Source organism: Mizuhopecten yessoensis, unplaced genomic scaffold (assembly GCF_002113885.1).
Source record: "Mizuhopecten yessoensis strain PY_sf001 unplaced genomic scaffold, ASM211388v2 scaffold4359, whole genome shotgun sequence".
In the NCBI taxonomy this organism is placed as follows: Eukaryota; Metazoa; Mollusca; class Bivalvia; order Pectinida; family Pectinidae; genus Mizuhopecten; species Mizuhopecten yessoensis.
The window spans coordinates 1,133,765-1,205,853 of record NW_018405506.1 but is presented as its reverse complement, the minus strand read 5'-3'; the positions used below and the strand labels follow the sequence as shown (position 1 = coordinate 1,205,853).

The 72,089-nt window shown below is 36.1% G+C and overlaps 2 protein-coding genes across 5 annotated transcripts in view; one reads left to right on the top strand and one right to left on the bottom strand.

Moving 5' to 3' along the window:
* The window catches only part of LOC110448840 (mucin-5AC-like), a 16,702-nt gene extending 24 nt beyond the window's left edge, over positions 1–16,678 (bottom strand). Inside the window, exons 1-7 of one of the 3 annotated variants that reach the window (XM_021495303.1) lie at positions 16,462–16,678; positions 10,483–10,652; positions 7,946–8,052; positions 3,469–4,578; positions 2,543–2,648; positions 916–979; positions 1–671 (exon numbers count right to left, since the gene is read on the bottom strand). The exon at positions 1–671 is cut by the window's left edge and continues 24 nt beyond it. In XM_021495303.1, coding sequence (XP_021350978.1) covers positions 501–671; positions 916–979; positions 2,543–2,648; positions 3,469–4,578; positions 7,946–8,003 — 1,509 coding nt within the window. In that variant the 5' untranslated portion in view covers positions 8,004–8,052; positions 10,483–10,652; positions 16,462–16,678 and the 3' untranslated portion in view covers positions 1–500. Of the gene's footprint in view, positions 672–915; positions 980–2,542; positions 2,649–3,468; positions 4,579–7,945; positions 8,053–10,358; positions 10,461–10,482; positions 10,653–16,461 lie in introns of those variants that run through there. The other 2 variants (XM_021495304.1, XM_021495306.1) reach the window with 2 other exon arrangements.
* A 6,142-nt stretch (positions 16,679–22,820) lies between these two features.
* Positions 22,821–63,493, top strand: LOC110448839. 2 transcript variants are annotated; one of them, XM_021495301.1, is made up of 27 exons: positions 22,821–23,040; positions 28,732–28,741; positions 35,542–35,590; positions 38,476–38,742; positions 39,358–39,567; positions 39,929–40,229; positions 42,019–42,209; positions 43,458–43,940; positions 44,297–44,556; positions 45,617–45,848; positions 48,042–48,330; positions 49,219–49,412; positions 50,049–50,314; positions 51,203–51,290; positions 51,497–51,652; positions 52,796–53,126; positions 54,112–54,349; positions 55,099–55,270; positions 55,816–56,038; positions 56,743–56,859; positions 57,925–58,112; positions 58,659–58,839; positions 59,405–59,446; positions 60,642–60,714; positions 61,126–61,193; positions 61,434–61,700; positions 62,614–63,493. In XM_021495301.1, exons 1-27 carry the CDS (start codon positions 22,971–22,973, stop codon positions 62,682–62,684), a joined length of 5,037 nt encoding a protein of 1,678 aa, XP_021350976.1. In that variant the 5' UTR covers positions 22,821–22,970; the 3' UTR covers positions 62,685–63,493. The 2 variants fall into 2 exon arrangements, with proteins under 2 accessions (XP_021350976.1, XP_021350977.1); XM_021495302.1 differs by having other exon boundaries at positions 22,822–23,040; positions 55,099–55,264.
* The last annotated feature ends 8,596 nt before the right edge of the window (positions 63,494–72,089 follow it).

The following is a 72,089-nucleotide window of genomic DNA, read 5'->3' as shown; positions in this document are numbered from 1 at the left end:
TATGGTACAGTAAGTACCTCACGGAGAGACTGTTCATGCAGTTGGAACCTTTTCTCCATATCATGACGAGAATGTACCGACTGTATAGTAAGTACCTTATCTCTACACGAGAAAATAATAGTACCGTATACCTAAGCAGTCTATATAACTGTCTATTTAATAATCATATTACATGGTTTTCATCCACAGTCATCACAAATTGCTATCTACCTGATGAACCATTCCTCAAGCACTGATGAATCCAGGATCTGTAGAACACAACAGGGAATGCATGTAGGTAGTGTCAGGGACAAGCTTGCATCACAAAGCACATAGGTAACATAGCAAACGTAATGGGGACCTTTGTCTACTTTCGTTATTAAAGTTATTGAACACGAGGCTGTGGGCAAACGGCGAAATATACACAGCATTCCTATTTGACCACAGGACGTTGTATTTTCTTAGTCAGTGGCTCCGCCTATTTCTGCAACTTTCACTTCGTGTGCATTAACATAGACGAACTACGAAGGGGTATCCATATTATTGTTGCATACTGCAGTTGATTTAGGCAGGGTAGAAAACGTCCCTAACGTCGACATTTCTTCACTGCCATCTAATGTTGCCGTGCTGATTCTCCCACCAAATATGTCTGCATGCCCGCTTTGACCAAAAGCCAGCTTGGGACGTTGGATCTGTAATTGCAAACAGTATATCACACATTACGAACAAAGCAAGCATTGCATTGGTGGTACAGGCAAAAGACTAGCTAGTTGACAACCGAACGAAATCAAAGTTATTGTTTTTATGCGCCATCAGAGGAAATCTCATCAAGGATTCTATTTAAATAAGCATAACTAACTGGAGAACAATTCATGTATAATTTAACGTTTCTGCTTGCACTTAACTATTCACTGCTTTAATAAAAAAAAAAATTACCACAGGCGTGGTGAGGTCAGCATCAATCCCGGCAAATCTGTTCTTTTTCCGCTTGGCCATTCGCCTACAAACATTACAACCCATTAAATATTCTAAGATATCAGATGATATTCCGTTCGTACTAAGTTATAGAACAGAATCAAAACATAAATGTATTTAAAGGAAAAAAACAATTAAACAGGAATCGATATTGATATTACGTAATCAATTACGAAAGGAGTGAATCCTCAATAACGAAAATGCACAGGAGTATATCTCAAACAAACATAAATCTCAAAGATGACTTCGGGCAGAAATATATGTTCAAAATGAAGATAATCCAGAGAAAGAGTGTATTGCAAACAAAGATAAATGAATCAATTTATTATGTTGAAGAATGAGTCAATATACTGTCTTATATAAATTTGAGCAATTAAAGGTAAACAGTGGGAAGTCACTAAAATGTTGAGAATCATAACAAGAATACCATGTTGACATATATTTCGATATACATCACATATATAATTGATTGGGGTAGATCTTAAGTATGGCTTTACTTTAAAACGCAGCTAATTGTAGGGAAGGTCTCAACATCTGTTTCCAAATGTAATGAATAACAGGTATCGTGTATCATGAAAAATCCTATCAATTTTCTCGCCTAATGTATACAAATAGACAATAACTAATGACAGATTTTATGCTTTGACTACAGAATTAATACATGATTGTGACTGACTTCAGTATATTTTACAGCCTATTACAACATACTATGACGACACATTGTGACAGGATAACATGATTACATATTACAGCTAAAGAATGTGACTATATACTATAACTACAGATTGTGACTATATACTATAACTACTGAATGTGACTATATACTATAACTGCAGATTGTGACTATATACTATCACTACAGATTGTGACTATATACTATAACTACAGAATGTGACTAAATACTATCACTACAGAATGTGACTAAATACTATAACTACAGAATGTGGCTAGATACTATAACTACAGATTGTTACTATATACTATAACTACAAATTGTGACTATATACTAAAACTACAGAATGTGACTATATAATATAACTACAGATTGTGACCACATACTATAACTACAGATTAGGACTATATACTATAATTACAGATTGTGACTATATTCTATAACTACAGAATGTGGCTAGATACTATAACTACAGATTGGGACTATATACTATAACTAAAGATTGTGACTATATACTCTAACTACAGATTGTGACTATATATTATAACTACAGATTGTGACTATATACTATAACTACAGAATGTGACTATTTACTATAACCACAGATTGTGACTATATACTATAACTACAGATTGTGACTATATACTATCACTACAGATTGTGACTACATACTATCACTACAGAATGTGACTATATACTATAACTACAGATTGTGACTATATACCATAACTACAGAATGTGACTAAATACTATAACTACAGAATGTGACTATATACTATAACTACAGAATGTGACTATATACTAATACTACATACGATGACTAAACGTAGTGGCTACAGACTATACTATATAGTGTGACTGCAGACTTTGACTAAATATTTTGACCACTCACTATACTTTCACTTTAATACCTACCGTCGACGTAGATACACAAGTCCAATGACCGCCAATATTATCAACACGATAACTATGGCCAGCACAATAGTCGCTGTCTGCAACCCACTATTGGTGGCTTCTAATTCTGAAAATTTACGATCCTATTTATTAGTATTTATAGAGTTAAATAACATAACGATATCAATCGTTTAAATCCATGCTATCTTTAATTATATTTTTCAATTCACGTTATGTTTTCTGAAAATAATAACCTTGTTTGCTCGATTTTAGATAAGATATAGTTGTTAATATTATATTAACAGTAATAATTTGTATACACGTTATATACAATGAATATGTTATCAAAATGATTATTATGTTTGTGGTAAATTGATTTTGTATACAAAAAAGTCATGATAAAGATAATCATACAGATATAATCAGCACGGATGACAGCGCGATAAACGTGTTCTATTATAGAACAATTTCATGCTATATTCACCTCGAATTGCTATGTCATTTTAAGGCGGTTACGACGCCTTCGACCTTAATGTTAACAAAAGGACGAATCCACTTACATGCTTAGTATCAACATATAAATAGACACAGGTAAACAAGCGGTATATGATAGGTGTAGTTGGTGAACAGGCAGACCTCGTTGGGGCTTATTTAATAAATTCTTATAAATGGGTCAGGACAGCTGACATAAACCAAGTGTTGACGTTGTAGATAATGTTTCATACCTGTGTCTCCGTACACACCTGTATTTGTACATATAAACCTTGCACAGGTAAAACTGTATTATGGTTTACAGCATACTAACACCAAAACGGAAGTTAAATGCACGATAATCCCAGGTGACGGTCCATAAAACCTGTTTTAAACTTAAACAGATTTCACCGTGTATACTATACAGCATTAGCAATATCATAATAATATGATATGTATAATAAATATTCACAAACCTTGAACTTTACTTCGGAGATTGTCCAACTCTGCCAGGATATTAGGGTCAGGTGTTACAGACATCGTCGATGACATTAAACCAGCATCAGAAGTGCTAGTTGGAGCAATAACCACCGACGAAGACGATGCGGAGTAAGAGGAGTAAGAACTAGAAGTTACATGTTCCGTTTGACTGATTTCCGATGACGTCTTGAGAAATGCTGAAGTGGTCGTAGTAGCATGCTGTGTGGAGGTATATACAGGTGTATTAGCGTGCGTAGTTGCAGTGATAAATAATCCCTCAGATGACGAGGTGAACTCCGGGCTTGAACTTGGCGATAACGAACTAGGAGTATATGTGCTAGTTAAAGTTCCGTCTGTCGTTGTACTGGTCAATGTAGCAGTTATTTCGTTTACTACAGAGCTTATATTGCTCATCACCGTTGAAGGTTGCAGCGAACTTTCCGTCATCTCTGAAGCTAATGACGTAGAGGTTACCATGAACGGCGCAGACGTTATGTCCCCAAATGACCTAGAACTACTTAGAACCAAGTCTGTCACAGTCGGGGTTTCCGTGTATAGAGATGACTCAATGGCCAGGTAAGTTGTAGAGGGACTTATAGCAGACGACAAATCCGAACCCAAATCGGTTGAAATAATTGAACTGTTTAGCTGATCCATAGGGGTTGACGTTTGTGCAGAAGCAGTACCTATTGATGAGGATATACCAGCTGTGCTAGTTAGGTCGTTAGATGACGTGGAAAACAAATAGGAAGTAACATCAGTTCTATTGATAAACGTATCAGTCGTTGGAGTCCCTACTGTAGGGGTGGTGGCTGTATAATTAAAGCTGAATGACGTAACTAAAATCACACTTGTTTCGACTATAGCGGATGGAGTCGTCAGTACTGAACCTGAGCTGCTATCTAAAGTTGATGAAGTGACAGTAGATGTTTCGTCATCCGATATGTTTGGAGTTGGTGACAATTCTACTGATTGAAAGTCCGAGCTAGAAACATCAGATGCGACTACAGATGTCGCGTATCCACTGGACAGGTATGCTGAAGTCCTCGTTGCTTGTATGGTCGTACTCAATGCAATTCCACCATTACTAAGGACACAAAGTGCGACTGAAAAACCAAATTGACTACAATCAAATTAGGAACATAAACCCTGCTACATGTATATACATTCTTACATTGACTAGCTTACCTGTATTACTAATGTTTGAATTGAAACTGGCACGTCACATGCATGTCTATCCATAATCTCACAATTCAACACATTACTTCTTTGTAAATAAATACGACGCGATCGCTGTATTCGTGTGTAAGAATCAACAGAGGTTTGCACAGAAAGATTGCGAATATATAGGTAGGTTTAATAGTGAGATCACACTTACCAATTGTTAAACTAGCATTTAATAGAAAGCAAAAGGTATTGTATGAATCGAACTCGAAAGAGGACATTCCAAACAAATCATACAATAAAACTCTCGTTTCATATACAGGGTCTGTTACTTTATTGGATGATACCATTGCGCATGTTCGATATGCATGACATGCATGATATCATTCATTGTTATATTTTTTATGTCACAGAGAACAATACGTCATCAAAGTCATGACTTTTCTCTTTGGTGTTTCTGTCTAAATATTTAAAAATGTGGAAGTGTTACATGCTGTGTTGAAATATATAAATAATATGAAGTTCCTATCACAAGAAATAGTCTGACATTATATAAAAAATCGTTTTATAGAAACTCGATCAGTAGCTTATGTATGTGGTATTAACGTAGTCGTTTACATGATTGGATAAACCAAAAAGCAGGTTATTGGTGAAACACATAAATGGACAAATATCTAATTTTGTAGTTGACTGACGTTATAGAAGTTTTCTTTAACATACTATAAGACACCGTTGATTAAAATTGAATTGAACAAATTGGTACAAGCTCAATTTAATGGAAATTTGATTTATCATAGTATTGAAAATAATCAAGTATACATTATTGAAAACGTTATACTTACAAAGTTGAGAATGTCAAGATGTAGGAGCGTAATTATAATAAATACATTAGAACACTACATGACAACTCTCTTGTTGTGTAAATCTCTAGATGTTCTTCCTGTACACCAATACAGTGTTAACCGTTCTCACGGTCAGATTAGCTGGTTTGAAAGCTGCGGAAATAGAAATCGTATGGTTCCATCTACACTGACGTATTGGACCAATCACTCTGTACATCTGTTTTCTGTGCCGCAAGTTCTCCCAATGGGTGGAGCACACGAGACACCCCGTGGAGCATCGCGTAATAGGTAAGGAAACGACTAAATAGGCGCGATATTATCTCTGATTGTGGTACTCCCTACGTTAACAGTTTTAATGCGAATGTAGCCGAGCGTTGGTAACCCAAGATGATCAAGAAGCGCAAGCTTCACATGTAAGTTGACTTTGGTCATGCAAGTTTTTATTACTGCTATTATGATGTTAGATCTAATGAAGGCAATACCATTATTTTTACCCCTCTATAAGTATGCTATCTGGCAATTAAAAGGGAATACGGCCAGTGTTTGATTCGCCTTTCCATTGCTTTTAACTACAAAATCATATCACTTATTTCGCTATGCGTTGACCTTACCTTCTCTGTCAAAGGCAGACAAAAGATGCACTTTCGCGTTGTAGTTTACTAAGTGAAAGTATGGAATGCAATTCATGTAATTTTGAGATTGCGATTCAACAGTATGCTTTATTTTTGCTGTGTCAATTAACGCGATTTTAATAACTTAAACTTGTCACCCATATGACAACTTGGCAGTTGTACAAAAGTAGTAATTTAGATACATATCAATCAGCAACGACAGCTGATGACTAGATAAAGAAACACAATATCCCAGGTCACTGATGTCGATATCGTGAGTAAATATCAAAACAATGCTTTCTAATTTCGGGAGTAAACAATGAGGTCAGATAATATCACATGGTACATATGTGTGAACATAAATACACATTTAATTTTAAGGGTTATTTATAATTTGTATTGGTGCATTTGTGTGGTGTATTTAATACATAAAACATAAAAAAAAGTTATGCATTTAAATATTGTTTGGATTATATATGTATGATAATACAGTTTATAAAAAAGGTAATTTGAGATATATTTGCTTACACTACATCTAGATAAAAGGACTGGGTCTTTTCTGCCCATATGAGTCATTCCTATTATCAGCCTTGTGGTGACTGGCTACTGATGAGAATATGTAGACAATTCAATATCATTGCATTGTATGTTTGTATTTGTGATAGTCACTTCTCAACTTTCTGCTATTCGTATTACATAATTATCAGATTTAAGGACGAAGAAACGAGTGTAGAATGTTTTCTGTCGATGATCATAGCCAATCCACAAGTCGTTTACAGTTTGAAAGTTTTACACACTATTTTCNCCCCCCCACCCACACACACACACCCACATATTGTGAAGTCAACCAAATCATCAACCTCCTTCATTTAACCATCTGAAATAAGATACGTAATTTGATATACGAACTTGTACTTGAGTTATTAAAATGTGATATATTGCCGTTATCTTCCATTTCGTCGGCAATAATATGCATCCAGATCGCTGTCTTCATAAAAAACAGTTAACCAACTTCAAACCATGATGGTTGTTGCATTGTAAAACCACAAATTTCATAGTAAAACGTTCTGGTCACATACTTAAACGGTATTTGAATGTAAAACCAAGGGCCGTGTGACCATGCTGCATAAATTGATTTTATATGAACTTTTTTTTTTAGTAATATTTAGCGTTGTTATAAATGTCATGTTATACATATTATAGTGCTTTTCATGTATAACGTTTAGATTATATCTAGCTCGTTTATAATACCACAGTATGTTATGTAATGGCATATCATGTAAAGATCATTTATCAATCAAAGTCACTAAGACTTCTTTTCTTGTTGACAAACTACTAGAATACATTACTGGGGAACCTAACTACGATCTTAGACGTTTTCTAGGGCAACATTCATCTGTATGTGTGGCCGACATGCTTTACAGCTGGTTAAAGAGAAATGAAGCTCCGGATGACCTAGGCATATAAATGAACTTAAGTTAATACATATCACTTCGTAGTACTCAGTTTGGTCGCAAAATACATTGATCTGTTACTGTGCCTATGAACCGTATTTTTTAACATTTGCCGTAATGCCTCATAATAATTATTTGACAAAATGTTAGTTTTATATACCATTTTAGTAATCAAAAGTTTAATATATCTAAAGAACATATCTAAATCCGATGTTTGACAAGGTTCTTAAAATGCGACTTATCAGAGGGATGAACCTTTGAGTGGCTATACCATGAGTTGAAGGCCTGTTGTATCTATCGTGTGGACGCATGTCAGTCCGAAATATTCTGAAGCTGTAGGATTCCTGATATAGACAACTTTGTACACCTATAATATATCAGTTAAAAGAATAATTTACTTACGCAAGAAAGTAAACACAAAATGTCCGGCGTGGCAACTTATCTGTGCTGTGGCGGCCATGGTTTATCCGATTGTCAGTTAAACAATACAGCTGAGGAGTTTAACATTCCTAAAAATCAAAACAAAAAAATTAAATGAAGCAAAACAAGACTACATGTCATGACAAAAGGGAGAGAGACGGACGGTGTTCGGTCTAAATCAGCACACATCTTGGTAAAGATAATATCACAATACACCCAGGTCAGAGCCATTCATACAACTCTATCTGTTTTCGTCTATTTAGTATACATCGCTAAACTTTAATGGGTTTTTTTTTACAAAACCTTCCGTGTTACTTCGACAAAAAGGATGTTACTTAGGTTTGTATGGATAGGAGCCGAATGTATCATACTGGGGTACATTTTACCCATAATTCTTTTCGTCTAAAAGTTTGATTGAAATAGATTTTACATTTCTAAGCGACAGTTTGAACCTGTCAACATGGATGTCATCCACTCATCGAAGGTAAATTGTGATCATTTTTTTTTTCGAAAATAATTTGTGTTACAACTGGGGCAATTGCCGCTTTGATATTTTGAAACGTTATAGAATTTGAAGTAGAATCGTTAATAACTATTTTGTAAATGTATGCTATAATGTAACATCAAATAACTTAGCAACACTCATAAAACAAGTGTTATGTACTTATATGAATCCCTCTTGTTGGCACATAGTGTAGCCTATAGGGGGTCTTGATGGAGATAAACAGGAGAACCTGCTGGAGACAACCGACGTGAATGGATAGTCGAACTCTCGCCGTCTCGGTGAAAAACGAGTCCGTTATCGACTGCGCTACTCGACTGTTCTTAACTCTTCCCTATATGATACTCTAGTCTGTTGAAAGAGACCTGCAATCCAGATGAGGATGAAGTACAACATTGACACTGATACTAATAGGAAAACCAGGTGTTTTTATTAGTTTCCTTTTATTCATATTTTTTATATCAAATGTATATATTCATTTAATACTAATAAAATGCAATGTTTTTTTTTTATATACCTTGAGGTTTTTTAAATATTACATTCGTTCGTTTTGTAAGCATGAATATGACTTTCAACATATCTTGTTGAAACAAAAGTTTTGTTATTAAGTGTCGAAGTCTGAATTTGATGACAGTGTGTGGAACGCACGTACATTTTTTTTTTTTAAACTTTAACATAGCGTTCTTTGTCTAGAATACTACTAGGTATACAGCTGACATAAAGAGATAGGTCTGGTGGGCAGAGTTGGGTATCTGACTTCTACCCAATAATTCCTGAGTGACCGGGTGGATATCTCACTTGCCTTTCACCAAGTCGGCCGGGGTTCGATTCGGACGTGCAAAGGTATGTGGTCACCTTCCCGACCACGTGGGTTTTCTCCGGCTACTCCAGGTATTTCCCACTTTCAGACCCCAAGTGCGCGGTCAACAAGAGTGATTATGATGTGTTGTCGCTATATCATAAGTAGTTTGGGAAATAGTATGAAACTCAACACACAATAGACACCCTTTTCCCCACAAATGTACATAATAAGTAAATAATAGGCCTTCACTACCAAATTCTAAGCCAAAACGTGCAGATTTTATGTTCACTTCCTTTAACTTTCTTTTATCAGTATTATACCAGCTTCTCCTACTTCTGCAGTTTACTCTTGATCCCGTTCTGTATCAGGATATTCTCAGGGATCCATGCAACTTGTTGACTGATATCCGTCGTAGCTAGGGTTCTCTGCATTATATAAATCAGTCTATGTTGCAGAACGTGTACTGTCATCTTCATAACCAGAAAACCAACTATGATATTTCAGTTTGTTGATATCAACATGATCACGTGTCTTAAATCGTTGATTATCTATATTCGCTCTCGGATTTACCGGAAAACTTCACAACATGTGCCAAATCAAGTACTTCGAAACAACTGGTTTCGTACCCCGGTTTTTATCGCAACATTTCCTTGTTCGTTGACGTTGTGTTACCAGTTTATTATATTACATATCACATATAAAGGGGAGAACTAGCGTATGTTTAGCATGTCCAATCCAATTGTTTTAATAATTAAAAAGATAAATAAAATGAAATAATCTTAATGTTGCCAATATGTTATGAATATAAGCATTGTTTCAACAACATAGCTACATCTGATAATGACTCAATATTTACACGTAAAATGTATAACAAACTAAATGGCTTTCGCGCTCAGAGAAGAAAGGTGTAACATACATATTGTTCAATTACCGGCAATATTTCTGCACGAAGGTTTTAATCGATTGTAAAGAAGAAATAAAATGGAACATGATGTATGACAGATTTGATTTACCTTTTTTGTTCTTCAAAGAAACATTTTAATTATCAGTCACTATACATTTTAATGGAAGTGTTGAATATGTGAACTCACCTTTCCGCAGACGGTCAAAAATAGAACCATCTTGAAAATTGTCTGTTATACAGTACATACTTTTCATTTGAAGAGTGCACATATTTACATGTTTCCCTGTCGATTGATATCATTAGTAACTTACGTTTAAGCAGAACAGGAAGGGTTTTGTTCAAATGTCCGGATGTTGTGCGTATCAGACTGTCGATGTGTGTCTGTGATAAACAAAATTCCATCAACAGGTACATATACACTGGGGTATTCCGGAAACTACCCGGGCCTGCACAGTTTACTTCCTAGATAGGATCAGCGACTCTGAATCACAAACACAATGATCAAAAATAGCCGGTGAATATCAGTGAAATATTTAGACGTTAGATATACTTTTAAGTATTTATATATAACATCATATTTGTATGACACTTTCACATCGAAAGCATACGTTTAAAGGTCAGTCATCGATAACGTTAACGTTATAAAGTATAACGTTATATAATACATGCAATGTAACTAACACAAAAAAATCACAATTGGAATGTTGACAAGATGTAAATACGTATGATTTTAATAAAAGTTTATTAATGTAGAACATTCCAGGGACTAGAAAATAAAAAGGTAGGAAAGAAGATAGAACATTTATAGATCCTAAATGTTACAATGGATGAAGTAGATGTATTGTGGTCGCTCAAGGCCAACTCTGCAGGGGGTTACCACTTAAGTCGCCTGTCACAACATGCAGTGGGAAGCAACATATATATATATTCCTTTCTCTATCCCTGACATAGAAAGGTGAATGTTAGAGAAATATAAGTACGATATAACCTTTAGAAACTGAACAATAATAAAACATAAGTAGAAGATAAAAACTGTATATAATTGGTGAACTGTACAATGTAAAACCAATGCAATGTCACTACAGCATAACATGTGAGACGCACAATGGAAACACAGTAAAAAAATAATGAATAAAAATGTGGAATGGAGCTCTAAATGCGAACACGATATGATATAGTTACGACGTAAACAAGAGACCATTGGCCACGTAATTCTCTGGGCATATTACTGGAGTGCTTGAAACTGCTAATTCTAGTTGTTGTGCTCCAATGCTTTGAAAGTCCCGTAAACAAGACTCTGTTATATAGATTGCACAATGACATCATTGTGTTTTATCTACTCATTTATGTAGTAAATGCATAGACAAACCAGTGTTGTTGATTTTGTTAATTTACGTATTTTTTAAAAGATTTTCTTACGTCTAGCATTCAAACTTCGTGAATTTAATAACGCTATATTTTAACTCCAGGTGTAAACGTTTCCTTTGATATATTGATGTTAATGACAATTTCGTTCCCCGCTATTTATAAGAGCAATCCAACAGCCATCTCCGCTAGCAAGACATTAACTAAATATTACTCTCTTAAAATAAATTTTAGGTCAGTGGCTTGCAAGAGCCCTTACGCTGTAGGTTGAACTTTTTTGCACACCATCACAAGGATTCGACAATTTGTTTACATGATTGCTTAGCACCACCAGAAGGTTCTGGCTATTGAAATTTTGGAGGGTGGTAAATATGAAGGGAAGTTTAACACTGACAAAATTTCTTGGTCGAAAGTGGATCGGTGTCACTATATAACGTATGTATCTTACGTTGCAAAACATAGCAGGAAAAATGCTTAGATAATACATATTTGATAAAATGTAAATATAGAGTCAATTCTGCAGAAAGTATTGTACGGTCTGTACATAGTCAGATTGTTATTCAGGGACATACCTAATAATACACAGTTTACTTCCTGGATCTGAACCTTATATACATGTAGCGATATGAAGTGAATTAAAGTGAAATGTTCAGATGTTAGATATGCGTGTATGCATGATATTAAACCTCTATGATTGTATCATCAAATGTCGGAAACAAATATCTATATGAAAGTAGTTGAATGTAAAAAAGACAAATCATAAATGCAATATAAAAATGGTAACACTGGTACTAGTGAAATATCAATAAATAAATAAGAGAAAAAATTAGATAACATTAAGATAAGATAGGATTATGGTACAGCATTAGTGCACTATTAATACAAAAAGATCATTACCGTAGTTTATACTGTAAATATTGTGTAATATTGATGGAATGTCAATGTAAATTACGCATTGGGTGTACGATAAGTTGAATAAAATTACGGTATATAGTTGATTGAATGTAAAAACACATTATCAGATTAACACTATTTCTTTGGTTTTACTTTTGTGAAGACGATATAACATTGGTACAATGTATATACGAGATCATATTGATATAATGTGAATATAATGTATAACATCAATAGAATGTAAAAATGATAAAGATTAATAGAATGTAAATATGATACAACATTGATACAATGTAAATATGACACAACATTGAACCAATGTAAATAGAATACAACATTGATACAATGTAAATAGGATATACCATTGATACAATGTAAATAGGATATACCATTGATACAATGTAAATATGATACAACATTGGTACAATGTAAATAGGATATACCATTGGTACAATGTAAATAGGATATATTACCATTGGTACAATGTAAATAGGATATACCATTGGTACAATGTAAATAGGATATACCATTGGTACAATGTAAATAGGATATACCATTGGTACAATGTAAATAGAATATATCATTGCTACAATGTAAATAGGATATACCATTGGTACAATGTAAATTGGTACAATGTAAATAGGATATATCATTGGTACAATGTAAATAAGATATACCATTGGTACAATGTAAATAGGATATACCATTGGTACAATGTAAATAGGATATACCATTGGTACACTGTAATAACGATATACCATAGATACAATGTAAATAGGATATACCATTGGTACAATGTAAATAGGATATACCATTGGTACAATGAAATTAGGATATACCATTGGTACACTGAAATAACGATATACCATAGATACAATGTAAATAGGATATACCATTGGTACAATGTAAATAGGATATACCATTGGTACAATGTAAATAGGATATACCATTGGTACACTGAAATAACGATATACCATAGATACAATGTAAATAGGATATACCATTGGTACAATGTAAATAGGATATACCATTGGTACAATGTAAATAGGATATACCATTGGTACACTGAAATAACGATATACCATAGATACAATGTAAATAGGATATACCATTGGTACAATGTAAATAGGATATACCATTGGTACAATGTAAATAGGATATACCATTGGTACACTGAAATAACGATATACCATAGATACAATGTAAATAGGATATACCATTGGTACAATGTAAATAGGATATACCATTGGTACAATGTAAATAGGATATACCATTGGTACACTGAAATAACGATATACCATAGATACAATGTAAATAGGATATACCATTGGTACAATGTAAATAGGATATACCATTGCTACAATGTAAATGGAATATACCATTGGTACAATATAAATAGGATATACCATTGGTACAATGTAAATAGGATACAATATTGGTACAATGTAAATAGGATATACCATTGGTACAATGTAAATAGAATATAACATTGCTACAATGTAAATAGGATAAACCATTGCTACAATGTAAATAGGATATACCATTGGTACAATGTAAATAGAATATACCATTGCTACAATGTAAATAGGATAAACCATTGCTACAATGTAAATAGGATATACCATTGCTACAATGTAAATAGGATAAACCATTGCTACAATGTACATAGGATATACCATTGGTAAATAGGATATATCATTGGTCCAATGTAAATAGGATATACAATTGGTACAATGTAAATAGGATATACCATTGGTACAATGTAAATAGATATACCTTTGGTACAATGTAAATAGGATATACCATTGGTACAATGTAAATAGGATATACCATTGGGACAATGGTATATCCTATTTACATTGTACCAATGGTATAACCTATTTACATTGTAGCAATGTAAATAGGATATACCTTTGGTACAATGCAAATAGGATATACCATTGCTAGAATGTAAATAGGATATACCATTTGTACAATGTAAATAGGATATACCTTTGGTACAATGCAAATAGGATATACCATTGCTAGAATGTAAATAGGATATACCATTGGTACAATGTAAATAGGATATACCATTGGGACAATGTAAATAGGATATACCTTTGGTACAATGTAAATAAGATATACCATTGGTACAATGTAAATACGATATACCATTGCTACAATGTAAATAGGATATACCATTGCTACAATGTAAATAGGATATACCTTTGGTACAATGCAAATAGGATATACCATTGCTACAATGTAAATAGGATATACCATTGGTACAATGTAAATAGGATACAATATTGGTACAATGTAAATAGGATATACCTTTGGTACAATGCAAATAGGATATACCATTGGTACAATGTAAATAGGATATACCATTGGTACACTGTAATAACGATATACCATTGCTACAATGTAAATAGGATATACCATTGCTACAATGTAAATAGGATATACCATTGGTACAATGCAAATAGGATATACCATTTGTACAATGTAAATAGGATATACCATTGGTACAATGTAAATTGGTACAATGTAAATAGGATATATCATTGGTACAATGTAAATAGGATATACCATTGGTACACTGTAATAACGATTTACCATAGATACAATGTAAATAGGATATACCATTGGTACAATGAAATACGATATACCATTGCTACAATGTAAATAGGATATACCATTGCTACAATGTAAATAGGATATACCTTTGGTACAATGCAAATAAGATATACCATTGGTACAATGTAAATAGAATATACCATTGCTACAATGTAAATAGGATATACCTTTGGTACAATGCAAATAAGATATACCATTGCTACAATGTAAATAGAATATACCATTGGTACAATGTAAATAGGATACAATATTGCTACAATGCAAATAATATATACCATTGGTACAATGTAAATAGGATACAATATTGGTACAATGAAAATAGGATATACCTTTGGTACAATGCAAATAAGATATACCATTGCTACAATGTAAATAGAATATACCATTGGTACAATGTAAATAGGATATATCATTGGTACAATCTAAATAGGATATACCATTGGTACACTGTAATAACGATTTGCCATAGATACAATGTAAATAGGATATACCATTGGAACAATGAAATAGGATATACCATTGGTCCAATGTAAATAGGATATACCATTGGGACAATGAAATACGATATACCATTGCTACAATGCAAATAGGATATACCGGATATACCATTGGTACAATGTAAATAGGATACAATATTGCTACAATGCAAATAAGATATACCATTGGTACAATGTAAATAGGATACAATATTGGTACAATGTAAATAGGATATACCTTTGGTACAATGCAAATAAGATATACCATTGGTACAATGTAAATAGAATATACCATTGGTACATTGGTACAATGTAAATAGGATACAATAATGCAAATAAGATATACCATTGGTACAATGTAAATAGAATATACCATTGGTACAATGTAAATAGGATACAATATTGCTACAATGCAAATAAGGTATACCATTGGTACAATGTAAATAGGATCCTGTATGACATTGATACACTGAAAACATGACATAACATTGATACAATATCAATGTTAATAATAACATTTTTACAATGTAAATATTATGATATAACATTGGTACACTGTTATAACGATATAACATTGATACTATGTAAATAAGTATAACATTGATACAATGTAAATACGTTATAATAATAGTAAATTATAAATACGGTGTAATATTTTTATAATTTTTATCCTGCCCGTACTTACTTCTACAAATGTTATACCTCAATGAGTTCTCTGGTGTATAGACAGTATTTATATAAAGACATGCCTACATGAATCAACTGCAATGGCATGAAACGTAACTTTTAGCATACACCTATCATAGACAAAAATATATAACCTGAAAATTCTTAGATTATGGAATTAAGAGCGGTTTAATCTATTATGTAAAAATAGTGTATACTTGCAATGCAATGAGGCCATTATCTAAACAAGCTTTAAACACGGTTTACCTGCACTGTGGAAGATAATATTCACTCGATAATGTTCTGATGTGTAACCCGACAATGTCGTGTGTCCGGCTGCCTGACCTCATCGAGCGTACGTCTCGGTCCAGGGCGTCATACCTCGGAGGAGGAAGTTAGAGCCATCAAGTGGAGGTACGCACATAGTTCCGATCTTACAATAGAAATATACGGCCTGTAATTAGATAGAATGCCTAGTATTTACTTCCTCGTAAAATCACAGGTCACACGAGCCAACAAATAGGTAATTTACACACGAAGAACAAATTTGTACCGAGATTTAAAAGTGGCAAGACATTAATGAGCCATGCTCATGTTATATACACGTCTGTTAAAAGCGAAAGGTTTGGGTGATAAATGCAATGTTTACGAAAGTATCCGTTTCCTTCTTGTTTGTTTGTTTGTTAGTTGGCTGATAAGTAAGTAACATTAATTGATATAAATTTAAGAAACTATATTAGCAATTCAGCCCACAAGGTACACATAATAAAAATTAAACGACAATTTGAAATAAAAATGACATTATTCTTTAACTCTAATCATTAAATGGTTGAAATATCAGCTTATGTGGTATTTCGTTGCGTCAATACATAAACTGAATTCGAAAAATGCATGAGTCATACCAGTAATAACTGAGTTCGAAGTACACACGTATTCTAGCTGTAACAACTGTTAAATGTATTATGACTTCTATGTCTCGGTGTAAAACACCAGACACTGATACTACAGGATACGCTTATCCTTCCGGAACGCATGTGTCCGTTTTCGGCTTTCTGGAGGGGCACGGTATGATGGCATATAAATGTACCACAGGGCAACTGAAATCGGGAAGCCGTCAAAACCAAAAGGAAAGGCATCATGACACAAAATACTAGAGATAAGCCAGCGTATTTGTGAAACCTTTTTCCTATTTCGCCGTGTATTGGAACCACCCCAGGTAGAAACACAAGTAGGTTTGATCAACATAACATATCTTTATGCTAAAAATATGTTTACAATTCAACCCGACTTGTTTGAATCTAAATTGTAAAATCTATAATCAAAGGGAGGCAACTCGTTATAATGTATACTCAAAATGTTGACTCTGGTTATACGTAAATTTGCTTTTCTGTCGCCGGAAACTGGACGGACATTTATCATATTGTTTACCAACTGTTTACAGTGTAAGGCATTAAACATGGGTAGAGTACATGTAGCAGTTTCTGTAAACCTGACATCAACCCCTTACTGAATATTGAATTAAGAGAACTTGGCTGTATTTTAGATAAATCTGATCATTGTCTTGATAACTGAGCCTCAATCATACGATTATAACCTCGTGCGGGTATTAGGGGGATGGGCATACGTTCAGATACTGACATGAGGCTGTATTGTAAGTGTGCGAGATACATTTACCTGCCTTTAACAATAAAAACAGACACGTACAAAACTAAGTATAACCACTTCCCTGTGCTTTCACCCAAAGCACAGTCACCCATATATATATGCAATACCATCAGGACACTTTGGCCTTCATATGACTCGATTCAGCTACGCTTTGTTTAAGTTCTAAATCGAGATGTGGCGGCTCATAGACTCTCGCACGTGGTGGCCAAGTAGTAAACAAAGCGTAGCTGAATCGAGTCATTTCGGTACATATATAACAATTATTGTACATACGCTTACAGCGTAGCCGAATCGATATCGATTTGTGGACTTCTCGTACATATTTTACACCTTTGTGTGCAAACGCTTCACTAGTCATTTGTCTGATAACGGTGACATAGTACATTCCGTACAAGTCATCGAAACGTCACATAGAAACACTTATTGGTTGTGTAACAAGTATCTTTTCATAAAGCAAGCAGTATATATATATATAGGGATGACTTGGCCTCAGTCACAGGTTCACTCACGAAACTTTATTAGTTTCACGATTCGTTATTTTTTTTTTTCTAATATTGTTTTAAGGTGGATGACTTGTTTTTCCTCTGAAATAAAAACATTTAATCGATCTCTTAGCTGTCGTCTCATTGTATGACAAAGGTGACATTGAGTGAAAAGAAGTAATAACGACACACAAGTAAACGACTTATTACTGCTCTGTCGTTGTTTCGTGGTGAAATAATGACAAGAAATGCAAATTAATATTGTTATTGCCTTATTCCGCCAAGAAATAACAGCAATAAAAGATATTTAGATATCTTCTTTTCGCGTTCCGTTTGACATGTGCAAAACGAAAGATATAGAGTTAATGTAGCAGGTTTGTTGTAATGTTTTGAATTTGAGCTAATAATCACTTTTACGGTAAAATACGAAAGTAAGACATTTGAAATTAACATTAAATTTCGACTCTGCGAAATAATGAAAATCGACATTTCGTTAACTTCGCTCAAAGGAATGACGGCAATTTTACTTTTATTCAATGTCATTATTTCGTTTTTCGCTCGGACATTTTTGTCTATTCGAGGCGAAAAGAGGAAAAATAACAACTGAGAGACGAATATAACATTTCGCTGTGAAATAATGAAACAACGATATTTTGTAATAAAGATATTTCGTACTTAGAAAAGATCCGATATATGTAAGTATATAAAATAAGATATAATTAACAACTTCAAATACAAGCAGCTTTCACCCTTTCACATGGGTCTTCTGAAAACAAGTTAGAATATTTCATTTTTTTGTATACCGCATCACGTGAAGTTGATTGCTACGAACCCCTAGACGTGCATATTTTGTTTTACGTTTTGATAGTCTTAGCTATTTTCTTATCGCACATGAATGCAAAACATTCATTTCTTAATATACACAAATCTATTACGATATTTCCCACTAGATTCAACGTTTGAAATGTATCTGAATATATCACTGAGACAATGAAGCATGATAGAATAATGTTACATGTTCGATTTAAACGATTAAAAATATGGGGAAACCACGTGAATAACCAAACAAAGACAAAAAAACAAAAACGTAAAACATAAGAAATGATTGATAAACCTTCCTCGAATGAAGGTAGCATATGTTTTTATCTACAAATGTTTTGCAAGAATCAGCGTCGATACACACAATATTGCCTTTTCAGGCTTAGTACTTGATAGAGATGAGATCACACCCGCAAAGAAAAAATCGTTACGGATTTCAATCAGATGTCACGTTAAGGACCCTTAGTGATCACCTACACATTCCTAAGATTCTGGACCGAGATCTTCATCTGAGTCTGCAAATTGTTAGAGTCTTCAAAACGATACATAAAGCAAGACATTAAGTCAGGAACGTTAGCGATGGCGTACTACGCTTGCAATTAATAAACAAAATGTTATTAACGGTTTCCCCTTTAAATACTATATATAGTCTTCTAGGGCGTTGCAAAATTCCTTTACTGTACCTAAACATGTAAAGAGAAAAATCATTATTTGTCTATTTCTTGCATTTCAAAAAGTACATATACGAAAATGTTGATGCATTAGTAAAGTGCTGGGATAGTAAACTAAATCATTGGTGTTTTATTCAAATGATGTCAGATCACGGTAAACTAAACAAATGGTGCAAATGCGTTCAGTAGTGGATCCAATATGGCTCCGCGGCATATTGATTGGAATACTTAACGCTTTTGCGCCATTTTTAGTACGCTGTATCTGGTATGATTTGCTTAAAAAATGTTATGAATTATTTACTTATGTAAATACATATGTGCTTAAACCGCAGCTGTGCGTTGCTTCATTTGCATCTGAACAAAATTCCATCTGTTTGGGAATGCAGTTGATTGCGGATAGTTTCTGCTCAGGTAACTTTAACTGAGTTAAATACATTGAAATAATATGAACATTATAACCTTCATCGGGTTGATGTTTCACCTTTAAAAATATTATTAAAATCCTCAATTAAACCTCGGAGAAATTATCATGGTGATGAAAACTGCAAAATATAGGATATAGTAGGGGTTTTACTGTGGAAATCCCAAATCTTTTAAGTTAAATGTTGAACAATGAGTGGAAAACACTGGTAATAGACTCCACAATTTAAATATTTCACTTGTGTGAACGAAATAAACACTCGAAATCGCTACAGCATTCGTGAAATAGTGACAAATTATAAACAAATTAAACACTTTACGTTAAATGCAAATTAATCTGTTCACAAATAAAAGATCTTGATTGATCCATACACTACAGACTATACATTTCTGTTACCTGGAATCGCTTTAATTTTTTTATTCCAGTTAAAGGGGCTGGTCGGGGAAAAAAATTACAAAATAAATGGGTCTAAATGCGTTCTCTGGCCTTCCAAAAGTTATACCACGGCAATTTGATAGTCGAGTTCTGCTTGCAATGTCCAGTTTTGTCCACTGAAATATCGGGGAAGCCCCGCGTAAATTTAGCGCAGATCTATTATACATGTCACGTGGTTGATTCGAAAGTGAGGCAGTGAAGATAACAACAATAGCACGCCGTCATGTGCCATGTCGGACTCAACTAGCGGACAAGACAGCAATACTATACGTAAATAATTGTTTTCAAAGGTCATGTATGATGCAAGTGTAGTATTCCTACCTAAATGTTGTTGTTATATATAACGGTATTGATACCTTGAGCCTGTCATGACTTTTGCATGCATCTTTTACTTTCGCCACGATGTTTACAATTGGCCGTGTTGATGACGCGCGTGCGGTAAAATTACATCACTGATTTGGGTCAATTGAGAGTTTTAGACTTTCAGGTGACGATTTAGGATCTAGTTCGTAGCTGTAGGTCGTCCCAAAGTGGCTCAAAAATTATTATAGGGCCTTTGCAACCAGCCAATATATTTTTCAGCTCCATGGGGAGCATACATCCGTTGCTGCCATTTCTAGAACAGCCCAACCACGTACTCATTTACAGCTGAGTAGACTAGAACAATCAGAGAAAGGTGTCTTGTACAAAGATACAACACAGTGCTGTTCCGTGACTCGAACCCCCAACCCTTCAGTCCTGAGCCCGACGTCCTACATTGTACAACTAGACTACCGTGCCTCCAAAAGGAGAGTGTGCCTATAATGCCCTTTTAATGTTAATTTTTTAAAACGTTTAGCTACATCAGATGATTGTTCTTAAAACGAGTTTTCATGTAAACAATGCCAGCGACAAAAGTAAAGGCCAGCTTTGTGACCTTATGGTCGATCATCAGGTCAACCAGCTTGAGATATAAAGACAATCAATGGAAGCGAAATGGTATACAATACTATTGTTCTTTTCGCAGCTTTCACTCCTTAAGATAAACACTAAAACGTTCTCAAAACATGTTTGCTTTTAAATACCGAGAAACGATTCGCTGATTTGGAAATGCTATTGTCTATAAAGTAGTAAGTTTATGCAGTAAAACCAAAAAAATAAAAAGTAAATTATTGCATCATTTGCAAGACCACTTCGTTCATTTAGAACTCATTAGTGTACGTTTAAGTCAAAAGAATGAAAATGCATCTCGTATGTGTTCAAATCCTGTTTATTATTACAAATTTTACAACTCCTAGCTAAAACAAGTAATTAATTTGAAAATAATTCTTCATGTAAACTATGCCAGTCAATCTAAAATGTAACGGCAAGCCGTGGAACCCCCAGTCCATCAGTTAAATCCAACCCTTTGTCATATGAAATAATCATTAGAAATACGAGGCACATGTTTAACAATTCAGTAGGCCATCGATCTGATTCATTGGTAGCCGATGCTTGTATAACGATAAACATGTATATATGTCAATTGATCAATACCAATATAAAATTGATTTTTTTTTCTTTTAACGTCATCTGCAGTCAGATTACAAATTAACTCTAAAAGAATTGCACAGGTTAGTTGAAATTGTAACATGCAGATTTTGTATAAATAATAATCAAATGGTAAGTTGACTTTGCTTAATATGGTACAGTACTGAAAACCTCACAAGCGATAGTTGTACAAAGTGTGCAGTTTCTAAGTGTTTATTTAAATCCATTAATGTGATTACCATTCACTCGTGTATATTTGTATGGATTGTCACCAAACTTTACAAAAAAACTTTCCTTAAAGTGGTTACATATATATATATAATATAACTTACTCGTCATCAACAAAGCTGTCACACATCACTAGTATCAAAAACACAATCAATACCACTGTGATAGTTCAGGACCTAACCACCAAAGCATTGTAATGGCAATGTGATCGATTGCTGTGATATCAACGTTGTTGATCATTCCTATTGGTACAGCCTATATTGTCGTCACGAGGGGCGCAATCAATATAAGCCACATGAAAGCCATTCCGAAAACAGCGACTTTCCACAGGTAGGACTGGTGATATTTATCCAGGTAATTGTGACAAGCGTTCTGGCGTCGATACAGTATAAAGCAATCAGCGGTGCGTATACCTGTCTACGGTTATTTTCAAAAACATCAATATTTTATTGGAGTCACAGCGGTTTCAGATCGAGGCCCGCAGTCTCAGTAGACCACCATTAACGAGGAGCAGTTTCATCGTCTGGTTGTGTCCTCTGTTTGGTCATGGGCACATATATACAGGGATTTGTCCCTGTCCTCTGTGTTTGTATCGTCGTTTTCCTCTACTCTCAAGGTAAGTTTCCAAGTCCGTCCACCTTGTGATATGATTGCTGCTCATAGAGTCAACTATATTGTCATTTAAACAATTACTTGGTTCATTTTGAAATGACATCATCATTGTGTCCTACTGTCAGTAACCTATTAATACTTAACATTTGACAACACAATGTCATAAATTCATATTATTTCTTAATGTTACAGGAAGGGTTTGGCATGTTGAACGATGTATAATTGTTTGAGTAAATGATATTTTTTTTCCAGAAAAAAGGAAGTTTTTTGAGAATGCAGATTCGCTGTTCTTACAATATATAATAATAATAATAAAGGCTTTATTTATTCTTGATAACATATTGAGCATGAAGCTCATCTTACATATGGTCATGATACAATGTATGATAAAATGTACAATATTTACAGCTTTAAGAAATATACATGTATACAATACAGGAAAAGGGAGGAAATCATAAATCATTGCAAGTAAAATTGCTTTGCAGATCTCTTAAATTCTAAAAATGAAGTACAAAGTACAATTTCTAATGTGACTTGGTAAAAGATTATTACTTTATATCTGTGATTTTTATATACATATAATAGATTTGTCTGAAACTATCACATCTCAAATGTGATCTGGTGAAAACATTACGTCCATATCACTTTTCAAGTTTCGTAGATTTTTGAAACATGACAGGTTATGTCATCTTTATTCCTGATGGAAATCCCAACAAAAGTAATTTTGAATAATTTCTCTAAAACCTCTTTTTAGTAATCAAATATTTTGTGGAGGGAGGTGGGGGTGGTTAATACAGTTAAAATAATCTCCCAAATACCATGAAGTTAAACCATTTCGATCGTACATAACTCGAAAGACAAAAACTGTGCAGGGTTTGAAAAATAGATAAATAAATAAGCAAAAGTAATAAATCTGATTATAGTTTGGAAATACTTGGGTTTTCATTGAACGACTTTGTGATCGGAGTAAGAATGGTTGCAAATGTTACATTAAATGGTATATGTATTTATTTCTATAACTATCTCAAATTCTAGGAACCCAAATTAAGTAAAATACAGTGGTTAAGTAACAACATTAAAGTAATGGTCATATGATATATTGAATACTTCTTAAAGGAAAATTCTCCAATAACTGAATGTTTCTCTAAACGTGGTTTCGGTGTGTTAATTACAAGTAATTATCACCCAGTTTAAAATAAATTAATTGAAAAATGTACAATAGTTTCAACAAAAACAGCAGGAGCTACGGAGATAGCAAACAAAGGTTTAAGGCACGAAGGAGGGAAACTAAGGTTATGAGGACGTATAACACAATGGCTGAGTAGTATGATATTTACAAAATACAGATGTATCCTTAGCTGATAAATGTACAATTCCTAAGGCTATTAAGCTACTAATATTTCATCGCAAAAGGTCTTATATACAATTGGATTTGGACAGCCAGCGAAACTATGACAATATTTTGATAACAATGATAAACCGCGCATGCCCATCCTATTGGTACTGAAGATACACAATCGAATATAACATGAAATGAAATATTAATTGACATTATTCATGTTCTTTTGCGAACGACTACATTTGTTGTTATTATAAAACAAAAAGTTGTCACAAAGATCAATCAACCAGACATACATGAACAGTTTCCAGCACAGTTTATATCGCTACATTTATAGGCACGAGTCACGACTATTGTTTTATATTGGAATCAAACCTACCATTAACAACATAATAGACATCTGTATACCTACAATGTAACATTAGGGATGATTTATATCTATAGAACCTGTGGGCGGTGCGGTCGTTTATCTGATATCGTTCTATGCGCCAAACGGTACTCTTTATATGATGTATAATTCTATCTCATATTGTGTACTCAATAGGCAGTGCGTATAGCATCACCTAATATGACTTAGCTTTTACGGTAATGAAACATGTGAAAGCCAAAATTCTCATTCAACTCCGAAGTATCTTAAAAGACAACATCGTTAATGCAAGTACATAATTTGTTCGTTAGTTGACCTTCTATAATGACTTTGTCAAACCAATAACCAGTGCACGAATAGGCCTCAAGCCCTAGAGTCCGGGCAAATATGTCAAACTCACAAACCGAGTCAAATAACATGACGAGCAGAAAAACGTTTATTTGTACTTACTACAATGGGTATGGGCAAGTTTTTTCTTCTAGAGTATGGTATTCATGGCAGTATTTTACTTTTTCTTAAAGCCATAAAGACAAAGTATAAATTAAAGTAGAGTAGTTTGATTGCACAGTTAAGAGTACTTCTTAACCGAAGTATCAGCCAGTATTAACACAAGGAATTTTTTTTAGGTAAACAAGTATAAAGGTATGAATGGGAGGTATGTAACAGATGAGGGGGCCATCATTTATAGTTATATTCAAAATTCCACTGTGAGATTCAGACACTTATCTGAGCGCGCACATGCCACACTTTATATGTGTAGTATCAAAGCGTTCGTAATGTGGTGTTAAACCCGGATGTTTGCTATGCCAATACATGGAATGAGCATTACGTTGATAGTTATTATGCAAGTGTAATTAAAATCTCCACTATTTTGCATCCCATAATACTGTTTTGCCAAGTTAAGTTTATTACAGCATAACTCCGGAACGTCGTCAAAAATGCACAATGGGAGGAGCTAAGAAAATTATAAACGTGGCGTGATTTTTCTGATGTATTAGTGATCATATATGGGAGGAGCTACATGTACACAAACTTATCTACGATGACGTAAATTGTGGGCCTATTAACAATATATTTGGAAGGAGCTATGTTCATTTTTCGACCTTAAGGTTACAACGAAACTTATTGCATATCAATTAAATTGAAGCAATATTGTCAGATTGGGACAGCCAGTTCCTGCTAATGTTAGTTTGTTTAATTTGTCGTATTCATATATGTCTTACTTAACTCATAACTATACTAAGTCATGCAACTATTAACATGCCAAAATGGCTTTCCACTCTGAACTCTCTTTCTACCTTAGAATTTTTTTTAAACAGCATCATTTAATCTTACTCAGTTATTGCACTTATTCCGAAAAAATAAAAGACATTCACACGTTTCAATAATAATACTTAAGGAATGACCAAGAATTTGTTTTGGTATATACGGTATATACCGAAAAAGAAATTGTGCACTTTGCATAAATCCGCGAAGTACCATTTTTTTTCGGTATATACCGTATATAACAAAACAAAATTTTGGGCATTCTTTATAATTTAATTTTAAAAAAGTAGACAAACACGTTGTAAATGCACAGTTAAAGATTTAATTAATTTTTACGTAAACTAAAAAATTGCACTAAAAAAACTGCGTTGTAATTTTGCATTCTGAAGTGTAAAAAGTAGTTCCGTCATCAGTTGTTTTTCGTTTTAGGTATATACGATATATACCAAAAAAAAAATTATGGGGGAGATAGGCAAAATTAAATTATAGTTAATATTTGTTTCTTTTAACCTTAAGCTATATTGATGAAAAAACGATCATTGTGATAATTTTATAATACTAATAAAAATACAGCTTGCCCTATGGCGCCGATAGCCGACTCCAGATGTAACGGTAACGACGTTGCAATGATAAAAACGATACAAATTACAAACAAACTTCTGTAGATAATATTGCGTGTTAAATCATGGTGTACTTTGGCCGATATTTACACAGAGTAAATTCAGAAAATGTAATGCTATAAATGTATAAAAAATAATGACCGGCTAAGATACACAAAGAACCAATAGAATGTCAACAGATCAGCGAAGCGATGGCAATGGAAGTAGCTAATTTAACTCATTATAGTCTCCCAGTGTGTGTAACTATTCAGAGAACATCTACGTCGATGTATTCCATAGAAGACTGCCAGGTAAAGTATGTTGTATCTATTTACATAGGTAATGATAAACGATGGGAGAACACTCTATATGCAAACTTCAACACGACAATAATGTGTATGTACATAAAAATACATTCAACTCAAATCCGGACCTTTCAGACGCTCAATTTACATGATGCTTCATTGGAGGACCAATGTCATTTGCAATTAGACTGTATTGATTGGACTAAAGCTGTATAGGTAGGGGCTTCATCGTCTCCTAATTGGTGCACTCAGATAACAAATGCGTTTTTGGTACCTGCCAGTATCACTGTCTACTAAGGTATTCCATGGGTTAGAATGCGTTAATCATTGCATGTTTTGTAACAAACTAAGTCCTACACAAATTCTGTAAGTATAAGCACATTTTTCTGAGGTTCGACATACAGTAGACATATTGTTTCGAATATCGATAGACCGCTGTTTAAAATATAACAGAAATAAATAAAACAGAGCGAATGTCATCAACAATAATCGAAGTGAAAATCAATATCGATACGAAGACAACAGGGATGCCAGCACAAAACGAAAGGCAACATGAACCGAATATAACAAGCTCCAGATTGGCATCTTCTGTTTTGGTTGATTTTTCTTTACATGCAGATTAAGGTATTATTTTATATAGAGCGCGTAGTCTATAAAACACAGTGTAGCTGGTTTAAGACATAGTCTACTCTTCGTGATCCTATTGGAAAGTCTATGCTTAGTCACCGACAATCAAAATTGATCAAATAGAAATTTCGTACAAAGATCAAAAGTTTCGTAATAAACCTGTAATATGTTTTTTTGAATTGGTCTTGGTGTCCTGTGGTGTAGATTAGGGACGCTTCAATCCATTTATACATTAAACTTCGCATACATTCTTTTTAAATCAATCATGCACCCGCAGCTTATATGTCATGTCGATATCTGCCTTTTCATAACAAAACGAACGTCCTCGGCATTTTCCTTGGACGAAGTAGTGCACATTGTTACCAATCCAATGTCACTTCCTGTCAGTGTCAATATGGCTGACACCAAAACAAACTTGTACCTCTATATGGTATTATTTTGTTTGATTGATATGGTACGGCCCGCATCTTGCGTCCTTGGTGCTGTATTTATGCTAAGGTCCGTACCATTATCATTTTAAAGTTATAAAGCTACCTTTAAATTTACACTCCTATTGATTTCCGAGTTTTATCGTTTAAAATATAACTGTTTTAAATCGTAACAATATATGATGTGTTTTAAGATCGATAAAACATATTCAGTCATATTACCAGTACACATGTATTAATGGAAATAAGATTTTTTTTTTATTTAGAACCAAACCGTTTTTGATGGTAAAATACAATATTTATGTAACATTCTATCTAACAATACTTTTTCAGGGGAAATTCTCAGGAATAATACTGTGTAAAACTGTGTCGGGGGAGGGGGACGTCTAGTAAATCACTGTAATTCTGTGACGGGGCTGAGGGCTCTTATATCACTGTAATACTGTGACAGGGAGGAGGGCCTAGTATATCACTTTAATAATTTGTTAAGGAAAGGGCCAATTGTATCACTGTAATACTCTAATGGGGGGTCAACTGTGTCACCAATACCGTGATCACTGTAATGACAGGGAGGGGGGGGGGGGGGGGGGTTGCTTCGTCTATGTTTGAAACAATGTGTTTTGGGTTTTCTTAGAGACAAAACACTTTGAAGTACCTCAATAAAACAGGTCTATGATGATACCATTTTAGTAAAACATTTGTGAAAACAAAATTGACCAAATGAACTAATACAAATTTCTTTTTTATCCCAACACTTCCACCAGGCTCGAAAAGGTAAGTTGAACATCTATTACTACTACTTCAGATTACGATGTCAGCCATAATTATATTGTATAAGTGACTTATTTATATTTGTGTTTGGGCCTTAATATACAATGTTATACTTTTTTATGAACTGTTTTAGAAAAATAGGGCGACTGCTCAAATCACATTTTTACATGCCCTATTAAAACACTTTTTGTCTGTGGTAGCATTATCAACAATTCGTCCAGCCTTCAAGTTAAAGTGAAACAAACATTGATTTATTTATAATTTTGTTTACCTTGATGTCATCTTGTACATATTTTGTTTGAAAAGCATGAATATATATAGGATCTTATATGAGTTTCCATTTCATATGAGATTTATGAAACGAGTCTAGGAATTTATCAATTTAGCGAGCCTTTTGCGAGCTAGAATAAAAAAAATCACGATGAGTTTCATAAATTTCAGGTGAAATGAAAACGAGTGTAAGATCCTTTTTATCACATAATCAAGATTTGTGGCATTTATTCGTGAAACTTGACAATTTTCATGTAACCTCGAAATGTAAAATGCCGCCGTTTTGACTCCAGTGCGGAAGTCTGTGACGTCATGTACTTGTCCTAGGCGTGACGTCACAATTGAAACAATTAAAACTTTCAGCCAATCACAGTGCTGATAGGTCATATTACATTGATTAATACGCAAACAAATATGAAATGGGTATATTCACTGGATAACACTGTACATTGAGTGTGTATACAGAGTATCATATAATTCCAAATGTGTTAATAACGATGCATCAATACACTTGTACGGAGCAATATTTGAGAAACAAACACAAAGGGCTTGAAATCTAATACAAACGCATCAATCTGAATGGATGTGTAAAGAAACCAGGGGATATCTAAATATAAAATCAGTTTGGCTTAAAAATGGGACATGCATATAATTCTGTCTAATAGCTTACCTTAAAACGTCATTCCAGTGTTATTCAATGTTGTTACAGGATTGACATAGGAGAAAAATAGAAAAAAGTAGACTAGTTTTATGGTTTGACATATTAATAAAAATGTTATATTCGTGAAGTTGTAAACACATCAATATTATGACATTTTTTTATCAAATCAAGCGTGACACAACGCACAAAACGTATTATTAAAATGATATTAGCGTAAGTAATTGTCAACATTTTAAAGTTCCACCGACTGAGATCAGTATGAACACCAAAAAACATATTGGACGTCTCTGTATCAAGATTTAACTCGTATATGACAACTACACTCTCCTATCCACACGTTCAGCGCTTATTGAAACATCCAACACGTATTTTCTGTAAGGAGGGCCGGGTCACTTGCTGAACACATCTGGCGGTAGTGGCTTGTGCACGAAAGGACAGCAGACCCATTGTCGCTGAGTTGGAGACCCTACGACCTTTCTTTACTCCACTCTCTGTAGGCCACATAATGGACATTACTAAGATATCTGGGAACTGTCAGGGTGCACCTTGGTGCTATGAAACCTACACTTACGATTGGTGCTGCACGTTGCAAGAACAAATACGCTCTCCAAATTATCCACTTGGAAAAAGACGAGCCTGTATATTACTAGCACTTTACAAGCTCACAGATATCGCCAACGGATAAACTAGTAGTCTATGACAATAACCTTAGAATAATGTTTAAGCATGCTCTACACTCTTTCAGCCTAAGATGCTATATTCCTAGCCTGTTATTGAACACAAGAGATGGTCTGTGACAATTCAAACCATTTGTAAATTGCCCAATGCAATCGTTTTAGGTTAAACAAGACATACCCCTGGCCATACTGCAAACATTTTTTCCTATGACTAGGTTGAATTTGCGACAGGACATGGAAAATGTGTGGGCTCACATCATCTATCATATTCAACCAAAGTATCATGTACATTTTGACAAGATGCTTATATATATATATAGTGTAAAGCCTACAAAATTTTGTACTTTTTAGGCACTAATCAGTACTGCTATCTGTCTTACATTTAATAAATAGACCATATGTATATAAACTCAAATAAATAAACAAAAAGGCTTAAATTTCACATCAAATGTTTTGCTTTAAAAGAGAAATTACATATTAACTTTGGCCAGTGTAAGCCACAAGAAAGGATAGGAACATTAACAATAACAAGAGAAGAGTTGCAGATTTCCAAATGAAAATGATTGCCGCTGATTGGTTATGAAAGAAAGAAACTACGTAACTCCCTCAAGCCACGTTCTTATAAATAGAGGTTACACAACGAGTGGTTGTTGAATATGGTATTTATTTCACTCGAGTTAGTTGATTTTCAAAGGTTACAAAAGACACGAGCTTTAGCGAGTGTTATTCTGTAACTTTTGAAAATTAACTAACTAAATAAATACCATACTCAATAACCACGAGTCGTGTGTTCTGTTTCTACCACAATCTCAGTCGAAAACAGCTGTAGTGTTTTCTGATTTGAATAAAAAAAAATTACAAAATTAATAATTTTCAAACTTAATGTTTCGGCAACAACTTCATAAAAAATTACAATAGATGAACGGCTTTAAATATTGAGAGTATGCAGTATTTCATTAATTGATATAAATTAACCACGGACTATATGCGCGTAAGCATATCGTACGTTGTCTGCCTCCCTCCAAGTGATGAAGACGAATTAATCGCTGTCCATGTCCAAAACCATAGGCATGGGACGTTTCTACGTGACGGTTCTGTGGTTGACGTTTATAGTGAGCGTTCCAAAATATACAGGCCCTCCAAGATATTGATAACGGGACGTGGGAAGAACGAAATATTTGCCGACACTGAACAGATCTTGTTTGGGTGTTACGACCTAGACGCGCGAAGGTATGGCGTCGAAACGATACCGAGCGTTTGTAGCAATTTCGCCTGAAACTAGCGATCAAACCTTTAAGTAACATCTTCTTTTGAAATTGCCTTAACAACCTCCTTTCACCATCGCATATCCTCACAAAAGTCACCAACAGTTACCTGATGTTGACAGCAGACGACGTAAACAAAACAGCACGCGGCAAAAAAGCGTGTGAAAAAGTCGTCCGGTCAAGGTTCATCTTCTCGACCAATCAAAACTACGGAAGGTCATTTACCACGTGTGGTGTATAACTCACCTTTATCAAACAGTCTGCATGTTAATACAATGATCTTAGAGTGGAATAACACAGCGTATTGTGGTAGAAATCAATATTACCCACTGCCTTACGAAATACGGTACAAATAAAACGTAACTATTAACTTTGAATGCAGCTAACAACAATCGACTCCATTTGTGATTGTTATTGAACAGAGGATATGCCCGAGTGTGTATCCAGTACGTGCCAGGTTGTCAAATGTAATGTTACAGTAATGCATAGCCATTGGGGTGTCGGCCATGTTTGATTAGTACAGGTTTGCGACGGAGATGCGGTTGCGTTAGGTAGAACATGTGGTATGTTAACTCTTTAACACTCTCAAGTCAGATGTTTCTGAATTTTAAAAACATTTTTATTTTTTGTCTGGAGTGTAGGTGACGACGGACACGGTCCATTCTTTGAATTATTATGATAGAATAACGTTGTTACAATGATATATTGTTATAATTTGTACATAATGAGAAATCATATCAACTCATTCATCGTTTTTCCGCACTCCTTCGTGCTTCTCCTGTCCTTCTGCTGATATCCCATTATTAAAAACTAATGACTCTAGAAAATTGCCCAGATTATCAAAAAAAAAGCTCAGTAGAGAACAAGTGCATCTAAATCGATATATAAGTAAACTTAGAAAATACACAGTGAACATGATATTTTTTTCTACCTTTTATGGCTTTTAAATATTAATGAAGTAACGTGAGAAACCCTTCAAATATTTGTATTTATTGACAACGGTCGTCATGTATGCGCATTGGCACACTGCTCATTAAGTGACGAGGTCGAATGTTTCAGAACGAAGCCGCCACAGTTTACATTACTGTCAAAGACATTTGAATGTGCATCCATGGAATAAGAAGTTTGTAAGCATCCCTTTATTGTATGATTAGACAAAATGGATCTATAATATGGACGATGTATCTAGATGAAGAAAAAAACAAACAATAATTGTAATCGGACTGTTATCTCCTTGAAGCGTAGACGTCGACATACATGTATTTGAAATAAATATCAATCCGCGAAGCCTTTTTTTCACTGCGCTAATTTATACGCCGTCAGAATTTACTAAGATGAAGAAGGGAGATATGTGAATATATGACCGTAATACACCAACGCCCCAGGTTATGCCTAGTGATTTCAAAATGTATTCTCTGAGGCGGGACATCGCAAACACTATATGTCTGGTGGGTTTTCTTATCCGATGTCACACTATAATTTCCGATTCGTGTTTGATGATACGAGATGAACACATTAAAAATTCTTCATTAATTGTCCCACTGAGAGACTTGGCGCCGTGTGTAGCTGACTGTAGATAGAACTGTACTACTATGAAATGTTGAACCGATGTCAATATAGCCATACCATGTTTGGTTTACATTATTTATTTCATCCGAGTGTACATGTATAGTGATTATGAATAAATCACCAACCGTTACGTACGAAAATCTAAGAACCTAGTAAAAAAAAGCAAGTCACAAGAAAAAGTTGTTTTCAGAGTCAGGCAAACAGGGATCGAACATCAAGATGCAGTTGATCCCTATAAGTCTGCCTAGTATTCATAATCTTGATCTTGCAATCATGCAGTACCGCAGCTTAAGTTGCCCTACACAGTATAAACTTTCGGTTTATTCACGCTCACAATGCATGTCAAATATATTATGCTTTTTTAAAAAGATGTTTGCACATCACTACACATATCAAAGAAAACTTTCGGCAATCCTTAGATTTTCTTCAATATTTTTTAACTTACTTTCACCTGCCTTCAATATTAGTTGGCTTTACCTACCAAGGTATAAACAGGTTACACGGATCTTTGATTTAAAAATGTAACCATTGTATAATAAATCACATCAACAATTCAAGTAGCGGAGCAACGTGTCTTCAATATTGTCACACAATCCTTGCGACATCGATTACGCCGCGGTGTATTGGGTCCACAGGTATACGGTAGAAGAGTGTTGGGAACAATGATCAATCATCCTGTGTTATGTATACAGACAAATATCAATAATCTTGGTGGATTTTTAGATTGACGCGTCGATAAACATACAAGTACATTCGAAATTGGATCTACATCGCAGGGAGTCTCCGTCAGTTTTTCACTGTCCAAACCCTTGGCAGTATATATCTGACCGCGCCAACTGGACAGTCGTTTCTGTAATCAGTTACAAGTGACAAAATGTTATCGCTGTCAATATAAATAAGTGATGATTTGAAAGCAAATAATAATAATAACAATAATTCGAAGTTCTTATATATCGCTTTATCACAGCCTAGTTGGTAGGTCGTCTCAAAGCGGTTCACAAATTATTATCCGTGGTTATAGGGCCTTTGCAACCAGCCAATATCTTTCTCAACTCCATGGGGAGCATACAGCCGGTGCCGCCATTTCGGCGCTTACAGCTAGCATTCTACAATTCTACCACTGCCCAACCACGTTCTCATTTACAGCTGAGTAGACTGGAACAAGCGGAGTATAGTATTTTGCTCAAAGATACAACACAGGGATCAATGCTTTATATTTTAGGACACAACAGCGAAAAAACGAACCAACTGTACCTATTGCAACATTTGGGATCTTTATATTTTTCTCGACTTCTTATAATCTTTTTGTTTCCTAGCGCCTTCCTTGGCAGTTCCTCAGTTTTGACCTTATTTTGAATGTTCCCCTAGGTGAGGAAGGCAATGGGTTCTGTCGCAAGACTGGCACATACCGAAGTCCTTGTTATAGTAACTGTGATTTCCTGCTAAACTGTTAGCGTCTAGGGTAATGCCAACAACTTGTTAAACCATTATAAGTATAATGTGACTGGGCGGAATTCTGTGCTGGATGTCTTCTCGATCTTTGATTAGGTACTCTTTAAAGTCGGTATTATATCTGCACTATCGACAGGAGGTTAATACCCCAACATACCACATCCAGCACATAAACACGTATACGATACACACATGGAGGCACTCCTTACATAACCCAAAGTGTTAAGAGGACGGTAAACATAATGAAAGTAAACTACACTTAACGGACTAGTTGTAATTCTGACTTTGAAATTTGATGAGTGAAACAGCTTTTGATATCAATACTTAGTACTTGATAACTGAGACATACAGTTGACACCAATTCGACTTTATTGCATTTGTTCATCCAAACAAGCGCCAGTGCCTGTTAATTGAGATCTATTTCGAACAACGTTCCTAGAAAAATGGGTCATTGTTGCAACACCAATCCTTGATGAGATATCACTTGTTGACGAGTTAGACGTAATTTTGTATTCACGACACCAATGATTTATCAGTAGAAATAATAGTTGCGCTTTAAGGCATATGCATTTATGTATACAGAATTGTTTCATTCTGTTTTACTTTAGCTGGTCAACTCACTACTCACGATTGAGATCAATGCAGTTAAACACGACGTTTACCATGACATCTAGTAGACACAGTGTACCCATTGTTTCCTGATCACCATAGTGATGGAATCGTTGGTGCAGTATCGATTAAATAAAAGCCTTGTATTGGGATTTCCTATGGCAAGAGTAAATACTCATAACAATAAACATTAAATAAAACGTGAATATAATTTTGTCATTCAAAAATAATACAGAGTTTTCAAACTATTGCAACTTCCCTCATGTGATATGCACCTAATTATTATCCGTTGTGTTTTAGTGAGGATGTCGACCTTCCCGTGGATCCACATCATATCGTCAAACGTTCGGTAAGTAGGACACAGCAAAGGCCAACACACTCCTGCCACCAATCTCTGGCCACCCCACTCCGGCCTACACTCTACTCGGGCCACCACACTCCGGCCAAAACGCTCTGGTCACCACAATTCAGGCCAACACACAAGAGGCCAACACAACATAGGCAATTACACCAGAGGCAAAAACACACCAGAGGCAAACACACGAGAGGCAAACACACAAGAGGCTAACACAACATAGGCAATTACACCAGAGGCAAAAACACATCAGAGGCAAACACACAAGAGGCAAACACACAAGAGGCTAAAACACAAGAGAATAACACACAAGAGGCTAACACACCGTAGGCCAACACACAAGAGGCTAACACACAAGAGGCAAAAACACCAGAGGTTAACACACAAGAGGCCAACACACTTCAGCAATCACACCAAAGGACAACACACAAGAAGCCAACACACATGAAGCATACACACTCTGGCAAACACATCAAAGGACAACACACAAGAAGCTAGCACACAAGAGGTATACACACTCCAGCAAACACACCAAAGGACAACACACAAGAAGCTAGCACACAAGAGGCTAACACACAAGAGGCTAACACATAAGAGGCCAACACACAAGAGGTCAACACGCAAAAGGCTAATACACAAGAGGATAACACACAAGAGGCTAACACATAAGAGGTTAACACATAAGAGGCCAACACACAAGAGGTCAACACACAAGACGAAAACACACCGTAGACCACCAAACCGTAGGCCAACACACAAGAGGATAACACACAAGAGGCTAACACACAAGAGGTTAACACACCGTAGGCCAACACACAAGAGGCTAACACACAATAGGCCAACACATAAGAGGCCAACACACAAAAGGCTAACACACATGAGGATTACACACCGTAGGCCAACACACAAGAGGCCAACACGCAAAAGGCTAACACACAAGAGGATAACACACCGTAGGCCACCACACCGTAGGCCAATACACAAGAGTATAACACACAAGAGGCTAACACATAAGAGGTTAACACATAAGAGGCCAACACACAAGAGGCCAACACACAAGAGGATAACACACAAGAGGCTAACACACAAGAGGTTAACACACCGTAGGCCAACACACAAGAGGATAACACACAAGAGGCTAAAACACAAGAGGCTAAAACACAAGAGGCAAACACACCAAATGACAACACACAAGAGGCTAACACACCGTAGGCCAACACACAAGAGGCCAACACAAAAGAGGCCAACACACAAGAGGCTAACACACAAGAGGCTTAAACACAAGAGGCTAACACACAAGAGGTTAACACACCGTAGGCCAACACACAAGAGGCTAACACACAAGAGGCGAACACACTAGAGGCCAACACACAAGAGGCGAACACACAAGAGGCTAACACACTGTAGGCCAACATACAAGAGGCTAACACACCAAATGACAGCACACAAGAGGCGAACACACTAGAGGCTAGCACACAAGAGGCCAACACACTAGAGGCCAACACACAAGAAGCTAGCACAAAAGAGGCGAACACACAAGAGGCAAACGCACAAGAAGCTAGCACACAAGAGGCTAACACACAAGAGGCTAACACACGATAGGCCAACACATAAAAGGCCAACACACAAAAGGCTAACACACATGAGGATAACACACCGTAGGCCAACGCACAAGAGGCAAACACGCAAAAGGCTAACACACAAGAGGCTAACACATAAGAGGTTAACACACAAGAGGCCAACACACAAGTGGATAACACACAAGAGGCTAACACACAAGAGGCCAACACACAAGAGGCTAACACACAAGAGGCGAACACACAAGTGGCGAACACACTAGAGGCCAACACACAAGAGGCGAACACACAAGAGGCTAACACACCGTAGGCCAACACACAAGAGGCTAACACACCAGAGGCCAACACACAAGAGGCGAACACACTAGAGGCCAACACACAAGAGGCCAACACACTAGAGGCCAACACACAAGAGGCTAACACACAAGAGGCTAACACACCAGAGGCCAATCCACAAGAGGCTAACACACAAGAGGCTTACACACCGTAGACCAACACACAAGAGGCGAACACACTAGAGGCCAACACACAAGAGGCGAACACACTAGAGGCCAACACACAAGAGGCTAACACAACAGAGGCAAATACATAAACATCTCTCCTAAGTTAAAACATACCCTTTTCCCAGTAACGTCGCGACACCGGATTAATGATTTCGCCTCGCATACTTTAATCGCCGGCGTGAGCCTTTCTTTTATGTTCATGTTATTCCCATTTCACATTAATGTGTCGATATTTGGGAGGGGACATCGCCAAGCATGCTATAATATGCTATAATGTACACTACATACATGAAATGCCCGATGCAAAATATAGAAAAAACGACACGTGATGTGCGTTGAAGAATAGAAATACAATGATATGAGGATATCTAGTATGCATGATACAATGAAGGAAGGTTTTTGAACCACTGCACTACAAATCAGCCAACAGTACAGATATAAGGACACACATTGAAAGGAAATCGCCTTTGTTTGGAAATTAAGTCATCATAAAATGCATATTTGATCAAATATAAAGACCAAATATTTCATCAAATAAATATTTCTTTAAGTATAAAGGCCGATTACTGGTCAGTTTTCTCCACGTCATAACGTAAATCATGTTACAATGACCCAAAACTAACTTCTATTCATTTATATAGCCACACATTTATTGAGATTTATGAAGTTAAATGTAAAATGTAAATTTAATGGAAATCATATATTGTATGAAGGAGTTATTTCTATAAAAGTTAAATGTTTATCATCAATAACAACAATGCTGTGTCTGCCCTTTATTCAATCTGACCCATTTTAACAGACAGCCGCAGCGCCAGCAGCAACCGAGTTCACTCTGACAAAGGATGTGAACGCTCCATCATCGCCGATCAAAGTTGGACACGTAATAGCGTTCACATTGACCATTGCATTCAAAGCAGGCAATACGGATATGACCGTGGAGCTATTCACACCGGGGAACACCAACACCGCCATGATTCTGTGTGATGTCCAGGTAGATTCCATAGGTTCTCTAGGCATGACTGGCTCAACCATGCCTGTCTACGAGTCAAAGGATGGAAGCGTCTATGTAAGTCACGATAGGTTCCTTGTTAAGTGCTTAACACCATTTTTGCCTTTGTATGTTTTACCACAAGAGTGCTAACTTCCGCAAAGTAACCTTCAAAGTATTGTTCGTTTTTGCAACTTTAAACTTGACTGTCTTGCAAATCAATCTAAGGGGAAAAGCTCTATGAATCACTCTATTATCCCTTACCTGTTCAATAAAGTTCCGGTATGACCGCAGAACAGTTTCAGTATGACTGCGGAACAGTTTCAGTATGATCGCGGTACAGTATCAGTATTTTCGCAGTACAGTTTCTGTATGATCGCTGTACAGTATCAGTATGATCGCAGTACAGTTTCAGTAATACTGCGGAACAGTTTCTGTATGATCGCGGTACAGTATCAGTATGATCGCAGTACAGTTTCAGTATGACTGCGGAACAGTTTCTGTATGATCGCGGTACAGTATCAGTATGATCGCAGTACAGTTTCTGTATGACTGCGAAACAGTTTTTAGTATGACCGCAGAACAGTTTCAGTATGATTGTGGTACAGTTTTAGTATCATCGCGATACAGTTCTAGCATGACCGCGGTACAGTTTTAGTAGAACTGCAGTTTATTTAAATATTATTATTACAGTACGACCGTGCTGTGATAAACCTGGGAGTCGTGACCAACAACCTCTGCTCTACTCTGGCACAATGTCAGATGCTGATTAGCTACAAGGCTGTAATGATAGACAATCCTTTGGTCACGGATGGACAGTACTGGATCAGTGCGGGCGCCGAGTATGAAAACCAAGCATTCCTCTGGGTTGGTCAGTGCTCCGTAGATATCGTTATGGACAAGGTGAGTATTTACTGTTCTCTGTTGACAAAATCCAATTGTGCATATTAGCTACTGAAAAGCAAATATATCTATCAGCAGATGATTACTTTTACCAAATAAAACCTTAATATGAACATGATTGAGATTCGGGTGCAAAGCACCCGTACCGTGTACAAAAACATGTCATTAAAACAGCTGTTTAATGTTACATGACAGGCCTTGCACGCGATGGGAATATTGTGGTTATTTTAATTGTAGTAAATCCTGGCTGACCCCAGGCCCTAAAAGAAATGTAGAACTCGAATGACGATTTCCAGAGTTTGATCATCATTGCAGAAATTCTGAAAGTCACAAGTTTTAATAAACTGTTGTGGTCTTGCAGGTCATTTCCGCTCAGCCGACAGTTAACGTGACTGGCCCAGGGGAGGTGCCTATCGGTTCTGTCAATATATATGGCGTATCACTGTATCTGCCCAACCCGAGCGAGTCCGTGACGTTCACCGGCTTCACACCTCTCAACACGTCCTCCGTCATGACTATCTGCAGCGCAAAAATCAAGAGTATGGGGTCTAACTTCAACTGTGGCTACGACAGTAGTCTTGTAACCAACACACTTTACCCTGCAACGACTGGTCTTGGTAATGCGATGGCGGAAGTGAATGGAGGCACATTCCTCAATTCAGGTAACCACATTACAAACCGATTTGGGTGCATATGGTCATCTTACTTAAACAAGTCAATGAGTGAATTAGATTTACTCTATTGTAGACAACAGCAGCAGCAATAACACATTCAATTAAGTAATATTGGACACTATGCCTTACTTCGCAGTTCATTAAATTTGTTTCAAGACCAACTCAATTCATAACCCCATGAAATCGACCAAAGCGAGATTCAAACCATAAATGATACTTAAGGAATCCCTGTTCCACTGCATATTGTTTTTAGGTCACCTTAGCTTTGCATAAGTGACCTATTTTGATCGCTTTCCGTCCGTCGTCTTGCGAAAACTTTTTACATTTTTGGTTTCTTCTCAAGAACCAATGAATGGCTTTCAACCAAACTTGGTAGAGAGCAACCTTAAGAGAATATCAAAGTGTAAAAATAAAGTTTCTGCTCCACCTGGGGGAACTACGGTAAAATTTAAGAAATCTTCTTCAGACCCAGAAGTCCAAGAATCAAATTCTCTAGGTGGAAGGATATGTCCGAAAGGTCTTTATAGGAATTGTAAACTTTATAACCCATAGGTCATTCATTCATCCCCTGCAGAAGGAGTACATTTTTCTATAGTTTATATAGGGGAAAACACTTTTGACTATATTTCATATGTTTTTGTGTGGAAATAATTCCAACTTAGCACTCATTTCAAAATTCTTCTTCAGCTTAATGATTGACTCAGGTGACCGCTAAGGTACTTGGGCATGTTGTTCTCATATAAACAGTAACAACAGCCCCTCCCCCTTAACTTCTGTTTACATATAAATGTAGCACAGTTGAAGAGGCAGACCAATTGGTTAGAGCGATTGTACATTAATTTTATTCTGTCTAATGGAAGTCCCAAAAGGTTTGGTTTTATTTTTACAAGTTATCAATTTTAATGACAAATCTGTTTCTATTTTTGTTATCTTGGAGCAGTAAACCATAAATAATTATTGTAATACTGCCAATGTTTGAACATAAAAAAACAACTAACAGAATCGTTTTTAATTGACACATAACGTACATGTGTGTCATTGATTTTTATTGATTTGGTTATATGAAAATGGAAGACAAAATAGATCATTTCAAATCTTGAGGATAAAAAAGCGATGTCTCCACCATTTTGTAGCGAGTGAATAGCTAAGGTAAATGTTGACAGTTCATTAAAACCGTTCTCTGCCCTTACATCAGTATGGTACAAATCTCATTTGCATTTAAACCGCTGGGGATGATGTTTAAAAGGCGTGTGTGTGTTGCTACCAGCCAAATAGACGGAAATCCTGGTTTTACAGATTCACACTTAAGAGCACGCGTTTGTTGCACACAGGCAAAGAGAGGTGATCCTGGTTTTACAGTTTCGACGAGGGGTTTTCTAGCCAGATGAGATGAGTGACGTAAAGCTAATATTGCTTATAAATATAATGGTGAAAGATGCGATATTAATACGCTCACAGTAATATATTGAAATAATCTTTCACCGAGAATATTCAATATTCCAAACACTAAGCTTTCCAAGTCACTTCTTTGAAAGCTTAAAACATCTTCTTCTACCTGTAAAGCAAACTCCTCTACAAATTGAGCTTTGACAGGTGTGCCCTTTCACTATCTGTTTAATATTTGACATGCAGTGTAGACATAGAAAGCAAAGGTACACATTAAAACCCTTCAGCATAGACATTTAAGCCAATTTAATAATACCTAAAGTCCTTGGAAGTCTCTAAAGAGTTTGAAGGTGTTGTGTTAACTTGTAACAATTGTATACACTGCGTGCAGGTTCCCGCGTCAGTGATGATGCCTACGACGACAACGTCATAGAGTTCGAGTTCATAGTTCATACATACCTAGACTCGACCTTTGTGGACCAAACATTCGATGTAGGGGCCGCATTGGACATATCAGGAAGTCAGATATGGGCAGCCACCACCTCCAGCAAAGGAATTCCCGAGATAAACACGCTAGATGGGGTAAGTGTCACCAGCTGACTGAGTCGTGCCAGACAGCCTGATAGAAAGCGAAGTCTCAAAGAATCAAGATATTGTTTTATCTCTTTTTCCCATTTTTGCACCTTCATATAAGCAAGGAGAATCTTACCCCAAGGAGGATGGGAGACTCATATTAGGTTGCCAAACACATAGCTTTTCAAGTCACTGTTTTGAAAGCTTCAAACATCTTCTTCTACCTGTAAAGCAAACTCCTCTACAAATTGAAGTTTGGCAGGTGTCCCTTTACACTATCTGTTTAATACTTGACGTGGAGAGTAGAAATAGAAAGCAAAGGTACACATTACAACCCTTCAGCATTGATTCGTAGGTCTAGGACTCACTCGATATATTTCACAAATAGGAATTGTTGGCTACTTATTTGACGGGCTTATATAGTTGTTACTTCGGTCGAACGTTTAACCTGAATGCTTCTGTTACATGGTCAGTTATTCATTTGTCATTTGAATACACACGATTACCTTTGTCATCATGATACAGATTTTACTTGAGAGAAGGTCAATAAATTGACTTGAAAACTCTTTAAGCCAACATGCTATAGACCGAATATCCAGTCCCTAATTCCATAAGTTATCCTAAAGAAGATCATATAAGTAAATTTTCATTGTAACCATTTCAAGTCCTGAGTTACTGTAGTGTCAAAACAACAACATTACAAAAGTGTTGTATTACTGAATAACTTTTAAATCATTCTAAAAAAAAAAGAAAAAACATGTTATTTATTTTTATAAAATTGAACGCCCTTCATCTCAGAGTATTACATGGAGGTGGCAATAAGCCTCGTTGTCATTTAAGAGAATACGTAGAAATGTTGTTGTTATACATTTGACTCCTATGACAATCAAAGTAGGTCAAGGTCATGTATTTGAATAAACTTGATAAGTCTTCATTACAGCATGTTTGACGGTCCATTATCATGATTCTTGGTTCCCTAAGAACAGAAAATCATTTTTGGAACTCTATTATTTTAGATAGCATTTCGCCCTTCGATCTCTCCTGAAAAGCGGAAGTTAACATTTTTGCGTAACACTATATGAAAATAGTTGTTCATTTTCTGTTTACAAAATAAGTTCCTAATAGAAATAAACTAATTGTAAACATCCTACGTTGTGCCGTAGATATTGCACAGCAATTTTACAGAAAAATCATCTGTTTGAAAATATCACTTCATCTGTAACTGTAACTTTGCACCGTGATTGTTTTTGTTTGCAGTCATTCCCGAATCTGAGCGTTGATCCGGGCTACGATTCAAATGTTGAAATCGACAAGTCGACCGCAATTATATTGAATATCGCAATACCCTATAACACAACCTCCTCGTACCAATTGACAGTGGAAACCCCCCTGATCAATGACGCGCCAGTGTTTCAGCTCTGTTCAGTTGTTCTCATCTCGGCTGGCAACAATCTACCTTGTGTGACATTGGACAAGGCTACAATATACTTCGCGAGGAATTCGGCTGGAAGCTACGCTGACAAGAGCGTTACGGACTTCGGGGGCGTAACCAATCTTCCCATTGAGGCTTCCTCTCAGCTAGCCAACTCGATTAAAGCCCGTATTGTCTTCACACCGTTAGACCATCCTTCCGCAACAGTGAGCTCACAGCACGATCTGACGGTGATGCTGAGTAACGCGGAGCAAAGTACCACGATAACAACCTTATTTACCATTGCAGGAACCAATGCCGGTACTGCGGTATGTATCAAATTTAATTAATTATCAGAAATACAACACATGGACATAAATCACAAACAGGAATGATTCTGTTATATATCAGTAAATAATCTTTATTTTGACTTATGCTAAATAGTTCTCATTGATGTTTCTTGTACAGTTATTTACCTTGTATTTGTATTCTGTTTTAATCAATTGCAAAACAGGTTTTGTACGGAAATCGGCTAAGCAATATTTCTTGTACGGATATTTGACACACAATCAATCCTGTACGGATATTTGACACACAATTAATCTTGTACGGATATTTGACACGCAATAAATCTTTTACGGATAGTTGACACACAATACATATTGTATTGATTGTTGTCATACAGAACGTGACTTCCCCTGAGTTCAACATGACATTCGGTATTGGCACAGACAACGTACTAATAGGACTAGCTACACGAGCCGTCCTGGAGGTTACTACCGCCCGTACCGACACGTACTCTAAGATGGATATAGAGTTTATCATGGCCAGCGGTAACACCTCCTCGAAGTTCAAGGTGTGTCGGTCGAAGATTTTGTCGGTGGGGGAAAACTTGCCTTGCATTATGCCTGCCTGGCTAAACGACAAGGTCACTTACACATCCAAGTAAGTATTGTACTTCCTCTGGTTATATTCTCACTTCATTTACCCCTGTATAGAAGGCAATGTGAAAAATCGTGCAACATTTGTAATGTATTTATAGATTATCACATTGTGTGTTAAGGGTTTTGTCTCGACAACAGTTGACTCATCGCAATAACGTTGATAAAATGGTAAGGTTACCCAAGTGAACTCGAGATATTAGTGTTCGTGCGATTGAAGAGAAAAATTGTTCAAACGACAAACCCTTAAATCACCTTGTGATACCTGTTAAAAATCGAATTACTACCGCCTTACATATTTCTCTTTTCATAAAAAAGTAAACTAAATACCATATCTTACAAACAACTTCTAGGCCTATTGATCACGTAGAAAAATATTTTAAAAACAATATTCTTGTCATTGGCTTCTCGATACGCATATTTACACTGGAATCTGTGCTGTAATCTCACAATGTTTTTTTAATATTTTATAACAATTTATGACTGACTATTTTGGTATGTGAATCACCTTCGTGTGGATATTATTTCCGATTTATGACGTAACCTGGCGAGTGATTATTCTAGAAAATATATTCCAAAATGGGGAAAATCCGTCATTCTAAATTTCTTCTTGAGTATTCTCACACTAAAAATTCCTGATACTGAATTTATAATGTTATTTAAAGTCGGTGTAAATACATGTAGTATAATAATGATTATTATATTAACATTTTATTCATTTTTATGTTGGAATAATACATCCTCTGGCTATCAGAGAGAGTGGAACATTTAGAATTATCTGGACTTACTTGTTAAATAGTCGTTATATAAAAGATCCAGCGGATAATACTTTCTCCGATGATGGCCGTACTTAATCAATGGAAATATTCATAACGTATTTATATAACCAGCTGATCAGGATTTTGTGCAAACTCTAGAAGTCTCTGTATAAATTTCGTTTAGATACGTAAAGATCAATGTTCAAATTTGTTGATAAAAACTAGAGATTTTTTTTTTATATTTTATTTTAATTTATTAACTAATGATTAAAAAACCCATTTGATTAATTGAAAACTTTGATACAGATTTAATGACAATATCAACAACCGAGCCGTATACAACGTGGGCGGAGTGTGTAACCTCGATCTGAACACTGACGTGGCAGAGGACAAGATGTTAGTGGCTGTTGATCTGGAGGTCCTTGACCATGACGAAATGAACGCTAAGGAATGGATCAGTGCTGGTTTCATGTATTCACCAACGAAGATTTGGGTCGGACAATTAGCCATAAATCCTATCAGCGGGGTTGTCGCACCCGTAAGTACTACATTTGTATCAGTAGCGGTGTTGTCGCTCCCGTAAGTACATGTACTATTAGTAGCGGTGTTGTCGCACCCGTACGTACCATCAGTAGCGGTGTGTCGCACCCGTAAGTACTACATTTGTATCAGTAGCGGTGTTTTCGCTCCCGTAAGTACATGTACTATTAGTAGCGGTTTTGTCGCACCCGTACGTACCATCAGTAGCGGTGTGTCGCACCCGTAAGTACTACATTTGTATTAGTAGCGGTGTTGTCGCTCCCGTAAGTAATATCAGTAGCGGTGTTGTCGCCCCCGTACGTACCATCAGTAGCGGTGTGTCGCACCCGTAAGTACTACATTTGTATCAGTAGCGCTGTTGTCGCTCCCGTAAGTACTATCAGTAGCGGTGTTGTCGCTCCCGTAATTACTATCAGCAGCGGTGTTGTCGCACCCGTAAGTACTATCAGTAGCGGTGTTGTCGCACCCGTAATTACTATCAGTAGCGATGTTGTCGTACCCGTAAGTAATATCAGCAGCGGTATTGTCGTACCCGTAAGTACTATCAGTAGCGGTGTTGTCGTACCCGTAAGTGCTATCAGTAGCGGTGTTGTCGCTCCCGTAAGAACTATCAGTAGCGGTGTTGTCGTACCCGTAAGTACTATCAGTAGCGATGTTGTCGCACCCGTAATTACTATCAGTAGCGATATTGTCGTACCCGTAAGTGCTATCAGTAGCGGTGTTGTCGCTCCCGTAAGTAATATCAGTAGCGGTGTTGTCGTACCCGTAAGTACTATCAGTAGCGGTGTTGTCGCTCTCGTAAGTACTATCAGTAGCGGTGTTGTCGCACCTGTAAGTGCTATCAGTAGCGGTGTGGTCGCACCTGTAAGTGCTATCAGTAGCGGTGTTGTCGCTCTCGTAAGTACTATCAGTAGCGGTGTTGTCGCTCTCGTAAGTACTTTCAGTAGCGGTGTTGTCGCTCCCGTAAGTACTATCAGTAGCGGTGTTGTCGCACTCGTAAGTACTATCAGTAGCGGTGTTGTCGCTCTCGTAAGTACTTTCAGTAGCGGTGTTGTCGCTCTCGTAAGTACTATCAGGAGCGGTGTTGTCGCACCTGTAAGTGCTATCAGTAGCGGTGTTGTCGCACCTGTAAGCGCTATCAGTAGCGGTGTTGTCGCACCCGTAAGTACTATCAGTCGCGGTGTTGTCGCTCTCGTAAGTACTATCAGGAGCGGTGTTGTCGCACCTGTAAGTGCTATCAGTAGCGGTGTGGTCGCACCTGTAAGTGCTATCAGTAGCGGTGTTGTCGCACCCGTAAGTACTATCAGTCGCGGTGTTGTCGCTCTCGTAAGTACTATCAGGAGCGGTGTTGTCGCACCTGTAAGTGCTATCAGTAGCGGTGTTGTCGCTCCCGTAAGTGCTATCAGTAGCGGTGTTGTCGCTCCCGTAAGAACTACCGACCCATGTTCCCCGCAGACTTGGGCGAAAACTCTTATTTTACTTTAATAGCAAAACGACAACTGTTAATAAGAATAGTTTACTGCCGAACAAGTTGGTGTCTTGTCATTTTGATTTTTGTCATTTGCTTTATTGTCGGTTTGCTTTTTAGCCGCAGCCATTTTTTTTCTTTCGGTATTCATTACCTACATTTATAGCACTAGTCAAATTCTTTACCAGTGATGATAAAATATGTCACCTCCGTGTCCTGTTTTGCTAAAAGTGGTTACTTTCTTAACTCGTTGTGCTATCATTTGCCCCTTCCATTTCAGAATTGATTTCATTTATCAGTTCTGCTGTTAACCGTATCGCTACCATTTGTGACTACCAATACTTGTATAGCTGGCATTGTGACCTTACTTCTCATCATGTTTCCGCCTTAGTAGCTTTTGATGTTTCTATTATCTGTCTCGCTGTAATGCCTTTTTCAAAACCAATATTTATATCATCAGGCGTTTCCCTATCTGGTATTATGTATTATTTCTATCTGTGTTAACATTTGTTTTACTGATGGAGCGGTGTTTGTCTTTTTGTCTTCATGGTGAATCTGTATTTGTCTTTTAGTGTCTATGTTGCTGATAATTGTCGTCATTCCCTTTCCATGTGGAGGTTTTATTTGTCAGGTTTTCTCGATAGTAATGCCATGTTTGTAATTTTGGCTCAAATGATTAGGCTGCCTTCGTCATCTTGTCATGTTGATCATTTTCATTTGTAGACCACCACTCCATACATTCATTTGATCAAGAACACTACCCTGACAGTGGCACCCATCGGCTTCCCAATGGTGTATAGCATCATCGTCAAGATTGCGCCCGGCGAGAGTGCTGACCTCTTGGTAGTCGTGGAGTCCACTACAGCCGGTCTGCACGTGTGTGGTCTGCGTATCATGTCCGCTGGAGACAACTTTCCGTGTCTCGACCAGACGCTCGAGCCAGTTTTCGACACGTGGCCAACCGGTGACAACAATAGGGCGACCTTTAACGCTAGTTACGTCACCAACGTAGGTAAGTATCCTAACTTCCTTCGACTAACAAAGCAATTTAGTGCCAAAACGAGTGTACGGATGTTCACACATTTGCACCCCCTTTACACCTTAAAGAAAGTCACGAAACACCATAGATGACGTAATACGAAATATGTGTTTCCTAAAGGCAAACACATGAAGTGCTAGCTTGAAGCGGGTTAATAATAAGATTGTAACTTTTAGCCTTACTATATAAAACATAAACTTGCGTAAAGTTTCACATAACTGTTATTGACTTGTACAATTTTTCACTTTCGACTTCTATCTACAGCAAGACTCATGAGCATGTGGTTATATTACCACACAGTAAACCAAAACAAAAATAATTAAACAGATAAGATAAAAGCCAAAAGAATCAGAAGTAGGACACCCGGATATGTTTCGGTATCTTACCAGATGCAACATTTAGTCATGTCGGACTTTCCGTCAACTTTCATAATGCAATGTAGCGAGATAATATACTTAGTATCAAAATCAATGACGCACTTCCTATTTCCATCAGTTCGAATGACTCGTAAGGAAAGTGTATTTATCTATGCATTTATTCGTTGCTTATTTATTAAAGTTTAAGGTTCCACTTAAACGTACGTGTTACCTCTGTGGCCTACACACACGTTTTTGTCTTAAATGTGTGGTTGAGATTTATCTGAAGTATAAGTAATATAGAATTTGCCTGTTTTCAGATCCTTTTGGTTGGTAAATTAAAAGCTTTTCAATTGCATATATCGGATGTACAGCGCGAACAACGTCATAATGTTTGTTGAATAGCGTTCACTCTTATAAATCATAATTTACTGTAATGGAAATCAACATTAAAATGTTTCTGTGAAATAACACTTTATACAACATATACATGTACGTTTCTCAGGTAGTGACGCCCTGGTTAGCAATGGTTTGTATGACGACAACTCAATCCTGTTTGAGGTCATCGTGCAGCTCGCCTCCACCGTGGCTGATGGGGCCGCGCTTGGCTTCACTACCACCGTGACGTATGCCAGTGGCCAAAGCAAGGCCATAGCGACTTCCCTGACTGCTACTAGCAACACCTCTATCATCGACAGGGTCAGTAGCCATGTATATCTTTTTCGACTGGTCAAACGGTTTCCAAGTAATTTTCAAAAGAGGAATCTAACATGTTATTTCTGTGTATTCAACCCGCGCCGGATGCTCGAGTATGTTGCGATAAAATGATTGTGTGAGCGTCAAACCCTTAACGCTCCTTTAAGGAATCCGAAGGCAACATAAGAATTCCGTAAAATTAAAATGTAGACTACCATGCCCCTAGGGCCATCGTGGGAATTTCAGAGTGCATTTTATCTTTATAATTCAATCACAACTGATTGATTCACAAACATAAAAAAGAAATAAAAAATCTAGTCGGAGTAAAAGAAAGAGTTGGCGGATGTAACAAATTGTTTATCTTTGTATTTCGCATCATATTTGAATTCTGTTACAAAATTGACACGCCCCTTCACTTTAAGTCCACCGCCATTGCAATAATGTATTTTTGATTAAAAACTGTTATTGATATTTAAATATGACGCGTGGTGGGATAACAGAGGCAGAAGCCAATTTTTGGTATGTTTTTGAGAATATGTCCATCTTCTTTCCTTCTCGCTCTTTTCCCTTTTTGCCTTTTACGAAGATGACGCGCCATTGTTTCAACTACTTATAAAGTGAATGTTTTGCAATCCCCAGAATGTAACTCAGAGCGCCAACTTCAGTTTTTACATGGCTAGCATAGACCAAAACGACACTACATACATCGCACATAACGAAGCCAAACGCTTCATCCTGGACATGACACTGCCCGAGAGCCTGACCGGGGAGTACACCGTCAAGTTTCTCACCTCGCCCACTGCCCATCCCGGTTTCATGGAGGTGTGCGATGCAGCCGTTATTGAAGTCGGCAAGAACTTTCCGTGTTTACGCAAAACTGAGATCCACTCAACCTTTGAAAAGCGGTAAGTTCAAGCAAAACACAAAAAGGAAAAAACGGCAAGATAAAAACAACAACACTAAATGACTATCTTTATCGTAGAAAAAAGGGATAGTAAGTTTAATACAAACAAACCAACAAAAAGGTAAGCAAAAAATAAAATAAGACCCCCTAAATGTTAACTGATATATTGATTATATTAAACGTCATCATTTTCACGTTACAGCTTTGTTCTAGCCTACGAACAGACATGAATTGCGTTTGGTTTTAATAAATAGACAAGTCTTCACTTACTATAAATAGAAACTAGGTCAACGTGACCCACTTTAGTTACATTCGGTTAGTCCCCTTACTACTACTGTTTATTGATATCGCCACCGTTGTCTCAAAGTAGAACTGGGTTCCTATAACCTGGTAAAATAACTTACTGAAGTAAGCCAAACAAGATCTCTTATTGTTTTGCATGTGCTCAAATAATTCTCTTTTTGGTGATCGGGTGACCCAGTAGATAGTTCACTCGCTTTTAACCCGGACGGACCAGGTTCGACTCCCAGATCGGTCACCTGGCCGACCACACCGATTTCCCAAATAATGACCTCTGCGTGCTTCCATCAAGACCAGACAAGAGTGATTAATATGGACGGATGGAAGAAACCTGTTCCATTATTCTTGTGAAATAAATAAAGTTTATATTTAATGTATTTAGAATAAAGTTTATATAATTGTAAAATGCTTTTTGATATTTCACACACTGGACCTATGTCAATTTGATCAATTATCACAATGTTGCTTAATTGTAAACATTGATAAAAACCGATTCACTTTCTAAAATAGCTGACCATACTTGTTGGCATGGTGTGTATATTGCTGGGCTTTTTTCTGTGATTGTAAATAGATTATCACATACTTTCAGGACGGACTCCAACTACAATGGTATCGCTACATTATACTTAGGATTCATATGTAGTTCGGCTATGAAGTCGGACGAGGTTTCAAACAGGGTAAGTGGTCAAGAGCGATCTATACTCTATTAACTGGATCTCATCCTTATAATATTCAATTTTATCTCAGAACTCACAATTGCTTCACCACATCGCATAATTTTCATCAGTTCCCTTATGGATTAGAATCGTTCATTAAGTAGCATGTATCCAATGACATTCATACGTACCGACAGAGGGTTACCAGTATATGATTTGGGTTTTAGATTCGAGTAGAGGGCATTTTTAAGCTGCTACATAACACGTCCGCCGTGGCCGGAGATACTCACACAGTCCACGTGGCAATCAATAACAACGATTTCGAGATATTTGTGTCCAACGTGGAGCTCACTCAGACCGATACACTGGATCCTAAGTACAACGTGAGTATTGTCACACCAGCAAGCTGTACACGGAGGTACAATATCATAATGTCAGACTTCATACATCTTTTGTAGTTGCATAAAGCTTTTAACAAACTGGACCCCTTTGACATCAAACGGGGATCAAGGTATTACTTTTATAGTTAACAATCGTTCAGAAATAGTGTTACTCTAGGCATTTTGGATCTTTATAACAAGTCTTCCTCTTTTGTGCGAGATAAATGGTACGTGTGGATTGTGTTGAATATGACGCGTGGTGGGATAAAGAGGCAGAAGCCTATGTTTTAGTGTGTTTTACGAATATGTCCATCTTCTTTCCTTCCCGCTCTCTTGCCTTTTCTCTTTTTGCTGTTTACGAAGTGGACACACCATTGTTTTTACTACTTATTAAGTGATTTTATTGCAATCCCCAGAATGTAACTCAGAGCGCCAACTTCAGTTTTTACATGGCTAACATAGACCAAAACGACACCATTCAAAACTCTCCATTTCATCTTTATAGTTACCTTCAAAACAATATTTTTTGGCAAAATCCTTGAAGAGATTTTCATATTTGACCCATGTTATCTTGAAAACGGGACAATGTCATCCATATAAAGGTCCTTTATCTAAGCGTGCTAACGTATGCCTCTAAGTTATTCAGAGGACCTTTTCAAACCTATTAGAGTGCCATCTTCAAAATAATTCGAGGTGATTTCATTTCACAAATTGCAATGCACTCCATGCCTGTACGGGCTGATCATCATAAACAGACAAACGTTCACCTGGTGATCTTGAATATAGCTCAATTTCATTTTCGTCTGCCAATGTTGTCGCGATTCATTCCATGAAGTAACTGACTATTATATTAAATTATATTTTATATACAGATTTGACCTCTCCGAATTTTGTGCTAGATGAGCTCAAATTAAGTCGTTTGCATATCTACAATTAAGGGAAAGGCTACCTTAAAACTATACAATAGATATATATTCCACTACAGATGAAATCATAGATGGTGTCTGGAAAAGGAAACATGATTTGGATAGAGAACTTGCCTAAGTATAGCAATGGACGCGTTACGGTTTTTTAAATAGTTTTTGTTCCTGTTAAATAGTGATTCTCTGTAAGTTATCTTATACATTGTGTATGTTTTTGCTACAGAACACGATTGACACGAATCAGACATCGCTGTACGTGAACCTGACAGATGATATCATAGACATGAAGATTGGTGCGATCATAACCTTTCCAATAGTGTTCAACATCAATCCTGGTTCCGTCTCTAAAGTGAAGTTCGATGTGGACACCCTCGCCAACAATTCCGTGGTCGCCCTGGTAAAGGACATCCGCCTCAAAGGTACCGGAAGTAACATAGCGTGTCTGTACGTGGACGAGGCGCTCGACCAGACCTTCACACCAGTATTAAATTCTTCCCAAGGTACCTGCCAGATCGACCAGGGATATGTGGACTTGGATGTCGTCTCCAACCCAGGTAAAATAGAAAACGAATACCGTACTCTAAAACACCACACACGGGTACGTAGAGAAAAGAAACATATCCCGCACTCTAACCTACCACACTCAGGTATAGACGGGATACGTATCCCGTACTCACACATACCACACTCAGGTATAGGTATAAACGGGAAACATCCATACACATACCTACCACACCTGGTCATAGACGGGAAACATCCGTACTTATACCTACCACACTCAGGTATAGACGGGAAACAACATCCATACACATACCTACCACACTCAGGTATAGACGGGATACGTATCCCGTACTCATACCTACCACATTCAGGTATAGACGGGATACGTATCCCGTACTTATACCTACCACACTCATGTATAGACGGGAAACATCCGTACTCATACCTACCACACTCAGTCATAGACGAGAACCATATCCCGTATTCTTACTTTTATCTACAACACAGAGTATTGGAGGAATTATATCCCTTATTTTGACCTTCTACACGCTGATCTTACGTAGATCGTAGGTAAAGAGGGATTATATCGTACTTGTATCTACTATACACAGATAATGAGGGACATATCACATGTACCCTCACTTACGACACACTTCTACAACTCTTATACCATTATGGCTTAACAGTAGGACGATTAGATATGTTGAGGCTGATTAATCAACTGCAAGTATAGTTCACTTGAAAAGTACCTCCAGGCAATATTGCCTCAGCGAGAAGGAAAGGTTTATAACACTTTATAAAGAGTCCACAAGTATTTTGTATATCGATAATATGACGTCGGCAAACATTAATACAATCGAAACACATTGCCATCTTAATCAGCAGTTTCCGTTAGCTTCTCAGATGCGTCGATTGTCTTTAATTATACCCTAGATACAAGTAAAGTGTGTCATGGTGATAGCGGTGTTTAGTATTTAAACACATCGTGTGTCACGCCTCGGTTTTCTGTGTTTCACCCATTTTGCTCTTTTTGTGTAGGTCTGTCATACCGGAAGGGGACGAATGCTGACGGTGATGACAGTATCCACTTGGAGGTTGATCTCATGTTGACAGATTTTGAACTGGCAGAACACAATGCTGTCTTTTCCATCAGTTTTGGTGGCATGGTAACAAATATCATCGTTCTCTGTGAACAGAAGATAAGAGTGATCCGAGATAACAGCGAGAAACCGGAACTAGAGTTCACCGCCGATGTTAACGGCACCCTGTCAAACGAGTATGTACAAAATGTTAACAGTGACTGAAATTTTGCACGTAAAATGCCAGTAAATCTATGCATTACCGTTATCTCTGTTGTGATATTAACATTGGTCGATTCCTGCTTCATGCTTCAAAACTATATTAACTCTATCCTCGTTTCAGGGCGCTTAACAACATTGTCAATAATCCTGTTTCATCACTCAGATTTATATTTACTTAATCTCTGTCAGTTCTAAAATCTTTATTGTCTTAATCCCTGTTGCAGGACTAAAATCACTTTCACTCAATTTCACTCAAACCCTGTTTCATTACAAACCTCTTCATTTGCTCAATCCCTGTTTAAGTGCTCAGCTCTTCATTGATTCGATTCCTGTTTTATGACTCATATCTACATTGACTTAATCCCTGTTTCAGTACTCAGCTCTTCATTGACTCGATTCCTGTTTTATGACTCAAACATACATGTACTCAATCCCTGTTTCATGACTCATATCAACATTTACTCGATTCATCTTTAATTACTCGTATATATATTGACTCAATCCATGTTTCATAACTCATATCTACTTTGACTCAATCCATCTTTCATGACTCATATCAGCATTGACTCAATCCCTGTTTCATGACTCATATCTACATTGACTCAAACTCTTCTTCAGTACTCAGATCTTCACTGACTCAATCCCTGTTTCAGTACTCATCTCTGCATTGACTCAATTTCTGTTTCATGGCGCATATCTACATTTTATTCAATATCTGTTTCAGCACTCATATCTTCATAGATGGCGTGATCGTTCACACCAACACGTCCTCGGGTAGAGCTGTTAACGCCTCATTGTTTATGTTCCTGCCGCCCTACCTATTCTTCGCAAACCTGACTCAGACCAACGTCACTCCAGTTGAGATTATTAACGAAAAGGGATACATCGAAGTACGGGTAAATTAGCACAAAGTTTGTAAACAGTGTAAATGTGTTTTTCTTTCCTGAATCTTTCTTGAACATTTAACAAAAAAAAAAGATATTGTAGATATTGTATTGACTATTTCAATAACTGTTATGTCTAGATCAGATTTAATTTGTGGTATTGCGATTAGCTGTTTGAAATGTTCGGATAGTCGTATGGTAACTGACATTCACTTTTCTAATTACTGGTATCTACATGTGTTACACATACATCGGTAGCGCCGCTATTTGCACCGTTACATTGCATTTTTTTGATATGTGACGAGGAGAGGAAAATACACTCATTTATACCAGGCTCTTTTTATATGTTTGTGAAGCGTATATATGTTTTGAACACATTAAGGCAGTCAATAAAACCATCACTTGCTGCACTGACCTGATAGTATATTGATAATGTTACACTGGCCTGTAGAAACAACATAGCTTGTGCTAATATTATATTTTGCAATACGTGTTGCTGAACACCTTAATTGTTCTGATGTCTACAGTCGTGGCTTAAAATTGGATGTCCTTTACAGTTCGGAGACCTACTCCTGTGTAACGCGGTTGCATTCACGGTATTACTTGAGACTAACAACTCGGTGGAGGTGCCAATAGACATCGTACCAGCCAATACCACCGTATATATGGAGGCTGGCAGCAACGTCTATCAGAGATCGGGCAGCACACTAGCCAGTGACGCCTTCTTAACAACAGAGACACAGGTCCTCAGCTTCAGCGCTAAGGTCACGCAGGACGATTGTAAGTATAGGTTTTCGTTATGTATCACGTGATTTCAAAGTCACAAACAACAATTAATTGATCATACTCTGACGTCATAGTTATTAAAATGTAGTGATTGCTAAGTCATAGTAGCATGTGTTCGAGGTCTCTGAAAGCTGCAATAGTAGCATGTCAGTGAAATGTGTGATGATCGACAGATGTAGCCTCAGAGAAATCCGATTTTTTCTGCTGATGATTTCCTAAAATGATATGTGAGAATTAAAATCATGAACCTGAAAATCCACATTTCTAACATTTTTTTAGATGGAAACTACATCAAGTGGTTTTAGTACCTAATTTTCAGTCTTTATATTAAATCTTTAAGATCGGATGTCTTGGTCATAGCTTTTTTCCTAGACAGTTTTATCAAGGATTGTCAGTTGGTCAATTCAAATGAGATTAATTATGACGAAAAGTCACATTACATGTAACCTTTTACAATTCAACCATTTCACCCCTACATTCCAACCAGCATTTGGAAACTCGAGTTCTCCTTTTCTGTGCCATACAATTTATACATATAGATGTTATGTGCGTCTGGAATTACTACCTTAGAAGTCTCACTCTCGTCAGTTATAACATACATTAAATGTAGATCAGGTTATATAATTAAAATGAAAAACAAATGCGTTACATGAAAATCTTATTGACTTGACGTACGAGCTGTGTTCTTTGTGCCACAGCCTGCAATGATATCATGGGTATGGAGACGGGCATTATCAAGGATTGTCAGCTTGCCTCATCCTTCGAGAGTGATCGACAGTACCCCGCCATACACGGCCGGTTCAAGGGAAATTCTGGTAAGTTTATGCAACCAATACCCTGCCATACACGGCCGGTACTAGGAGAATTATCGTAAGTTTAATATTCCATTCCCCAACCATACACGGCCAGTACAAGGGAAATTCTGGTAAGTTTATGCAACCATTTCCTGGCCATACACTGCCGGTTCAGGGAAAATCCTGGTACGTTTAAGCACTGGTAAGCTTAAGATTCCATTCTCTAACCAAACACGGCCGGTACAAGGGAAATTTTGTTAAGTTTAAACACTAGTAAGTTTAAGCAACGATTTTCCGACCAAATACAGCCAATGCAAAAGAAGTTCTGGTAACGTTTTGCTCTTACTAACCACCAGTTAAACAAAAAACTCATTAGGTTTCTTCTTCTTTTTACCATTTGTATTATTCCAATCTCTATTCTTACGACCAGAAAAAAAAAATCTTTAGCTTCTCTGTTCGTGTTTACGATTAAATACACCAACATCTCCCTCTTCTCGCTGATAACCATATGCAGATTGAGAGCTGAATTGAAAAAATCGTCACGATTTCCATAAATGTTATGCAAGAAATTGAACGTAAGTTGGATTTTAAATATCAAATACCCATTTTTTATTTTTGTATTCGTAAACTTATTTCAAAGGATGTTTTTGATATACAAAATTGGGACATTTTGAATCCATTTTTTTTTTTCTTTTGTGACGTCATAATTCTATTTGATCGCACGTCAACAGTGTTCAGGTTAAAGGATCAATATCGCAGAAAAAATGTGAAAGAAAGTAACTTTTTCTTTGAGGATATTAAATCAAATGATAACACCATAATTCATAAGCATGTGTGTAGATTAATACCCCTAGGGTTCGTGTTCGCTAGTTTGAGCGATCTTCCTCTCACTGGCAAATAAAATAGCATTTGGGAATAAATTCTATGCTCAAGAACGAAAGTTCCAGTAGTGCTGTCTAAATTGTTGTGTTGTATTTACTAATATGATTTTAAGTCGCTATTAACAAAGACTGTCTAAGACACATAAGTCCCTTCATGAACAGACGAACATGTTGTCTGAAAGCTGTACAATCTACTTCTGTTTAGCCTGGGCACCTTTCGTACGCGGTGGATCTCTCTCCCCCTACCGGTACTTCCAAGTCTACTTCGGAAACATCACCCTTGTAGCCAAGATCATAATGCAGCTCGGAAACAGGTCTCAGTTTCCTGATACTGTTAACGTTATCGCACTGTATTACAGTAATGACGGCACGGCATATGAAAAGGCCGAAGAGGTACGTATACATTGCCCTAGGAATATTTAATGGAACCTTAATTGTTGTCTATATGTAGCCGAAGTGGTCCACAACTGTCAAACAAAACGGGGCGTGCTTCTGTTATTGTAGTCCATACATAGTTTTAAGCCATGAAACAATGGGGCTTGGCAACGTTATTGTTATACATATTTTATGATGGTTCATAAGTTTCATTTCGTTATTCCGCAGCAAACTAAAGATATTTATCGTAAAACAACGGTAAGTCGCTTTTAAGCAACCTGACATAGTGACATAAGCTTCGTTACGTCGCCCCGTTAATTATCGCCATTTCGCAAAAAATATTTAGGGGCCGTTATTGCAACGGTGTTGTCAACTTCAAAGTAAAATTTGGGTACCGTTTAAGTGTATTTAGACCGTGTTGGTCAACAATAGGTTATAATATATATATACCCCACAGATATCCTATGTAGCTCTAAATTTGTTATTCAAAAGGAACATGTAAATGTGTATAACTTTTGTATGTGTTTTTTTTTGTAAATTTTTCAACGATTGTCTCCCTTTAAGATCGAAGTAAGCAGTAAATTCACAGTCAGTGACACAATCGAGGTGAGACCAGGAAGACCTACTCCAGCCAGATATATCCGGATATATCTCTTAACGGACACCGCGGGTACCGCCATGGCCAAGATCGGGCTCAAGTTTGAGTTTATCGGATGTTTCAAGTCGAGCGATATAACAGCAACCGGTAAGAATTAATTCGAAGCTATACGACGAAAATACGTACTGGGTCGACTGTCGACGTATTTCAGTAGTACCATGACGGTAGTAATTATATTTGTAAAACTATGTTAAAAAACACACTGCAGAAATTGATAAGAATCCATTATGAAATATTTTGGTATTGCCAAAAATTTATTTGGCATCGAATGTCGATGAAATGAATAAGGTAATTGAAAAACGTTTATACAAATCTGTAAACGATATCATGCTTTTTATAGGATTTCAAAACTCAATGGTAGCGAGCGATGAATTCTAAAATTAAGTTTGTCTGAAATAATTTGTGATTATGTTTATCTTGAAAAGATTTTGGATACGTCATTCCTGAAATATCTGGTGTCAAGGAGTGTAATTATAGAAAAGATCGTATTATTAAAGACCACTAAAATCAATTGTGGAAACAGGTGTAGATATGAGTTTATTAATTTAACACTCCGTTTAAATTAAACAGAAACGAAGAGAAATGCATGCTTTCGTAAAAATGTGTTTGCATAGAAACACATATGATTAAAAAATGCACTTCTTGATTTCAGAAATCTGCAACCTTGTGACGAAGTATCAGCCAACCCAACCAGGTATGTTATCCCACATCTTAAAATGATGGCAACATCGTTTAATGTATATTCACATCTTAAAACTTTGGTAACATAATCATCTAGAAACCATGATACCATTCTTGTGGTGTGTGCTAACATAATTTTAAAATACTACATGTAACAATAATTGTGAGACGCCCTCAGATTAAAAAACCATCATCAGCAAACTATTTGAAAATATAAATATAACATTGATTATCAAGCAGTACTTCGTCGTAATAACACTTTCCCAGTGGATAGCACGTGGATAAAATCTATTGGATGAAACTATATATAAAAACTATATATAAAAACTATATATCGTGTCACCAGCTGCTATTCCGTCTTTGCGTATTGCAGAGTTATCTTCTCTTGGGAAGAGGTATTGATTGTTACGTCACTTGTTTGTGAGAGTAACGTCATCACTTTTTGAGAAAACGACGTAATTTTCTCACACAAACCAATGACGTAACAATCAATACCTGCCCCCAAGAGAAGATAACTCTGCAATACGCAAAGACGGAATATCAACACAAGGATGCCTAAAATAGCTTATGAAGCTGTCCTCAAACAACTATTAGGGATTTTAAACAATTTCTCTGTAGTAAGCTTTTCTCATATTTGAAATTGTTGTAAATAATTGTTTAATATTCTCTCACATTCAGTTACTTTGATAACAGTAGAACGATATTCTCATATTTGGAAACGTTGATAGTTCGATATTCCTCAGTTCAGCAAAAAATATGACAAAAAAGAAAGATGTTCCCATGCTTGTAACCACACTTATAGAGTTTAATGTTCTGGTATCTGGAAAAAAAATCATAATCTACCAGGGACCGTATTCATTAAACCATTTTCATGCTCAGGCAGAGCTTATGTGCTCTAGCCTAATTTCTTTTTCTGATTTTATTTAATAAACAAATCGTGTTTTATCAATGCTTTGGGAGAATTTTAAAGTGACTTAAAAGAAAAGGTTGTTTTCAATGTTTACATTTGACTCTTTGATCGTTTGACATGATTTAAGCGACTTAAAAGAAAGTTGGTTCGAGCACAAAATCCATGCATGAGCTTGCGCATGGTTCCGTGAATACGACCTCAGATTCATTTATCTTACACTTAGTCTGTGTACACTTAGTCTGTATACAAACACAACCAGGCAATATTTCTTAGCTCATTTTTCACTCATTTGACACAGAGTTTCACTTCCGAAGCATGGCCCTCAACACAAAGACTTCGTCCCTACATTTTTGTGACGCCACTCCGGTAACGTACGTACACAAATTAATATATATTTTTAGATATATTGTATAAGGGGATTTTTTTTCACCCAATCAAACTTTCACCCTTCGCTAATGAAATTCATATTCGTCAAGTTTTATTTTTTTTCTTTCATTAATATATCTATTATGTTGTTTTCTGATGTTCGCTGTAATGATAAATTCGCCCTCGTTAAGGAAGGCGATAAAGGCGAAAATTTCCAGGTATACTGTTACAACCTTGTACAATGTATCCATGATATATAGTTTTATATAATTAAATTATATCTAGTGTGAAGTCTCATGTAACACTTTATCGTAGTTATAGTGTGTTTTACCTATTCATTTTGTAAATGGTTTTCACGTATGCCTTAGTATATAATTTCATGCTTTCTTGTTAAAAGCGTATCGTGTTGATTTCAGCGACGGAGTATTCACGGAAGAGATGCGAATCGGATGTGCCCGGTCGAATGACGGCGACACATTTACAAGTAAGCAGACTTGTTTTATTTAAAATCTACAATGAAGTTTAAGACATTGTTCAAATGTAATACCAGCTTGAGAAAAATACAGTGATTCGCTAGTGTTGGATCAGTAACCTACTACATGCGACGGGATAAGTATAAGGGGAATACTATCATTGTTTATCTGTAATTGTCGGTGAATTTTGTTATCCGACACTCCGTGTTATTGTTCGCCCACAACATTATTCCTCCCGGTATTTTATACAGAATTATCAGACGTGGTGGGCTGCCTGCTGGGATACGATAAGACACAAGACCGGATGTATGCCTGGCACAAGAACAAGAGAACAATGCTGATGAGTACCAATGACGGCGACAACTGGGACACTGTTAATTTAGATGCATTCTTCACGTCGAGAGATGCTGGACAAGACAACAATGAGTTCCTGTTCTCGAAACCTATCGGCTGGCAGTCCAGTGATGATTTAAACTCATCTGAACCACACACAAATTACCAACTGGGAAACTGGGGAGGTGAGAATTTGTCAACGCATGCGATCATTTGTCTTTCCCTTACATGTGTAAAACTGTCTTTTTCAATTGAATAATGAACAATTCTTCTTTAAAATATAAGAGCATCTAGCAGTCTCTATCCTATACCTTGTATCGTAGATGAAATGGAATATCTTACTACTGTTCGTATAGCCTCGTTGCCACACAGAAACAGAAGTTCCCTTCGGTCAATCTGACATAAACTAAATGTAGCTTACTTGTAGCGCATGCCTACAATTGCTGTTCATTTCACAGGGTTAATATGAATATCACTTTTACTACTTTTCCTAAGCAAGTTCTTTGTTATCTAATCTTTTGATTAGCGATGCCGAATTCTTTCACTATTTTAACGAAAGTTCCGTTTTACATGTTCCATTTGATACAAACATAAAATCCGCTGGTAAAACCAAAAGAAATCAAAACGAAATACAGCAAAAAGAAAAAAAAAATAACCTTTTTTATTCACATGGATATAAGAAGAAACAATATCGATATTATTTCAAATAAGAGTATCATATTTACTGTCTATAACTTTTATCAATTTCTTAATCAGTCATCTAACAGTTGCTTTTGTTCAATACTTTACTAGAATCGTATATATCTATAAGTTATCAAACTTTTAAAAGAATATGTCCACATTTGACACTGTGATCCTGTATATGTACTTGATACTCTTGTAACAGGAAATAGAAAAGTGTGCTTCAACCGGGCATCGAACCCTCGATCTACAGGTTTCTAGTCGGACGTTCTACCACTGAGCTAAAGGAAAATTCCCTCTAGCTCTAAGCTAGAAGGCGACCTTAATCCTATGTACAATTAAAACCTGCAACACTCTATATAAATCGGGGGTTATTTTACCTCACATTAATACCACCTACATCATTATGTGTTGCAGCCACACACAAAGGTCTCTTCTTCTTCAGCCAAGGCAGATGGAAACAGCGCACGACATGGAATGCTGTTTAATTTGGAAGTCATGAGCTGTGAGGCGTGCAACCACGAGTACCAGTGGTCCACACGAAGACTTGCTTGGCAACTTTAAAATAGTTTTATACTGAATAAAAAAACATGTATTGCTTTTAGTTGTTTACTTAAGGAAATAGCCAATAATTGTATAAGTATTGCCTTCATTTTATGTTCTCCACTGAACAAACATCCAACAAATATATGCATATTATCATAAAATATCAATATAAATGGGACGCGCTTAGCAGGAACCAAGTATATGAAGTAAACTCATAATGTAGAGTAACAGTCGATGTTATCTCCCCTGACTTTGACTTATAATGATTATCATTGCTTCTAGGTTATGTTTGTCCCACTATCGACCGCGTTGTTTGAAGTCAGTGTTTCCGTCCAATTATTGCCTGTGATATTTTATGTGATATGTCATTTTCTAACTAAGATGATACAACATTCATGTGTTAAGATGTTTACTTTTTATTTTATCGTAAATAGTAATTTGTTTACTTATACAACATTGTTACACAAACAAACAAACAGATAGTTTTATTGGGAAAAAAATGTCCCTGTTTTAAACCTACTATCCATTTACTAAAATATTATAGTTGTTAATAATTTATGTTCATTTTGAAATGTCTTCAGATATTTGGGATCACGTCCAGCAATATGAACTTCGAGTTAAGATGTTTTAAACCTTCCAAAGACGTGCAGTTACGCACTGTGTATGCTTTTAATCATCATGTTTGTTAAAATTTATACTGCTGATGAATTTCTCTTTAAATTTAGTAATAAATCATTCTAAGATTATCGTTCTCTTGTGTCGATTGTGATTATTTCAAGGTAGATGGTTGGTGGAAGTTTGGCGGTTAGAAACTTAAGGAAATAGGAGAAAAAAGAATGATTTTTTCAAAGATGGTGGCAAGGTTAACCATATTTGTTCTTAGCAAAATTATAGTACAACTGCCTGTCTAGTGACGGCCAGGGACCTGGTGTACACAGTTTTTGTGTACATCAGTTCGACTTTAAGCCACCTAATATAATTTTGATTCGATGTTTGCCTCGTTATCTATTTTGAAATATCTTGTAACTGACTTTAACCTTCATCTGAGCTGAATTGGTTTGTTTAAAGAAAAGTTAAGTTCTGTTATAACAGTCACCAAAATTGGTTGACGTTTTTCTCCGGAATCGTCACATAGGTTATTCAAATTTGGAGACAAATTACCGTACCTTTATTCATGTGTCAGTCCCTTCTTTCCTTGCTCATTTTAATGTCTTGAAAACAAATAAGACATTGTTAATTTAAATCTTAATCTAGAGTCCTGTCTCGGCTGTTGGTGTTGTGGTAAAAGTTATTGTTAGTTGAACAGTCAACTCTGCTTACTAAATGTTACTCTTGGATTCTGCCGGCTGAAATGAACAGGAAGGAGAGGTTACCGTCTCGTATATTTATTTTATTTCAGGAACATTCTAACATACAAACAATAAATTGTACAGGCTTGTTACATTATAAACTTGCTTAGGATAGTAAAGCAAATTAACTGGCTTAATATATCTGTCTAGGGAAATACATTTGAAAGAAATGACAAAATGTGACTAAGTGTGACAAGAGATGTGACTAAGTGTGACTAGAGATGTGACTTACTGACTTAAGTGACTAAATCTATACGGCTAGCCAACCTGAACAAAATGTGACTATAGGATAACTTGACAGTCCTATAATACACTTACAATAGTGACTTCAAATATGTGACTAAAAAGAGTTAGTCACATATTGACAAAACTTCTCACTTTTCACATAAAACATGTCACATGTCAGTTAAATGATAACTATTAGCATTACTACATCAACAATCTATTACAGATCTATTGTAAATGACAATTATTGAACAATTATTAATTGCATTAAACTCTAACACAAGGCTACCAATTTATCACAAACCGAACAAAGAAAACTATCAGTTCATGTATCAACCTATGGTAAAGACAAAGTATCAGTCAAATAATCGAATTCCTCCTATCAGTCTCTATCATACTATAAATTGTTAAGTATTAACAATTTCAATCAATGGTTACTCTTATCATAATGAGTAATGCCAATATGTGGCATTCCTGTCCATTAATACACATCCGAGACTGTGCTCAATTTACATCCTATAACAATCTCTATTTCGACGAACGTCTAAAGGGAGATAACTCGTAATAACAAATTACTTGGCAAGTTGATGCCTCCATCAATATGATCGTAAAATGTAAACACACAAGTTCATACCAAGTTATAGACATCTTTCATCTCGAAACATATTCTGAATCATTTTTACCTATTTAAGTAACGATTAAACCTCCAAAAATCATCAGATAATGACAATGTAGCACCGCAACGTTTTGGCGGGGAAAATGGCCGACCATGCCGTTTTCACCAACACAACCCTGCAGGTCCTATATCTCGTATTTCATAAGAATTATTCCAAAATACACAACATTATTTAACAAAAATGTGAACCAACACTTTGTGAACAAATCTACCTACATGTGAAAACATATCACATAGTTTAACTCTGGAACTTACCTGAAATGAACAGGAAGGAGAGGTTACCGTCTCGTATATTTATTTTATTTCAGGAACATTCTAATCGGGTATGCGCACGCATCCTAGCATCCTCATCCCTACATTCGGAGTTATCTCTCTTTATGCAATATCCGTACCCGTTACATAATAGTTGTACCATTATAATCTATATAAAAACGGTACCCTAAATATTCCTAAAATACCAGAGTAACATATATAATGAACCTGAAATAAGCAGCCACCTGTCGAATGCGGCCAGCGGTCACAAATCTCTGGCCCGAGATGTTATCTCCATCTGTATTCAGCGGTCATTTTGTCCAGAAATTGACATCAAGAAGATCACAATATATTAACAAGAACACATCTCAATAGAGCAAAGCTAATTACAATGTGTAATTAAAAACCATAGGTAAGGTTTGACACGTTGAATTGACAAGTTATTTACACAGCGATTGTCAGCTTGCAAATTGGGGCAGGTCCTACCGACCCATCAACAATATTTTACAAACAAAACATTTATGGTTGCTGTGAATAAACCGTTATGTTAAGTTGAAAGCTCAAAGATTCTTGCAATGTTCTAGATTTATTGAGTGATTTATTTATATGAATTAACTAAATACTGATATATCATTACATTAGACAATTATTAGAACCAAATAGATCAGAATACATCGCAAAGCAGATTTTCATTAAAAGTAGATCTACATGTAGATTTCAGTACTGGTGGCTGTCTGCTAGCGCAAAACGTATGTGGAACACGTGTGTAGCCAAACAAAAATGAATTCATCATTTCAAGAAATTAATCACCAAAACGCCTTTGTATTTTATTGATAACGCATTTATATTCAAGCATGAAATTGTAACCCTGTTGATGAAGGGAGAAAAAATCAAAAAAACATAGCAGCCTATATTGCCTGGAAAATGTCATAATAACCTGTGGATGTATGAAAACTTGATTTTCGGGTGCGCCTGGGTTTAGCAGCCACCTGTCTCAAGCGGTCAATTTCTGCCGGTCCCTTGGGTGGCCCCTTAATGCAGGTTTGACTGGGTGTATCTATTTATTTATTTATTTATGATATTCCGTAATAAGTACTCTTCACAGTCCTTTCTGAAGTCCTTTAACGGTTGTCTCTTTCCTTCAAGAAAACCAAAGATTTAAGCTTTGAAAAAGGAAAACTAAGTATTCAAGCTAAATAAAACATTAAATGTCGTAAAATGTTATACATGTTCAGTTAACCAGATAGATCAGCTAGGTACAACGAATGTGTGTCAAGAATCCGCGTACCACTGACAGAAAAAAAAACCCAGAAATCCCCGTACCACTGACAGAAACAAACCCCAGAAATCTCCGTACCACTGACAGAAACAAACCCCAGAAATTCCCGTACCACTGACAGAAACAAACCCCAGAAAAGGCATACTTTGCGGAACTGATATGAAACAAACTCATTTTCTCTAGCGTTTTATCTGCAGTGGGTCATGGACAAAAAGTAAACTCAATTGCTGTGGTGTTTTATCTGCAGTTGGACATGAATAACAAAACAAACAAACAAACAAACCCTTTTTCTCTTCTGTCTTATCTGCATTGGGACAGATATTAAAACAAACTCTTTGTCTCTAGTGTTTTATCTGTATTGGGACAGGGATTAAAACGAACTCATTTTCTCTAGTGCTTTATTTGCAGTGGGTCAGGGATTAAAAGAACTCAGTTTCTTTAGTGCTTTATTTGCATTGGGTCAGGGATTAAAACAAACTCTTTGTCTCTAGTGTTTAATCTGCATTGGGACAGAGATTAAAACAAACTCTTTGTCTCTAGTGTTTTATCTGCATTGGGACAGAGATTAAAACAATCTCTTTGTCTCTAGTGTTTAATCTGCATTGGGACAGAGATTAAACCAAACTCTTTGTCTCTAGTGTTTATCTGCATTGGGACAGAGCTTAAAACAAACTCTTTGTCTCTAGTGTTTAATCTGCATTGGGACAGAGATTAAACCAATCTCTTTGTCTCTAGTGTTTAATCTGCATTGGGACAGGGATTAAAACAATCTCTTTGTCTCTAGTGTTTAATCTGCATTGGGACAGAGATTAAAACAAACTCTTTGTCTCTAGTGTTTAATCTGCATTGGGGCAGAGATTAAACCAATCTCTTTGTCTCTAGTGTTTAATTTGCATTGGGACAGAGATTAAACCAATCTCTTTGCCTCTAGTGTTTAATCTGCATTGGGACAGAGATCAAACCAATCTCTTTGTCTCTAGTGTTTAATTTGCATTGGGACAGAGATTAAACCAATCTCTTTGCCTCTAGTGTTTAATCTGCATTGGGACAGAGATTAAAACAAACTCTTTGTATCTAGTGTTTATCTGCATTGGGACAGAGATTAAAACAAACTCTTTGTCTCTAGTGTTTATCTGCATTGGGACAGAGATTAAAACGAACTCAGTTTCTTTAGTGCTTTATTTGCAGTAGGACAGGAATCAAACGCTACATGGCTACGAATACCTGTGCAACACCGGATTAGATATGTATTACAATATTACAATATTACAATAATACAATATTACAATATTACAATATTAAGTAAACGTAGATGTGCAGTCTTCACTTGTAATATTACAGCAGACACTAAAAGGCAATTTTATTCATAAATAAAGATCTTTTATGATGTGTGTACCCATTTCTTTGAAATTGATATTTTTGGAAACAGAGGGCATTGATTCTGAAGCAATAATTCTTTTTTGATATATACAAAACAATACTATGTATTTAACAAATATATTAAATAGATTGAACTTTTATTATCAAATATAGGTCAAGTCCAAATAATATCCTACTCTCAAACTAAGAACTAGTGAGGCGACATTGCAACCTCAATATCTCAATACACGCTAATGTGTATAATAAAAAGAGTCGATATTCATAACACTTTAAATAAAGGAAACAATATTTTCTAATTAAATCAACATCAATATGCTTATTTCGCATCCCAGTGTGGCATGTCTGTCCATATGGAGGACCTGCATAACAGTAATAATGATATTTGAAGCAAAAGTGTGAATACGGAATCAACTGCGATAAGTAAACACCGTGGATGGGATTAATGTAATTTTTAAGAAAAGGAAAATATATAATCGGACATTGGAAATCGTCATATGTAGTATGTGTTGTGTTCTACAACATTTGTCAGGGAAAACCAGGAGAGCCGCCATTCAGGTCAAAACAGTATTTATTGAATATCCCATAATGCATTGCAAGGCAAATACTAATACAGACAATGGATCCGGAATGCGGACCGGAAGTCATAAATCACATAATTACAACAGTATGCAGATTATAACATGTAGTACAACGTCTCAGTTGATCATTTTGTAGATATCTAACGAAAAATGCGATTGTTCTGTAAGTGTTTATAGTGCCCTCGCCTTCAAATTCAAGAGTGTTTATCAGGTCGATAGTGTTGTCAAAATTATTTTGACAACATCCTATTGCGGAGTGAGATGTGTTCATGCATGTAGATGTGCTAGGGCTGGGAGATGTGCTCGTGCTGGGAGATGTGCTAGGGCTGGGAGATGTGCTCGTGCTGGGAGATGTGCTCGTGCTGGGAGATGTGCTCGTACTGGGAGATGTGCTCGTACTGGGAGATGTGCTCGTGCTTGGAGAGGTGCACGTGCATGTACAAGGATTGTACTGGGAGAGGGAGTGGTATCGTTCCAAAGCATTGCATCTGAAAACATATCTTGCATTAAAACAATTAAGAATGTCACACCGAATAAGCTTCCTTTCATAATTTACTGTTCTATGTATGTTTCAGCGCTCAAGATTTCATCATACAATGTAGTTTATTGACAAATGAAGTCAACAGGATTGGATAGAGTAGATTGAATTATAATGATGTGTGAAGCTAGTTTCCATTTTATTTAATGACTAGTAATAAACAAAGTTTACAAACTGATTTTACTTAATATAAATATAATTCCACTTTTTATATATTATGAAATATATATATATCATCGTTTCATAATGTTTACATATAGTATATTAATGCTACACCATATCCTATCATCACAATGTAAGAAATTTCGATTTTGAATTTGCATGATTTTCAGAGTATGATACAAAGTATTCAAAGAGAGTATCTATCTTTCCCTTAATATCATTCATAACAGTAACAAAGGCGACAATGCAATTGAAAAGTATTACTGCTGAAGCCTTCCTGTAAGTATATCTACAGGTTACAGGAATACATTACATGTTCTAGGATAACATATAAGGAATTCAAGGAATGATAAAAGCAATAACTTTACCGCTGTAATAACGAAACAACCAGATACCATTGAGCTTTAACTGTCCTCATGAAGGAAGTGGTTGTAATTGGCATTAACGAGTAATCACTAGAAATGCCAAGTAAGGAAACATTTATTTGAAATATTTCTTATATATATATAATACACGCGTTAAGTTTGGTGGCGAGATTTTCGAACATTTGCAAACTCTTCTCCTCTTAAGGTCGACTTGTTTTTGGTTTCATATGAGGCCCAGACTCATTAGAATCAAAAAGCTTATCAGTTCTAAAAACAAAAACCTTGCCAAATCTTTCAATTTCATATTAATATGAATGTAGCATGCTCTGTAATTCAAAAACAGGAAATGTATCAACTAGTTCGATCGTATATTTCCTCCTGTCTTTTCTTTGTTTTCCCACTTGGCCTCAGTATCCCAGATCCCTGCGATAAACATAACTTATTGATACTATCCTAACGTTGAAACATCTATACAATTGACAGCAATATATTTTTGATATTTTCTGTTAGGGTTTAAACACGAGCAGTTGTAGGCCTAGGATCGTTCACTCTCTCTGTTGGTTCGATTTGCTTCTAAGGTGAGTTTTGATAAATGTAGTTATAGTACTCAGACGAAGTAAGGCGTACGTTCATTACATGGGTTTTCAGTATATTCTATCATTTTATTCATAAAAATAGTATGTATATGGTAAGAATTGATATAATGTTAATAATAATATTATTCAGCTATTCCAATGCCTTTGTGTCTATATCAAGAAGTTATATACTTTGTGTATGAACAATAAAGTATGACTCCGTCGTAGATTTACTCTTTGACTGGACAGTTTCTGGTTAACATTGATGTAAAAGATACTTGCACTTACCTTCTATTTGTGTGCAAACCAAGTACGGTTTTGCAAACATGTTTGTTAACTAATCACAAGTGATACAATTCTTTTCATTTAATTACTCTTCGTATTTCTTTCAAATAAAAGTACATAAACTTTTTGAAAATATAGAGGACGTTTAAATTTAGTTGTGATTACTAGTGATTCATATGAACAGTAATACTGTTATATATTTAAATTGAGTGGTTTACATAATATTCATTGCTTATTGTATTTTACCCTCCAACGTTTGCCAAGATCCAATATCAGTTACAATGCTTGTATATCAACAGCAGCATTTCAAGTTACCTTCATAAACAACAATTCTGCAGTCATACATGACACAGTTTTCCACCCCTCGCCTTTATATGTGGTCAGTGTTTTGATATGACGACTTGAAGTAACTGCCATTACGCTAAGAAAACTCCTGACCAATTTGGTTGAAATAAATCATAATTCTTTTGGATAAAAATGTTTATAAGCTTACTAGTTTTTACAACGAAACTAGGAAACAAAATAACTTAATAAACAAAAATACACAGGTAATGACACGGATATATTAATTATTCAAACAATATCATGCCCATTTAACATCAAAGGATTACCACGAAAACAAAATTGCAAATTGTATGCACATGTATGTACTGGATAAAGGCATACATTTTATGCAGTGTACAGCTCTAAACTGATCGAAGAGTATTCAGTCAACATTATTTCAACAGTATGGCAAACGTCAATGTATATTGAATATAATTAATATACTTAAAATATATTTTACCAGGAAATTATTATATTTACCACTCTAAAGCACTGCCACTATGTACCCTCTAGGTTAAGATGGCATTTATATAGGCTGTAAATACCATGACTCACAGTTCAATGCTAAACAATGATGTATTGTCAATGAAAATAACAAATAGAACTCTAAGCATCAGGTTAGGTAAAAGCTGCTAGACTTTGCCCAGCGAATATGGACAAAATTAGAAATAGTTTCCCCAGGACAAAATTATTAAAGGTACTAGCCATATAAGTATAAATCTAATCAAATGCGTATTTATTGGAGAATGAATGAATTAAAAGATAAATAATAATCTTAAAATGGGAACTGCTAGATAATATCATACAAAACAATTCAATTTGAAGCCATAAAGTATGAGGAAATCGATGCATGTAACGCGTGCAATGAAATAATGTATAACAGGAGATAAAAATTAGCATTTCATTGAATGCAAAAATCTTGATAATTTATGGGAAAGTCATTACGTAAGTTTGAAAATAAATAGAGCTAAAGAAAATTTACACTATATAATGCTTTGTTATAAAACAAGGAAGAAAAACTTAGGGTAAAGAGTTAGTTAGTATATCTATTTGATTGGATGTAACATACATACATCGATCATTAAAGTTAACAACAACAACAAAATGGCATACGTCATGTCATCTTTTTTATTCAAACAAAATACAAATCATGTTGTAAACAGAACTGCAAAATTGATTATCAAACGTATGTAACTCACTAAACATTAAGAGTATCAACAAAACATTATTTGTGTGGGTGACTATATTATGATATGATTAATATGAAATTATTATGGCAAACCAGATGAAATCTATGTCGGCGGTGACTCGCTATGGCACTCAGACTCCATTTAAGTAAATATAGAAGTTAAAACACAT

Excerpts from the sequence above, each read along its gene's own strand:
- LOC110448839 (XM_021495301.1), top strand. The coding sequence starts at position 22,971 with ATGGGCACATATATACAGGGATTTGTCCCTGTCCTCTGTGTTTGTATC. Across the intron at positions 39,568-39,928 it reads TAGATATCGTTATGGACAAG|GTCATTTCCGCTCAGCCGAC; the intron begins GTGAGTATTTAC and ends GTGGTCTTGCAG. Across the intron at positions 53,127-54,111 it reads GGATGTCGTCTCCAACCCAG|GTCTGTCATACCGGAAGGGG; the intron begins GTAAAATAGAAA and ends CTTTTTGTGTAG.